Source organism: Elephas maximus, chromosome X (assembly GCF_024166365.1).
Source record: "Elephas maximus indicus isolate mEleMax1 chromosome X, mEleMax1 primary haplotype, whole genome shotgun sequence".
Classification (NCBI taxonomy): domain Eukaryota; kingdom Metazoa; phylum Chordata; class Mammalia; order Proboscidea; family Elephantidae; genus Elephas; species Elephas maximus.
Genome location: NC_064846.1, coordinates 129,482,604 through 129,554,692, shown reverse-complemented (window position 1 = coordinate 129,554,692; position 72,089 = coordinate 129,482,604). Strand labels below are relative to the sequence as shown.

General features: G+C 40.6%; 1 protein-coding gene across 1 annotated transcript; it reads right to left on the bottom strand.

Moving 5' to 3' along the window:
* Positions 1–33,385: 33,385 nt before the first annotated feature.
* On the bottom strand, positions 33,386–49,967 carry NDP (norrin cystine knot growth factor NDP). The gene is made up of 2 exons (XM_049871327.1): positions 49,743–49,967; positions 33,386–33,771 (listed from the first exon to the last, which is right to left on the bottom strand). Exons 1-2 carry the CDS (start codon positions 49,914–49,916, stop codon positions 33,544–33,546), a joined length of 402 nt encoding a protein of 133 aa, XP_049727284.1. The 5' UTR covers positions 49,917–49,967; the 3' UTR covers positions 33,386–33,543.
* Positions 49,968–72,089: the final 22,122 nt, after the last annotated feature.

Genomic DNA, 72,089 nt, shown 5'->3' with positions numbered 1-72,089 from the left:
GGGTTTCTATACATCAGCAATGAGAAATCTGAAAGAGAAAGTAAGGAAATGATTAAATTTACAAAAGCATCTATGAGACTAAAATACCTAGGAATAAATTTAACCAGGGATATGAAAGACTTATACAATGAAAATTATAAAACACAGCTGAAAGATAAAGAAGACTTAAATAAATGGAAAGACGTCCGGTGTTCATGGATTGGAAGACTTAATATTGTTAAGATGTCAATACGATTCAAAGTGATCTATAGGTTTAATGCAATCCTGATCAAAATTCCAACAGCCTTCTTTAGAGAAGTGTGAAAACCAGTCCTCAGCTTTATATGGAATGGAAAGAGGCCCTGAATAGCTAAAGCAATGTTGAAAGAGGAGAACAAAGTAGGAAGACTCGCACTTCCTGATTTTAAAACATATTATACAGCTGCAGTAATCAAACAGCCTAGTACTGTTTTCAGCTAGAATGTACCAGAATTGACAGTCCAGAAATATACTCACGCATCTATGGTTAATTGATTTTTTACAAGGGTCCCAAATCCTTTCAATGGGGAAAGAAGAGCATCCTCAATCAATGGTGCTGGGAAAATTGGATTTCTACATGCAGAAAAATGAAACAGGATACATGCCTCACACCATACACAAAATCAAATTCAAAATGGATTAAAGACCTAAATGTGAAAACTAAAACCATAAGGTTCTTAGAAGAAAATGCAGGGGAAAGGCTGTGGGGCCTAGCTTTCAACAGTGTATTATTTAATAACAAAACACAAACAGCAAAAGACAAAATAAATAAATGGAACCTCAGAAAATTAAACACTCTTGTTCATCAAAAGACTTTAGCAAAAAAGTGAAAAGACAAGACACCAACTAGGAGAGTATCTTTGGAGAACATATATACCATAAGAATCTAATAACCAAAATATATATAATACTTGACAACAAAGACAAATAATCATAAAATGGGCAAAAGAATTGAATAGACATTTCACCAAGAGAACATTCAAATGGCCATCAAACACATGAAAAGATGCTCAACATCATTAAACATCAGAGAGATGCAAATCAAAACCACAATAAGATACCACTTCATTCCCACTAGGAGCCCTGGTGGCACAGCAGTTAAGAGCTCGGCAGCTACCAAAAGGTCAGCAGTTCAAATCCACCAGCTGCTCCTTGAAAACCCTATGGGGCAATTCTACTCTGTCCTATAGGGTCGTTATGAGTTGCAATCAATTTGATGGCAATGGGTTTAGGATGGCTGAGATTTAAAAAAAAAGAACCCAGAAAATAACACGTTAGTGAAGATGTGGGGAAATTGCAATAGGTTGGAGAAAACCGTGTGGTCCAAACAACATTAGGACCTTTGCGAAGTTGCTGGTGGAAATGCAAAATGTTATAACCATTGTGGAAAACAGTGTGGCAGTTCCTCAAAAAACGAAAAATGGAACTGCCATACAACCCAGCAATTCCACTCCTAGGCATATACCCAAAAGATTTAAAAGCAGAGACTCAAACACACACTTGTGCACCAATGTACATTGAAGCACTATTCACAATGTCTAAAAGCTGGAAACAACCTAAATGCCCATCAACAGATGAATGGATAAGCAAAATGTGGTACATACATACAAGGGAATACTACTCAGCCAGTAAGAGAAATAAAGCCTTGATACATGCTACAATATGGATGGAGCTTGAAGACATTATGCTGAGTGAAATAAGTCAATCACAAAAGGACAAATATTGTGTGACCTCACTTATCTAAAAAGACAAGACAACACAAATGTTTAGAGACCAAAGTTTCTTGGTGCTTACCAGAGGTGGGAGGGAGGGGGAAAGGAGGGATTATTACTTATGGAGTAATGAGTTTCAGTTCCAGTTCATAGTGATGGAAAAATTGCATTGATTAAGGGTAGGACTACACAGTCAATTAATGTAATTGCTGTCAATAAGTTATACACCTTTAAAAAGTTGAATTAGCAAAAGTTGTGTGATAGATACATTTACAAGAATGACAAAAAAAGAGTAGCTTCTGAGGCTGCTTATGTACAAACACCTCATGGGATTTGATTCCTTGCTTTGAAGGTTTAGGGTCATGATTTCATGGGACATCCCAGTTAATTGGCCTAATATTGTGTTTAGTGCTTCAGTTCTACCTTCTAGTTCATTACGTAGTACCTGGGGTCTCAAAATCTTGCAAGTCACCATGCAGGGTACAACAATTGGTGTCTATTAGTCTCGAGGAACAGAGGAAGAAGGAGAGTCAGGAATAGGAGGAGGATACAGAATGTGTGGCTAATTGCCTCCATGAACAACTGCCTCCTTTGCCATGAGACCAGAAGAACAAAATGGTGCCCAGCTACCATTACTGAACATTTTGACCAAAGATTCTACAGAAGAAATATAATCAAAAGGGGCAAAATGCAGAACAGAATTTCAGGTTATCATAGACTCCTGACCTTCTGAGGCCATGGAGACTGGATGAACCCCTGAAACTATTGCCCTGATATCATCTTTAAACTTTAAACCAAAAATATACCCTGAAGTATTATTAAAACCAAACAAGTTTTGCATAACTAGTAAAGAGTATCTGCTTTGAGCATTGTGCTCTTTTAAAATCTATCTATGTGAGATCAATTATCTGGTTCAAAATGGCCAATACCAGTCCATTTCAGCTCACTAATGCCTTGGATATTGATGTTTATGCCTTCCATTTCATTTTTGATGATTTCCAATTTTCCTAGATTCATACTTCGTACATTCCAGATTCTGATTATTAATGGATGTTTGCAGCTGTTTCTTCTCATTTTGAGTCATGCCACATCAGCAAATGAAGGTCCCGAAAGCTTTACTCCATCCACGTCATTAAGGTTGACTCTACTTTGCGGAGGCAGCTCTTCCCCAGTCATCTTTTGAGTGCCTTCCAACCTGGGGGCTCATCTTCCAGCACTATATCAGACAATGTTGCACTGCTGTTCATAAGGTTTTCACTGGCCAATGCTTTTCAGAAGTACACTGCCGGGTCCTTCTTCCCAGTCTGTCTTAGTCTGGGAGCTCAGCTGAAACCTGTCCTCCATGGGTGACTCTGCTGCTATCTGAACACCGGTGGCACAGCTTCCAGCATCACAGCAACACGCAAGCCCTCACAATACGAAAAACTGACAGACACGTGTTGGGAATGACAACTTGAAGAGGAATGGTGCTGCATTCATCGTCAAAAAGAACATTTCAAGATCTATGCTGAAGTACAACGCAGTCAGTGATAGGATAATATCCATATGCCTACAAGGACCAGTTAATACGACTATTATTCAAATTTACGCACCAAACACTAAGGCCAAAGATGAAGAAAAAGATTTTTATCAGCTGCACCAGTCTGAAATTGATCAAACATGCAATCAAGATGCACTGATAATTACTGGTGATTGGAATGAGAAAGTTGGAAACAAAGAAGAAGGATGGTAGTTGGAAAATATGGCCTTGGTGATAGAAACAATGCCAGAGATCAAATAATAGAATTTTACAACACCAACGACTTCTTTGTTGCAAATACCTTCTTTCAACAACATAAACGGTGTTTTTTTTATTAAAAAAAAAATTTTTTTTTTTGTTTATACACATGGACCTCATCAGATGGAACGCATAGGAATCAAATTGACTACATCTGTGGAAAGAGACGATGGAAAAGCTCAATATCATCAGTCAGAACAAGGCCAGGGGCCGACTGTGGAACAGACCATCAATTGCTCATATGCAAGTTCAAGCTGAAACTGAAGAAAATCAGAGCAAGTCCACCAGAGCCAAAATATGACCTTGAGTATATCCCACCTGAATTTAGAGACCATCTCAAGAATAGATTTGGCGCATTGAACACTAGTGACCGCAGACCAGACGAGTTGTGGAATGACATCAAGGACATCAACCATGAAGAAAGCAAGAGGTCATTGAAAAGACAGGAAAGAAAGAAAAGACCAAGATGGATGTCAGATGAGACTCTGAAACTTGCTCATGAACATGAAGCAGCTAAAGCAAAAGGAAGAAATGATGACGTGAAAGAAAAGAACAGAAGATTTCAAAGGGCGGCTTGAGAAGACAAAGTAGAATATTATAATGACATGTGCAAGGAGCTAGAGATAGAAAACCAAAAGGGAAGAACTTGCTTGGCGTTTCTCAAGCTGAAAGAATTGAAGAAAAAATTCAAGTCTCAAGTTTCAATAGTGAAGGATTCTTTGGGGGAAAATATTAAATGATGCAGGAAGCATCAAAAGAAGGTGGAAGGAATATACAGAGTCATTATACCAAAAAGAATTAGTCAATGTTCAACCATTTCGAGAGGTAGCATATGATCAGGAACTGATGGTACTAAAGGAAGAAGTCTAAGCTGCTCTGAAGGCATTGGCAGAAAACAAGGCCCCAGGAATTGATGGAATATCAATTGAGATGTTTCAAGAAACAGATGCAGCGCTGGAGGTGCTTACTAGTCTATGCCAAGAAATATGGAGGACAGCTTCCTGGCCAACTGACTGGAAGAGATCCATATTTATGCCTATTCCCCAGAAAGGTGATCCAACTGAATGGAGAAATTATCAAACAGTATCATTAATATCACACCTAAGCAAAATTTTGCTGAAGATCATTCAAAAACGGCTGCAGCAGCATATCGACAGGGAACTGCCAGAAATTCAGGAGGGTTTCAGAAGAGGACGTGGAGCCTGGGATATCATTGCTGCTGGCAGATGGGTCCTGGCTGAAAGTAGAGAATATCAGAAGGATGTTTACCTGTGTTTTATTGACTATGCAAAGGCATTTGACTGTGTGGATTATTACAAATTTTGGGTAACATTGAGAAGAATGGGAATTCCAGAGCACTTAATTGTGCTCATGAGGAAACTTTACACAGATCAAGAGGCAGTTGTTCGGACAGAACAAAGGGATACTGTGTGGTTTAAAGTCAGGAAATGTTTGCATCAGGGCTGCATCCTTTCTCCATACCTATTCAATCTGTACGCTGAACAAATAATCCGAGAAGCTGGACTCTATGAAGAAGAACGGGGCATCAGGATTGGAGGAAGACTCTTTAACAACCTGTGTTATGCAGATGACACAACCTTGCTTGCCGAAAGTGAAAAAGACTTGAAGCACTTGCTAATGAAGATCATAAACCACAGACTTTAGTATGGATTGCACCTCAACATAAAGAAAACAAAAATCCTCACAACTGGACCAATGAGCAACATCATGATAAGCGGAGAAAAATTTGAAGTTGTCAAGGATTTCATTTCACTTGGATCCACAATCAACAGCCATGGAAGTAGCAGTCAAGAAATGAAAGGACACATTTCATTGGGTAAATCTGCTGCAGAGGATCTCTTTAAAGTGTCAAAAGGCAAAGATGTCACCTTGAAGACTAAGGTGCACCTGACCCAAGCCATGGTATTTTCCATCACATCATATGCATGTGAAAGCTGGACAATGAATAAGGAAGACTGAAGAAGAATTGATGCCTATGAATTGTGGTGTTGATGAAGAATATTGAATATACCACAGACTGCCAAAAGAACGAACAAATCTTGTCTTGGGAGAAATACAACCAGAATGCTCCTTAGAAGCAAGGATGGCGAGACTGCATCTTACATGCTTTGGACATGTTGTCAGGAGGGACCAGTCCCTGGAGAAGGACGTCATGCTATGCAAAGCACAGGGTCAGCGGAAAAGAGGAAGACCCTCAACGAGGTGGATTGACACGGTGGCTGCAACAATGAGCTCAAGCATAACAATAATTGTAAGGATGGCTCCAGACCGGGCAGTGTTTCGTTCTGTCGTACATAGGGTCTCTATGAGTCGGAAGACACTCAGTGGCACCTAACAACAACATATGAGATTGAATTGACAACAGCATCTTGAAAGGCTTAGAAACTTATGGGGTGGTTTATGTTAATGGTGGAGGAACAACTTGGAAAAGGAGGGTGAGAATGGTTGCACAACTGGATGTATGTTCTGCTGTGTATTTTCTCAACAACAACAAAAATAAAATGAATCATAAAAGTAGTTTGAAATATCTAAAAAAAAAAAGGGTAATATGATTGATTAAATGTGGAACTGGTTTCAAATATTTAGAAGAATTTGATGTATCTAATTTATGAATCAATTGAACATTAATCAAATAACCAGTATAATTAATTGTTCTATTTTTATGCAAAAATCACTGTATATATATAGCCTACAAGTTGAGTTTAACACCTTAAGAAAATATTGAATTTTTTACTTATTACTTTAAAAAATTAGATAGTAACACACATGTAATTTTAAGAATATTTTTCTGTGTACAAAAGCTGTTTGGACAGAAAAGTCACTGACAGTTCAAACCTTTCAAGGGCTTCACAATGCACCTAAAATGAAGTCTAAAATCCACGGCACAGCCCAAAGGCCCTGGGAAAGCAAATCACCCCTCTGACTGCCTTTCCATCTCACCTTAATATTTCTACGCCTCTGTGTGTCACTTCCCACACCTCACTCTCTATGGCTGCATATAGCTGGATGCCAGCCTTCCCACCCCCCACGGTGCTCAAACATTCTTAAACCTCCTCTCCACCTGGCTCTGTCCTACACATCCTTCAAGTCTCAGCTTGAATGTCTCTTTCTTGAGTACCTGACACTCCAACTAAATTAGGCCCCCCTGAAAGCTCATATAACATCCTGTACTTTTCAGGTTAAACCCTTGTTGGAATTCCTACCTATGAGATTATTCCCTTCGGGGTGCTGCTAGACTCTCAGGGGCTGCTCCTTGGCAGGAACAACCTCTTCTAAGCAGTAACTTACCAACTTACCGTTCAGCCAGACCATGGATGGGTGTTTTCTGGAGCAGCAAACAGGCCTCTTGTGGCCCTCTGAATTTCAGCAGGAAGACCGCAGGTCACACCTCAGCACTGATATTCCCTAAGTGTTGATATTCAAGACAAAGGAATGCAGTCCCTCTCCACCTCATATTACCACCCCTTCCAACATGATACCCTCTTTACTCAGCTTGAACAACTGGTGAAACTTGAGCGCATATTAGATAGTAATGTTTTATCAGTGTTAAATTTCCATATTTTGGTAATTTTATACACTGCTTATGTAAGACAGTGTCCTTATCCTTAGGAAACACACAATAAAATATTTAGGAATAAAGGGATATTATGATGCCATGTATTCTCAAATAAACCAAAAAAAACCCAAACCCACTGCCATCGAGTCGATTCCGACTCATAGCGACCCTATAGGACAGAGTAGAACTGCCCCCATTGAGTTTCCAAGGGGCACCTGGCAGATTCCAACTACCGACCTCTTGGTTAGCAGCCGTAGCATTTAACCACTATACCACCAGGGTTTCCTATTCTCAAATAGTTCAGAAAAAATAAAACACCTATATTTATAAAGAGAGAGTGATAAATCAAATGTGGCAAAATATTAATGAGTGAGGACTCTTGGTGAACAATATATGGGCATTCTTTGTACTTTCCTTGCAGTTCTTCTGCGTGTTTGAAATTATTTTAAAATAAAAAAAAATTTTTAACTATTTTAAGAAGTTATTACTGAAATTGAATCGAAATCTACCTCCCAAAGATTTTCACTCCTTTGAATCCAGTTCTACCCCTTACATGATCTTTTTGGACAAATTGATTTGTTTCCAGTATAATAGAATTTCAGACATTAGAATAATGATATCATGACTCTTCTGTACTTTTTTCTCATCAGATTATCTGGATGAGAACTTCACCTTCCTCCTGACCTTCATGCCTTCCCTGCTCCCCAGTTCTTCTCTTCTCATCAGAGTAAGTACACATACATGCATTCATATGCATGCTCTCACACATGCACCCACAGTCACACACACATACTCTCATACACTCACACACTCATACACTCACACACACACACAATTCTCACACACACAAGCATCACATATATATACTGTGCGTGACATCCTACTTAGGGAAACTATGTCAGAGCCCACATGGGCAGAGCCTTCCACATGAATGGACAAGGAATTATTTTTCTCCCTGCATAGAAAACCTCAACAATGTTCAGGGCTTCTCAGTGTGACTGTGACCCAGCCTGTCACCTGCTGCATTGACAAAGAAAAATTGTATAGTCAAGCATTGTGTCTTTTGGCAGGACTATGAGACAAATGGGCTTCAGGAGCTCACAATGTATGGAAAAGACAAGAAGTAAGACATAAAAGCCTGCTGTAGAAAGGTTTCTGTGGCGTGATGTGTTTTCCCCACCCATCTTTTCAAAGCAAGGAAAAAAATGAATGATGCCAGGCATTATCAGTTCTTTCTTAAGTGAATAACTGAGACTTTTCTGAAGAAAACTGTCTTACAAAATTAATGGCTCTATCACACAATCTAGTTACACAACCAGCCATCATGAACCAAGATTACCACAAAGACCCAAGAAGAATCTGAATTCTGAGGATGTGTATTCAGGTTTAAAGTATTGACAGATTGCGTGATTTCAGGTTACCTGCCAAGAATAATTGGATATGTTTATCATTACCAAAATATTGCTATGGCTACTAAAGTCCCGGAAATTAATTTTTATAAACATACCTCCAAGTGTGTGTGTGTGGGTGTGTTCCCAGGGCCTGGCAGTGGAGGTCTCTTCCGTGTTCTTGATTCTGAGAATAAAGAGTATTTGCAGAACATGAGCACCATCTAAAGGCTACGTACTAAATGTCTTGCCAGTGTGAATGCTGCTCAAAATATTGTTTGCTATAGTGATATAATTCGTTTGGGTACTGACACTGAAAAATTGTACCTGTCTATTTAGAATGAAGCAGTATACCATTATCACATGCTATGTTCTGGGATGGTTGTGTTCCCAGAGAAATGCATGTGGTCTGTGGTGATTGCCTGTTTTAAAGAGGTAAAACACTCCACCACGTTTCTCAAAAGTGGTGTTGGCCTGTTTACTTGTGTAAGTGCCCGCTAAATTTTTGAGCTCAAGAAATTCACACTGCCAGTGGAATATAGTTTGAAGTTGGCGATGAACATGGAGAAAGCACTTGGCAGGCATTGGACAGATAATAGGCGGGGACCTAGAGATTGGGGTTGCTGCTTCTTTTTTTTTTTTTTTTTTCTGCTTTAACTGAAAGTTTACAATTCAACTCAGTTTCTCATACAAAAACTTATACACACATTGTTATGCGACCCTAGCTGCTCTCCCTACAATGTGACAGCACACTCCTCATCTCCACCCTGTACTTCCCGTGTCCATTCAGCCAGCTCCTGTCCCACTCTGCCTTCTCATCTCACCTCCAGACAGGATCTGCCCACTTAGCCTCATGTGTCTACTTGAGCTAAGAAGCACACTCCTCACCAGTATCATCTTATGTCTTATAGTCCAGTCTAATCTTTGTCTGAAGAGTTGGCTCTGGGAATGGTTTCAGTTTTGGGCTAACAGAGAGTCTGGGAGCCTTGTCCTCCGGGGTCCCTCCAGTCTCAGTCAGACCATTAAGCCTGGTCTTTTTAATAAAATTTGAGTTCTGCACCCCACTTTTCTCTTGCCCCACCAGGGACTCTCCGTTGTGTTCCCTGTCAGGGCAGTCATTAGTAGTAGACAGGCACCATCTAGTTCTTCCAGTCTCAGGCTGATGGAGTCTCTGGTTAACACGGCCCTTTCTGTCTCTTGGGCTCATATTTTCCTTGTCTCTTTGGTGTTCTTCATTCTCCTTTTCTCCAGGTGGGTTGGTACCAACTGATGCATCTTAGATGGCTGCTTGCTAGTTTTTAAGACTCCAGAAGCCACTCACCAAAGTGGGATGCAGAACGTTTTCTTAATACACTTTGTTATGCCAATTGACCTAGAAGTCCCCTGAAGTCATGATCCCCAGACCCCCACCCCTGCTACTCTGTCCCTAAAAGTGCTTAGTTGTATTCAGGAAACTTCTTAACTTTTGGCTTAGTCCAGTTGTGCTAACTTCCCCCGTATAGTGTGATGTCCTTCCCTTCACGTTAAATAATTCTTGTCTACTATCTAATTAGTGAATACCCCTCTCCCTCCCTACCCACCCTCATAACCATCAAAGAATGTTTTCTTCTGTGTTTAAACATTTTCTTGAGTTCTCATAATAGTGGTCTCATACAATATTTGTTCTTTTGTGACTCACTAATTTCACTCACCATAATGCGTTCCAGATTCCTCCACGTTATGACATGTATCACGGATTCATCATTGTTCTTTGACATTGCGTAGTATTCCGTTGTGTGAATATATACCATAATTTGTTTATCCATTCATCCTTTAATGGACACCTAGGTGATTTCCATCTTTTGGCTATTGTAAACAGTGCTGCAATGAACACGGGTGTGCATATATCTGTTTGTGTAAAGGCTCTTACTTCTCTAGGATATATTCCAAGGAGTGGGATTGCTGGATAGTATGGTAGTTCTATTTGTAGTTTTTTAAGGAAGAGACAAATCGATTTCCAAAGTGTTTGTACCATTTTACATTCCCACCAGCAGTGTATAAGTGTTCCAGTCTCTCCACAACCTCTCCAATATTTATGATTTTGTATTTTTTGGATTAATGCCATCCTTGTTGGAGTGAGATGAAATCTCATAGTAGTTTTGATCTGCATTTCTCTAATGGCTAACGATCGTGAACATTTCCTCATGTATCTCTTAGCTACCTGAATGTCTTCTTTAGTGAAGTGTCTATTCATATCTTTTGCCCATTTTTTAATTGGGGCTGTTGTTGTTGTTAGGTGCCCTTGAGTCGGTTCCAACTCATAGCTACCCTATGTACGACAGAACGAAACACTGCCCGGTCCTGCACCATCCTTACAATCATTGTTGTGCTTGAGCTCATTGTTGCAGCCACTGTGTCAATCCATCTCATTGAGGGTCTTCCTCTTTCCCGCTGACCCTGTACTCTGCCAAGCATGATGTTCTTCTCCAGGGACTGATCCCTCCTGACAACATGTCCAAAGTACATAAGACCCAGTCTCACCATCCTTGCCTCTAAGGAGCATTCTGGCTGCACATCTTCCAAGACAGATTTGTTCATTCTTTTGGCAGTCCGTGGTATATTCAATATTCTTCGCCAACACCACAATTCAAAGGCATCAATTCTTCTTCGGTCTTCCTTATTCATTGTCCAGCTTTCACATGCATATGATGTGATTGAAAATACCATGGCTTGGGTCAGGAGCACCTTAGTCTTCAAGGTGACACCTTTGCTCTTCAACACTTTGAAGAGGTCCTTTGCAGCAGATTTAACCAATGCAATGTGTCCTTTCATTTCTTGACTGCTGCTTCCATGGCTGTTGATTGTGCAGCCAAGTAAAATGAAATCCTTGACAACTTCAGTCTTTTCTCCATTTATCATGGTGTTGCTCATTGGTCCAGTCGTGAGGACTTTTGTTTTCTTTACGTTGAGGTGTAATCCATACTGAAGGCTGTGGTCTTTGATCTTCATTAGTAAGTGCTTCAAGTCTTCTTCACTTTTAGCAAGCAAGGTTGTGTCATCTGCATAATGCAGGTTGTTAATGAGTCTTCCTCCGATCCTGATGCCCCGTTCTTCTTCATAGAGTCCAGCTTCTTGGATTATTTGTTCAGCATACAGATTAAATAGGTATGGTGAAAGAATACAACCCTGACACACACCTTTCCTGACTTTAAACCAATCAGTACCCCCTTGTTCTGTCCGAACAACTGCCTCTTGATCTATGTAAAGGTTCCTCATGAGCCCAATAAAGTGTTCTAGAATTCCCATTCTTTGCAATGTTATCCATAATTTGTTATGATCCACACAGTCGAATGCCTTTGCATAGTCAATAAAACACAGGTAAACATCCTTCTGGTATTCTCCGCTTTCAGCCAGGATCCATCTGACATCAGCAATGACATCCCTGGTTCCACGTCCTCTTCTGAAGCTGGCCTGAATTTCTGGCAGTTCCCTGTCGATATGCTGCTGCAGCCGTTTTTGAATGATCTTCTGCAAAATTTTGCTTGCATGTGATATTAATGATATTGTTCTATAATTTCCACATTCAGTTGGATCACCTTTCTTGGGAATAGTCATAAATATGGATCTCTTCCAGTCAGTTGGCCAGGAAGTTGTCCTCCATATTTCTTGGCATAGATGAGTGAGCACCTCCAGCGCTGTATCTGTTTGTTGAAACATCTCAATTGATGTTCCATCAATTCTTGGGGCCTTGTTTTTTGCCAATGCCTTCAGAGCAGCTTAGACTTCTTCCTTTAGTACCATCAGTTCCTGATCATACGCTACCTCTCGAAATGGTTGAACATTGACTAATTCTTTTTGGTATAATGACTCTGTGTATTCCTTCCATCTTCTTTTGATGCTTCCTGCATCATTTAATATTTTCCTCATGGAATCCTTCACTATTGTAACTCTAGGCTTGAATTTTTTCTTCAGTTCTTTCAGCTTGAGAAACACCGAGCGTGTTCTTCCCTTTTGGTTTTCTATGTCCAGCTCTTTGCACATGTCATTATAATACTTTACTTGGTCTTCTCGAGAAGGCCTTTGAAAGCTGCTCTTCATTTCTTTTACTTCAACAATTCTTCCTTTTGCTTTAGCTGCTTGATGCTCAAGAGCAAGTTTCAGAGTCTCATCTGACATCCATCTTGGTCTTTTCTTTCTTTCCTGTCTTTTCAATGACCTCTTGCTTTCTTCATGGTTGATGTCCTTGATGTCATTCCACAACTCGTCTGGTCTGTGGTCACTAGTGTTCAATGCGCCAAATCTATTCTTGAGATGGTCTCTAAATTCAGGTGGGATATACTCAAGGTCATATTTTGGCTCTGGTGGACTTGCTCTGATTTTCTTCAGTTTCAGCTTGAACTTGCATATGAGCAATTGATGGTCTGTTCCACAGTCGGCCCCTGGCCTTGTTCTGACTGATGATATTGAGCTTTTCCATCATCTCCTTCCATAGATGTAGTCAATTTGATCTCTGTGTGTTCCATCTGGCAAGGTCCATGTGTATAGTCACTGTTTATTTTGGTGAAAGAAGGTATTTGCAATGAAGAAGTCTTTGGTCTTGCAAAATTCTATCATTCGATCTCTGGCATTGTTTCTATCACCGAGGCCATATTTTCCAACTACTGATCCTTCTTCTTTGTTTCCAACTTTCGCATTCCAATCGCCAGTAATTATCAATGCAACCTGATTGCATGTTTGATCAATTTCAGACTGCAGCAGCAGATAAAAATCTTCTATTTCTTCATCTTTGGCCCTAGTGGTTGGTGCATAAATTTGAATAATAGTCATATTAACTGGCCTTCCTTGTAGGTGTATGGATATTATCCTATCACTGACAGCATTGTACTTCAGGATAGATCTTGAAACATTCTTTTTGATGATGAATGCAACACCATTCCTCTTGGAGTTGTCGTTCCCAGCATAATAGACTTTATGATTGTCTGATTCAAGAAGGCCAACACCAGTCCATTTCAGCTCACTAATGCCTAAGACATCGATGTTTATGTGTTCCATTTCATTTTTGACGATTTCCAATTTTCCTAGATTCATACTTCGTACATTCCAGGTTCCAATTATTAATGGATGTTTGCAGCTGTTTCTTCTCATTTTGAGTCATGCCACATCAGCAAATGAAGGTCCCGAAAGCTTTACTCCACCCACGTCATTAAGGTCGACTCTACTTTGAGGAGGCAACTCTTCCCCTGTCATCTTTTGAGTGCCTTCCAACCTGGGGAGCTCATCTTCCAGCGCTATATCAGACAGTGTTCCACTGCTAATCATAAGGTTTTCACTGGCTAATGCTTTTCAGAAGTAGACTGACAGGTTCTTCCTCCTAGTTGTCTTAGTCTGGAAGCTCAGCTGAAATCTGTCCTCTGTGGGTGACCCTGCTGGTATCTGAATACCAGTGGCATAACTTCCAGCATCACAGCAACACACAAGCCCCCACAATCCGACAAAATGACAGACACGTGGCGGTTAATTGGGGTATTGGTCTTTTTGTAGTTGAGTTTTTGCAGTATTATGTAGATTTTAGAGATTAGGTGCTGATTGGCAATGTCATAGCTAAAAACTTTTTCCCAGTATGTAGGTAATCTTTTTACTCTTTTAGTGAAGTCTTTGGATGAGCATAGGTGTTTGATTTTTAGGAGCTCCCAGTTATCTAGTTTTTCTTCTGCATTGTTAGTAATATTTTGTGTGCTGTTTATGCCATGTATTAGGGCTCCTAACTTTGTCCCTATTTTTTCTTCCATGATCTTTACCGTTTTAGATTTTATATTTAGGTCTTTGATCCATTTTGAGTTCATTTTTGTGCATGGTGTGAGGTATGGGCCTTGTTTCATATTTTTTCAGATGGATATCCAGTTATGCTAGCACCATTTGTTAAAGAGACTGTCTTTTCCCCATTTAATGGACTTTGGGCCTTCGTCAAATATCAGCTGCTCATAAGTAGATGAATTTTTGTCTGGATTCTCAATTCTGTTCCACTGGTCTACGTATCTGTTGTTGTACCAGTACCCGGCTGTTTTGACTACCGTGGTGGTAAAAATAGGTTCTAAAATCAGGTAGTGTGAGGCCTTCACTTTGTTCTTCTTTTTCAGTAAGGTTTACCTATCTGGGGCCTTTTCCCTTTCCAGATGAAGTTGATGATTTGTTTCTCCATCTCATTAAAAAACAGTCATTGGAATTTGGATTGGGATTGCATTATATCTATAGATCGCTTTGGATAGAATAGACATTTTCACAATGTTGAGTCTGTCTATGAGCAAGGTATGTTTTTCCTCTTACGTAGGTCTCTTTTGGTTTCTTGCAGTGATGTCTCGCAGTTTTCTTTGAATAGGTTTTTTACGTCTCTGGTTAGATTTGTTCCTGAGTATTTTATCTTCTTAGGGGCTATTGTAAATGGTATTGATTTGGTGATTTCCTCTTCGACGTTCTCTTTGTTGGTATAGAGGAATCCAACTGATTTTTGAATGTTAAATCTTGTATCCTGATACTTTGCCGAAATCATCTATTAGTTCCAGTAGTTTTCTTGTGGATTCTTTAAGATCATGTCCTCTGCCAATTTACTTCTTCCTTACCAATTTGGATGCCCTTTATTTCCTCGTCTAGCCTAATTGCTCTGGCCAGAACTCCCATCGCAATATAAAGGGCATCCTTGTCTGGTTCCTGTTCTCAAGGGAAGTGCTTTCAGACTCTCGCCATTTAGGATGATGTTGGCTTTGTATAAATGACCTTTATTATGCTGAGGAATTTCCCTTCTCTTCCTATTTTGCTGAAGGGTTTTAGCATGAATGGATGTTGGTCTTTGTCAAATGCCTCTTCTGAATCAACTGATAAGATCATGTGGTTTTTGTCTTTTATTTATGTGATGAATTATACTGATTGTTTTTCTAATGTGGAACCATCGTCTTGGTCATGGTGAATAATTTTTTCTGATATGTTGTTCAATTCTATTGCCAAGAATTTTGTTGAGAATTTTTGCAGCTAAGTTCATGAGGGATATTGGTCTGTAGTTTTCTTTTTTTGTGGTGTCTTTACCTGGTTTTGGTATCAGAGTTATCCTGGCTTCACAGAATGAGTTTGGGAGTATTCCATCCTTTTCTGTGCTCTGAAATACCTTTAGTAGTAGTACCTTTAGTTGACTCTTCTCTGAAACTTTGGTAGAATTCTCCAGTGAAGCCATGAGGGATTTTTTTGTTGTTGGTAGTTTTTAAATTATCTTTTTGATCTCTCTTTTGTTATAGGTTTATTTAGTTGTTGAATTGTTCAATGTTCAACCATTTCATGAGGTAGCACACGATCAGGAACCAGTGATACCGAAGGAAGAAGTCCAAGCTACACTGAAGGCATTGGCAAAAAACAAGGTTCCAGGAATTGAGGGAGTATCAACTGAGATGTTTCAACAAATGGATGCAGCGCTGGAAATACTTGTCTATGCCAAGAAATTTGGAAGACAGCTATCTGGCCAACTGACTACAGGAGATCCGTTTTATGCCTATTCCCAAGAAAGGTGATCCAACTGAATGTGGAAGTTATAGAACAATATCATTAAAATCACATGCAAGTAAAATTTTGCTGAACATCATTCAAAAATGGTTGCAGTAGTACATCAACAGGGAACTGTCAGAAATTAAGGCCAGATTTAGAAGAATACATGGAACCAGGGATATCATTGCTGATGTCAGATGGATCTTGGCTGAAAGCAGAGAATACCAGAAAGATATTTACCTATGTTTTATTGACTACACGAAGGCATTCGACTGTGTGGATCATAACAAATTATGGGTAATATTGCAAAAAATGGGAGCACTTAATTGTGCTCATGAGGTACCTGTACATAGATCAAGAGGCAGTTGTTTGGACAGAACAAGAGGATACAGCCTGGTTTAAAAACAGCAAAGGTGTGTGTCAGGGTTGTAACCTTTCACCATACCTATTCAATCTGTATGCTGAGCAAATAATGCGAGAAGCTGGACTATATGAAGAAGAATGAGGCATCAGGATTGGAGGAAGGCTCATTAACAACCTGCATTATGCAGATGACACAACCTTGCTTGCTGAAAGTGAAGAAGACTTGAAGCACTTACTAATGAAGATCAAAGACCACAGCCTTCAGTATGGATTACACCTCAACGTAAAGAAAACAAAAGTCCTCACGACTGGACCAATGAGCAACATCATGATAAATGGAGAAAAGACTGAAGTTGTCAAGGATTTCATTTTACTTGGCTGCACAATCAACAGCCATGGAAGCAGCAGTCAAGAAATCAAAAGACACATGGCATTGGGCAAATCTGCTGTGAAAGACCTGTTTATAGTGTTGAAAAGCAACAGTTGAAGACTAAGTCACCTTGAAGACTAAGGTGTGCCTGACCCAAGCCAAGCCACTTTCAGTTGCATCGTAAAGCTGGATAATAAATAAGAAAGAATAGAAAAAGAATTGACACCTTTGAATTGTGGTATTGGCGGAGATTATTGAATATACCACAGACTGCCAAAAAAATGAACAAATCTGTTTTGAAAGAAGTACAACCAGGATGCTCCTTAGAAGCAAGGATTGCAAGACTATGTCTTACACATTTTGAACATGTTGTCAGGAGAGATCAGTCCCTGCAGAAGGGCATCATGCTTGTTAAAGTACAGAGTCAATGAAAAAGGGGAAGACCTTCAACAATATAGATTGACACAATGGCTGCAACAATGGGCTCAAGCATAACAACGATTGTGGGTGTGACGCAGGACCAGGCAGTGTTTTGTTCTGTTGTACATAGGGTCACTATGAGTCAGAATTGACTCAACAGCACCTAACAAAAAGCAAAACCTCTGTTTGTATTAGTTTAGGTAGGTAGTGTGTGTCTAGAAATTTGTCCATTTCTTCTAGGTTTTTAAATATTTTGGAGTACAGGTTTTCATAGTATTCTGTTATGATTCTTTTAGGTTCCATTGGGTCTATTGTGATATTGCCCATCTCATTTCTTATTTGGGTTATTTGTTTCCTCTCCTGTTTTTCTTTTGTCAGTTTGGCCAATGGTTTATCGATTTTGTTGATCTTTTCAAAGAACTAGCTTTTGCTCTTAACTCTTTCAATCGTTTTTCTGTTCTCTATTTCATTTAATTCTGCTCTAATTTTTATTATTTGCTTTCTTCTGGTGCCCAAGGGCTCCTTTTGCTGCTCTCTTTCTATTTGTTCAAGTTGCAGGGTTAATGTTTTGATTTTGGTCCTTTCTTCTTTTTGAATGTGTATATTTATTGGTATAAATTGAACTCTGAGCATTGTTTTTGCTGTGTCCCAAAGGTTCCAGTAGGATGTATCTTCATTCTCATTTGATTCTGTGAATTTCTTTATTAGGTTCTTAATTTCTTCTATAATCCAGTAGTTTTTGAGCAAGGTGTTGTTTGGTTTTTAAGTGTTTGATTTTTTTTCCTTGTTTTTTCTGTTATTGATTTCTACATTTATGGCTTTATGGTCAGAAAAGATGCTTTGTAATACTTCAATGCATTGGATTCTGTTAAGACTTGTGTCATGACCTAATATGTGGTCTAGTCTGGAGAATGTTCCATGTGTGTTGGAAAAGAAATTATACTTGTCTGCTGTTGGGTGGAGTGTTCTGTATCCGTCTCTGAGATCAGATTGGTTGATTGTGCAGTTTAGATCTTCAGTGTCTTTATTGAGCTTCTTTCTTGATGTTCTGTCCTTCAGTGAAAGTGGTGTGTTGAAATCTCCTACTATTATTGTGGAGCTATTGCTCTTTTCAGTGCTGTTAGAGTTTGCTTTATGTATTTTGGAGCCCTGTCGTTGGGTGCATAAATATTTATTATGATTATGTCCTCCTGGTGTATTGACCCTTTAATCATTATGTAGTGTCCTTCTTTATCCTTTGTGATGGATATTGCTTTAAAGCCTATTTTATCAGAGATTAGTATTGCCACTCCTGCTCTTTTTTGATTTGTTTGCTTGATATATATTTTTTTCCATCCTTTGAGTTTTAGTTTGTGTCTTTAAGTCTAAGGTGGTTCTTTTGTAGGCAATGTATAGATGGATCGTGTTTTTTTTTTTTTAATTCATTCTTTCACTCTCTGTTTATTGGTGCATTTAGTCCTTTTACATTTGGTGTAATTATTTTTTTTTATGAGTTTAGTACTGCCATTTTGATGTCTTTTTGTGTGTGTGTGTGTTGTTGACAGTTTCTTTGTTCCACTTAATTTTCTGGGCTGAGTCATTTCTCTTTATGTATTTTCTTTTCATCATTGTTTATTTTGTATTTGCTGAGTCTTTATGTTTTTCTTCTTTTTTATTTTGATCAGTAGGATTGTTAGTTTCCTTTGTAGTTACCTTAAAAATTTACCTCTATTTTTCCTCAGTTTAAACCAACCTTTTATTTCTTTATATTACGTTGATTTCCTCTCCATGTGAAAGATCTATGACTACGTTATTTAGTCCCTCTTTTTTGTTTTAAATATTGTCATCTTTTACATAATAACTTGTCTTTTTCCCTGTTTTGAATGTTTTAGCTTTGATTTATTTTTGTGACTGCCCTATCTGGGTTGATGTCTGGTTGCTCTGTCCTGTGTTCTAGTCTTGAGTTGTTACCTGATGTTATTGATTTTCTAACTGGAGGACTCCCTTTAGTATTTCTTGTAATTTTTGTTAGGTTTTTACAAATTCCCTCAACTTCTGTTTATCTGGAAATGCCCTAATTTCGCCAGCATATTTGAGAGACAGTTTTGCTGGATATAGAATTCCTGGCTGGCAATTTTTTTTCTTTGAGGCTTTATATATGTCATTCCATTGCCTCCTTGCCTGCATGTTTTCTGCTGAGTAGTCCGAACTTAGTCGTGTTGACTCTCCCTTGTAGGTGACTTTTCATTTAACCCTAGCCACTCTTAAAATTCTCTCTTTATCTTTGGTTTTGGCAAGTTTTATTATGTCTTGGTGGCTTTATTTTGGGATCTACCTTTTGTGGGGTTCAATGAGCATGTTGGATAGATATCTTCTCATCTTTCTGATACCAGGGAAGTTTCTGCCAACAAATGTTCAACAATTCTCTCCACATTTTCTGTCTCCCCCCCCCCGACCCCCGTTCTGGTACTCCAATCACTCATAGGTTATTCCTCTTGATAGAGTCCCACATAATTCTTAGGGTTTCTTCATTTTTTTAAATTCTTTTATCTAATTTTTCCTCGAATATGTTGCTGCCAAGTGCTTTATCTTCAATCTCACTAATTCTGCCTTCCATTGCCTCAATTCTCCTATGACTTTCTATTGAGTTAATTCTGAAGTTTTATCATTAATCTTCTGAATATCTGTTTGCTGTCTCTCTGTGGGTTCTTGTAGCCTATTAAATTTGTCATTATGCTCTTCTCTAATCTTCTGAAGTTCCTCTCTTTCTTTGTCTGTATGTTCCTTGGTTTGGTCTGCATTTTGCCTGATCTCCTTCCTGAACTCTTTAAGAGTTCTGTATATTAATCCTTTGTATTCCACCTCCAGTAATTCCAGGAAATTCTGTTCGTCGAGATTTCTTGATTCTTTGTTTTGGGAGCTTGCTGAAGCCATCATGGACTGCTTCTTTATGTGATTTGATATTGACTGTTGTCTCCATGCCATCAAGTAAGTTATTATATTTATTTTATGTCTGTTTACTGTGTCTTAGCTTCTTGTTTTGTTTTGTTTTGATATGCCCAAATAGGCTGCTTGAGTGAGCTAGTTTGATTTTTGATGCCTTTGAAGCTCTGATGTCCTGTCACTAGGTGTTAGAGCTGTTACTAGGTATACTAGCCCAGGAATCTGTTTACTTTTCTTGTATGGATTCAGCTCAGGTGTCCAGTAGCCAGTCACCAAGTATGTGGTGCGAGTTCTTACTTACAGTCCTAAACAAGCAGGGGTGACTGGTGTAGGCACAGGTAACTTGCTGCAGTAGGGGGTCATATGCTGAGCAAGGCAGGGGGCTGATAACCACCCCTGAGTGTCTGTGAGGAAAAAGTGTCCTTGTTCCCTAGAACACGTAGGTGGGTAGGTTTTACAGCTGGACTATGGGCACCCAACACTGTTGTCTGTAAGGACTGGGAGGCACCACTTATTCTTAGACTCCTGTCGAGGGTGGCTAGGTGGCATGGGTGAAGCTACCAATCCTCAGGTCCCTGATGTGGGTAGGTGAGGACCGTGCTTAATAGGTAGAGCAGTGTCAAATGTCATGAACCCACCTCTCCACCATATAGCTGAAACAGTTGAAGTTAGACTTCAGGTATATACCCTGTCACACGGTGCTAATGAGGCCTACGCTGTTGAAATGTGCCCACACAGGTCTATGCAGGGGCGAAAGGCATTCAAAGTCTGTGGACCCCTTATGCCTGTGCCTAGGCAAAAGCTGTTTCTGCCCTAAGTTCCCAGCTTAGGTAAGCCGGCAGATTACTTTTTCCCTGTTTGTTAATTTGTTGCCTCTCCAAGACTGGGAGAATGGCTCAGGGAGGGTGACAGGTCCTACTTCTGGCCCAGGGGATGCAGCACTCTCTGAAGCCAGCTCAGTCCCAGTGCAGAGAGGCCAGGGGGCAGCTAAGTGGGAGAGAGGTTTTTCCCAAAGTGGTATTTTTTGATCTGCACAGTATTTTAGATGCATGTACTTATCTTTGGTTGATTGAGCACTGCTTTTCACTGATTCCAGAGGCATGAGTAGATTTTCTGCAACTCGGTCTCTCTCAATGTGGAAAACGTGTCCTGATTGCCACTGCTTGCCTTACCGCTGGTGCCAGTTGATTCCAGCCAGCAAGGTACTGGTTACCACCAGGTCAGGTCTGGCAACTCTTTGCTGCTTCTGAACTGTCTTTTCCTCCCCCCACCTCTCAGTCCGATTCTTCAACTGTGTCTTTGATGTTCCTGGCTCCTGTATTGTCATATATAATCTATTCACTCGTTTTTTTTTTTTTTTGGGGGGGGGTCTTTGTTGTAAGGGAGAACACAGTAAGCATCTGACTACTCTGCAATCTTGTACCCATCTCCTAGAGATTGGGATTTCAGTCCTGCTTTGCTGTTTGCTCATCATTAAAACCAAGATGTTCAACTAGATTATCTCTAAGAGTCTTTCCTGTCCTAACATCTGATTCTTCATTATAGCCCTGGGTTGTGGGAAGGCGAGGTGGGTGGCCTGGTCCCTTACCTCTATGTGATATTATTGTAGGCAGCTGAATAAAATGATCCAAGGAAGCCTCCATTATGGAGTTCTTAGGCCCAGCGAAGTTTTACCCAAATCTGCCTAATTTGAGACCAAGGAAACTTTCCTCTAGAAGTTTCCAGGGGCCCCAGTGGTTAGCTGGCATTCCCAGGTTCCTAGAAGTTGGAGTGATCCCAAAGACCTTTTAGAAATAGGTGCTGATCTTAAAAAGACTTGAGTGTTAGATTTCAAAACAAATCAACCTTTGATCCTGATCCAAGCCCTCTGATGCAATCACCCAGTGGCAATGTGCCTTGTGTGGGGACGAAGAGGAAGGGTGAATGGAGCCAAAATAAAAAGGAATCTGGAGCTTAAGAGGCAGAGAGGTCTGTGTTCAAATTTTGCCTCTGCCCCTTACTGGCTGTTTGACTCTGGGCAGATCATTCAAGTCCTCTAAGCTTTAGTTGGGGGCAATGGTGGTTCAGTGGTGGGATTCTCACCTTCCTTGTGGAAGATTCTTGGCCAAAGCACTTCGTGTACAGCCACCACCTGTCTGTCAGTGGAGTTTGCATGTTGCTAGGATGCTGAACAAGTTTCATTGGCGCCTACAGACTAAGACTAGGAAGAAAGGCCTGGCAATCTACTTCTGAAAATCAAATGATGAAAACCCTATGGATCACAATGGTCCATTCCATAACCTGTCAAGGGGATAGGACTGGACTGGGCAGCATTTCATTCTGTTGTGCATGGACTCATCATGAGTCAGGAGCTGACTCGACTGCAGCTAAAAATGCCAACAGCAAGGTTTGGTTTCCATATCTGTCAAATTGGACTACCAATGAAAACCTTTAAAGCTGTTGAGAGGATTCAATTAAATATTGTATTTTCCTTCTTAGCACAGTGCTTGATGCAGAGTATAGTCCATGAGTGACCTATTGGCTTATTACCTGAAAATCGGACTCTCCTGTTTGAGGCAACATCGTGTATCAGCACAGGCCCCAGCAATAGATTTGAATTTCCAACACAACAAATGCTTGCCATTTCCCTCTGACACACAGTTCAAGGCCTTTTCTTTTGTCTTTTAAAATGTCCTCTCTGCTCAGGGCTTCATGAGTATCTGCTATCGGCCCTGCCTTCTCCCTGCATGATCCTGCTTCTGCTTTTAGCACAGGTGGCTTTTGTCATCAGGGTATTTGATTTTTCCTTTGGTGGCCTGGCAACTAAGCAACTTAATTATGGATGAACATACTGTCTAAAAGCTTTTCTCTCTTTTTTCCTCAAATACTTTTGGCATATATCCAGGGCCTCAATGCACAAAAGCAAATAGATGGCTGACCCACCACCAGAAAATGAGCTTTGGTCCGTTCCTATCCATCTGCTGTTTGCAGCTTTTGTTAGAAGTGAAGAGAGAGGAAGAGTCAGATAGGAGGAAAAGAAGAGAAGAAATGTAACAGATGTTTTCATGGAATACATGACATGTAGATTTTAGTTGTTAATTCTCAAAATGAGTGATGCATTATCAACAGTTCTGCCCTGATGCAATATAATAAAGCTAATTATGTTCTGAAATTGGTCAAAGAAATATTTTAATGGGATTACTCCCATTTTTCATCACTTGTGCATAACATCACCCACTCACAACTCTTGAAAAGAAGAAAAATGAAAAAGCCCAATACATAAATGTATAAGGTCTCTTGGTGGTGGAAATACAACAAAAAGGTATTTTTTAATGTCCTTTACCTTGAGAACAGGTGTTAGAGTGTGTGTGCGTGTGTGCGCATGTGCGTGTGTGTGTGTGAAGAGTATTCATGGTATGAGAAGAGACCTTCACAATCTAGTTTAAGAAACCGAGAAGTAGAAAGCATCAGTGATTTGCTCTGGATGACATAGGCAGTTAGTGAGAAAGCCAGGGGCGCATTCAGGTTTCCTGACTTCTAGAGAATTGCTGTGCAAAGCCATGTAGGAAATAGTCTCTGAAATGCCCACTTAACTATTGTTTGACAGATTCATCCATAATTTTCAGGCCCATTCGCTTTGTCCTTGTTCTTAGATGTGTCCACCACATTTGCCCTTTTTTCCCAGGGATTTCAGCACATCTGTGAAATCTCAAAAATCATACATAGTTTGAATTGCTCTTTGCTGTGAGTGTAAAATACAACCAGATTTTAAAGACTTAGTATAAAAATAAAGTATCTCATTCATAACTTTTTATATTGATTATGTTAAAATGATAATATTTGGTGTCTTAATTATCTAGTGTTGCTGTAACAGAAATACCTCAAATGGGTGAATTTAACGAAGGGAAATTTATTTTTTCATAGCTTAGGAAGCTAGAAGTCTGAATTCAGGGTGTCGGCTCTGGAGGAAGGCCCTTGTCTCTTTTGAGCTTCTCCTTCTGAGCAATCTTCATGTGGCTTAGCATCTATCTTCCCCCATCTCTGCTTGGTCATATGCTTGTTTAATTCCTTTCATGTCTCAAAAAAGATTGACTTAAGACATACCCTATGCTAATACTGTCTTGTTAACATAACAAAGAAAACCCATTCCAAAGTGGGATTATAAACACAGGTATAAACCGTTAGGATTTACAATCCGTTTGGGGTAGACACAATTCAATCCATGCATTTGGAATATATTGGAGTAACTCAAATACATTGTTAAAATTAACTTTAACTTTTTCTTTTTACTGTGGCTACAGTAAATTTAGGATATTGGTGGTTCAGTGGTAAAATTCTCACCTTCCATGCAGGAGATGTGGGTTCTATTCCCTGCCAATGCACCTCATGTACAGTCACCACCCATCTGTCAGTGGAGGCTTGCATGTTGCTATTATGCTGAACAGGTTTCAAGGGAGCTTCCAGACTAAGACATACTAAAAATAAAGACCTGGTGATCAACTTCAAAAAATGAGCCAGTGAAAACCCTATGGATCACAACTATCCAATCTGCAACTGATAATGGCAGTGGCTCAAGACTGGACAATGTTTCATTTTATTGTACATGGGGTCACCATGTGTTGGAGATCATCTCCACAGCAGTTAACAACAACAGCAACAACACAGTAAATTTCTGAAATTTAAAATGACCTACGTGGCTTTCATTATATTTCTGTTAAATAGCATTAAGTTAAATAATAAGGAATTTTAATTTTCCAATTTTTATTTCATATTCTGTGCTTTGTTCAAATTAAAGACTTTTTCCAGGGAGCTCTGGCTCTGGGAGTATGGCTGCTGTTTTGGAAAATGAGAATTAAGGTGAGAGATCAATGAGTTAGATATATTAAACTGCACTAATCTATAGTTATGCTATTGGGGGGAAATGTGTAAATTGTGCTAATAAATAGCTGTATTATTTTGGAAAAATTGAAATTAAGGTAACAAATTAATGATTTAGATGTATTAACTTGAACTATTTACTTTCTTCTTTGGGATTTCTTTTTTTTTGGGGGGGGGGCATAGAGCATGTAGTTCCTGAGTCTCTGGTGTTCTTGATTATAAAATTAATGATAATACTTACTTTCATGAGGTTCTTCTGGTAGGCCACTCCTTACAGCATACTTCAGAACAGGCTTATTAACTCATACCTGTGAGAGGAGTTGTCGAAAGGTGGGAAAGGGGTGAATAGTATTTCTGAGAAAACTTGGATTATGGGAGGAAGAGAAGACTGCAAATTTACTGAAGAGCAAATTAAGTTTCCCCACCCCCGCAAAAAAATATTGGGAAACTTGCATATTTCATTACTCTAGTTGTCTTAATCTAAGCTTGATTCAGGTATGTAGGTGGGCAGATAAAACAATCTATTAGGTGTTTTCTACTACAAGTATGGATATGCTTTTAAGGCAAAATACACAAGCTAAAAATGAAGCTACAGAACAACCAACTCTGATGTATTTCTTTCAATTTAGTATTGTAACTTTAAAGAAAAAATGAAAAAAAAATTATTGAAGAGTAACATAAAAAGAAATCCCAAGAATGTAGAATTTTTCTTCTTTTATTATGGTAAAATATATATCACAAAGCATTTCCCCTTTCAGCTACTCTTAAATGTAAAATTCAGTGACTTTAATCACATTTGCCATCCTGTGCAACCATCACCACTATCCTTTGCTAAAAGTTTTTCATCCCTCCAAACAGAAACCCAGTGCCCCTTAAATAACAACTCCCCATTCCTCCCTTCCTGCATCCCTAGATAACCGCTGATAAACTTTTGTCTCTAAGAATGCACAATTTTTCTGGAAAAAAATGTGGGTATGTAAAATGTTCAGCTTAACCAAAACTATATTTGAAAAGTTACAACTTATTCAAACTGTAAGTGTGTGATGGGAATAATAACTAATACTTAAGAGTGCTAACTAGGTGTCAGGCACTGTTGTAGGTCTTTATTTTCTATCAACACATTTAATCCTCAGAATAGTACTGTGAAGTATTATCATGTTGTTATCATCCTCATCCTACAGGTGTGAAATATGAGGCCCAGAGAGGCCAAATAGCTTGCCCAAAGTCACACAAGTAATAAACAGCAGAGCAGGGGTGTGAACCCAGGCAGCCTGGTTTCAGAGTTTATTGAAACCGTGCACATATGATGATATGTGTGTTGAGCACAATGAGTTGGTAGGTAAAAGTGGGAAATTGGAGGAATGTTGGTTTCAACAACAGTAAAGAACTCAAGCAAGAAGAACCAAGAAGGGCTGCCATAACAAAGTACCACAAACTGAGTGCTTCTGTTTCAAGAACAGAAATTTATTGTTTCACAGTTCTGGAGGCTAGAAGTCCAAATCAATATGTGGGTTGGACCATACTCCCTCCAAAGTCTCTAGGAAAAGTCTTTTCTTGTCTCTCCCAGCTTCTGGTAGCCCCAGGAGTTTCTTAATACATAGATGCATCTTCACATGGCCATCTTCCTCTGTCTCTCTGTGTGGCTGTCTTCCTCTGTCTCTCTGTATCTCTTCTTTTTTATGAAGACCCCACTCAGATGGGATTAGAACCCACTCTACTCTGGTATGACCTCATGTTAATTTAACTGATAACATTTTCAAAGATCCTATTTCCAAACAAGGTCACTTTCACAGGTACCAGCATTAGGCCTTCAGCATCTTTTGGATGAAATGATTCAACCCATAGAAAAAACATTGATCAATGAGGTGAGCAACAGGTCAAGAGGTGGAGTATCAGACACCTCACGAAAATAAGAGAGTTGGATTATATTTCCTCCAAGTTCCGTTTCAGACTAGAGGTTCTCTTATTACTATGGTTTCTTGTGGCTTATTCCACAACAGCTACCTAAAAAGTCATGAGTTGAAAACAGAGTTATGGAACCTAATAAGAGAAAGAGACTATCCCAATGCAAAAGGAGAAATAGTTGGATATGTTAGGGATATGAAAAAAAAACCCAAAAAACGTGCTGCTGGAACAGATCAAAGATTGAAGAAAACTCATTGTTAGGAATTTAGTTATTTAAACCCACAGCACAGTTTAGAATGTCAGCTGTTGAGGGGAGGGATCTTACCTCTTTAAATTTATTTCCATAGCACATATGCATGTGCAGATACTTTACATGTGCTTTGTGATGATGATGACAATATTTGTTTTGGTAATGATTATGATGACAATGAAGAATAATTCAAAAAAAAAGCAAAAAAAAAAAAACAACCTGAGTGATTAGGAACCAAAAGTATATATTCATATCTATAAAGTGTTGCTGGGTGGATTGAATGAGAGAAAGCACAGGAGGTGCTAAGCACATCTGCCTTATAAGCTGTCAATCAAGGTTGACAATGATGATGAAGTTGATGATGACCGTGGGCCACAAAAATCAAACTGCTCCTAGAAGGCCACGTCCAACTCTCAACAATTTTCAAGTAAAACATTCAAGTTAACATGTAGGTATGTAATACTAGGACATTGAAACTATTCAAAAGATTACAGCTAAAGCATGATAGGATTTTAAACTCATTAAGCTAGGGTTTGGTTTCATACATAATTTGAAATGTATTATTTTCTGCAGAAGTTCATATTAGAATAATATGTTTTGTGTCCACAAGTTCCTCACATTCTGTGATTGTCATTTGCTAATGAGAACTGACAGCAGCACAAAAATGGTTTTGTGGTCCTTTATTTTTATACACATCCTTTAGAAAAAAGAAAAGGTGGGGGGTGCTTTTGAATAGCTAAAAAAGCACAGGCTTTGAGGTCGCTATGAGTCGGAATCGACTCGACGGCACCGGGTTTGAGGTCAGAATATGACTTTTGGTTTCTCACCTATGAAACTTTTTCATAATAATTAACTTACCTCACAAGTATATTTTGAAAGCCAAATGAGATTGTATCTGTGAAAGTGCTGTACAAATGCTAAGGTTATGAAAAGTCATATCCCCTTACTTTAAAACAGCAGCTTTAAAACTGAACACACAAGATTATCTGCTTTGTGGATTATCTTTCTATGTCATCATTGTACTTATTATAGTCACCTCACCCTCTCTAACCTGTGCACGTATTAAAGGCAAGGCATGGACAGCAACGGAATGACTTTTTCATCTCAATATCTCCAGCATTCAACATACTGTTTGACATATAGTACATGTTTTCACATACTTATTAAACTACACATTTAAAAGAAGCAGAAAAATTGATTCAAACCCTTAAATATTATGGGCTGCAATATGAGACTAAACTAGTTAGACCCAAAAATAATGCACTGTTTTCCCTTCACAGGCCAAAAAAAAAAAAAAAACAACTAAAAGTCACTGTTGTAGGCTTGGTTCAGACATGAAGTTTGTGGGACATGATATTTGCTAAGGATCAGAGCTTCTGGAAGGAAGGGGGAGCATGACTGGGCAGAAAGAGAAGCAGAGCTATGGTTCAGGACTGACAAACCTCAGCCTACCAATGGAGAGCTCTGAGTAAGTGTTGCCCATCAGAGTTGTCCTCCTTCAAGCCAAATAACCAGGCCTTTATATTCCTGCCTCCATCAGCCATTGACATGAACCTCCCTGGGAAGAGTACGGTCTTGGGAAAGGCAGCTCTCTGCAGCTGAAGCAGTCCCTGAAGGGGCTGACAGTGCATCTGGTCAGTGCATCTCCACTTTCACCATACAGTTGTCACCGAATCAACTCAAAATTATTGCGACCCCATGTGTGTCAGAGGAGAATTGTGCTCCATAGGGTTTTCAATGGTTGGTTTTTCAGAAGAAGATCTTCAGGCCTTTCTTTCAAGTCCCCTTTGGGTGGACTCAAATTGCCAACCTTTTGGCTGGTAGCCAAGCTCATTAACCGTTTCCATCTCCCAGGGACTCCATAGTCACCAAGTTTAAAACGTTCTGTCACATGTGAAGATACATTAGTATTTGAGGTCATAGAATGGCTTGACTTTAATCTATGATAATTTAAAATTACATCCAGAATCAAGTAAAACACCTATGCTCTTGCAAATGTGTGGTAGAATACATCAGAACATTTAATTAGTGAAGACTTAAAGAAAGCAAAGAGCATCAATTTGTTGGCGTGTAACTTTCTAGTAATGTAATGTAACATTCTAGCAAAATGCTGTTCTTCAGCAAGTAGTTTCTGGGTGGCTGCTTGTGTGCTGATAAGTTCCAAGCATTATAAAACAAAGCACTCCTGCTTGTGTGTAATGATAGAGCCTTGGGCAGACCCTCCCTTCCCACATCCAAGCCTCTCCACTATTCCAGCTCCTGAAAGGAGAGGGTTTGTCTGTCCACCAGGATGTGCCTGTGCACTGGAGTCATAAAGAACTCAACATCAGCAGGATGTGACTTCTCTTTCTGATCTAAGCCTTTCCAGTCCCCTGGCCCCCAGGCATTTGATGTTACATTTTGGGCAACTCTCCTGCTCAAGTGTGGATGTTTCAATGGGGCCAGAAGAAGTGGTCAAAAGCTAATCTGTATCACAATTCCTCCAAGGTCTCCATAAAGAGATCAACAATTCAAACAGTTTCCCAGTCATAACGTCTATGCAGGCTGCTCTACGAAACACAAAATAATGTGTTGGGCAAACTAACAAACACTTGAGTTTAAAAGAAAATGAACCACTACTTCCTCAGGACGAAGAAGGGTTGATTTGCCCTTCATTCTAAATTTCTGAGCAAAGTTCAGGAGTTTACAGGAATAAGACTTAAGAGATTGTTCTGGGAAAATGAGATCTCAAGAAAATTGTTAAGTCCATTGCTATATTAACCCGTTATTACTAAATCCTTCTACCACCTGTTAGTTTGTTGTACTATGGTGGTTTGTATGTTGCTATGATGTTGCAACCTATACCACCAGCATTTCAAATACTAGTAGGGTCACGCATTGTAGACAGCTTTCATTGGAGCTTCCAGGCTAAGACAGACTAGAGAGAATGGCCTGGTGATCTACTTTGGAAAATTAGTCAATAAAAACCCTATGGGTTACAACAGAATATTATTCTATACAGTGCTGGAAGATGAGCCCCCTAGGTTGAAAGGCAACAATGGACTCAGTGATTATGAAGATGGTACAGGGCAGGGCAAGGTTTCATTCTGTTGTACATGGGGTTGCCATGAGTTGGAGCAGACTTGATAGTAACTAACAACAATTAAATGATTATTAATGATGAGAGTAATATCAGTTAATGATAGGCTTGCCCACAATCACTATGGCGTATCATCCAGATTCCTAACATGTATGCTAGCATATAGGGAAGACAAGTGAACATTTCTTAGGAATTTCAGGAGTAGTGTTTTTAACTGATCGGTGTTTTCATTTGGTTCTTTCTCAGTCCTTAGGGATTGTTGTTTGTTGTTGGTAGAGCCATTGAGTTGGTTCTGACTCATAGCAACCCTATGTACAATAGAACAAAACACTGCCCAGTCCCTAGCCATCCCCACAATCATTTCTATGTTTGAGCCCATTGCTGCAGGCATAGTGTCAATCCATCACCTTAAGGGTCTTCCTCTTTTTCACTGACACTCTACTTTACTAAGCATGATGTCCTTCTCCAGGGACTGATCCCTCCTGATAATATGTCCGAAGTATGTGAGATGAAGTCTCTCCCTCCTTGCTTCTAAGGAGCACTCTGACTGTACTCCTTCCAAGATAGATTTGGTCCTTCTTTTGGCAGTCCATGGTATATTCAATATTCTTTGCCAACAATTCAAAGGCATTAATTCTTCTTCTTTCTTCCTTATTCATTGTCCAGCTTTCGCATGCATATGAGGTGATTGAAAATACCATGGCTTGGGGTCAGGTGCACCTTATTCCTCAAAGTAATGTCTTTGCTTTTTAAAGACCTTTTGTAGGCATTAAAATAGGCTTTAAATATGCTTAATTTTTAAAAGATATAATAAAAATTCCATAGTAGCTTAATATCTGATAATTGCTGAATTCTTTCAGTTCCCAGGACTATTTTTAGGTCTTTAGGGAAAACATAACTCCTTTTTCCTCTTTTTCAGCCCTGGTATGCCCCATTAAACTTTAACCTGTCTCACCACACTATTCCAGCTCATTCTTCATTTTCAGCATCTGAGGTTCTGAAAGGAGGGAAGCTTCTTTCACTGTCAGGGGGAAGGGAAGGGAAGTACTCAAGGGCTTGGCAACAGGAAGCCTGGGCTCTAGTTCCAAATCTGAGACTAATTGTGTGACTTTAGGCAAGTTCCTGTATTTCTGCTCATCTATTTAGGGAGAGAAGAGGAGGGATGATTTCTAATGTCCCTCTCAATGCCACTGTTCTATGATTCTCTAATGTTCCAAGCCATACTCTGTTCATTTCTGTGGAGGAAGCTTTGACAATAGACCATGTAATGAGATTTGAAGGGAATATTTTCTATGGCTTCCAGAGTTTGGAAGACATGAATAGTCTAATTTCCCTCTCCAGTCGCAAATCGGTAGTAAAGAAATAAAGATTGGAGTTTGAGGCATATGTTATAGACTCAATGCAAACTGAGTTTCCAAAGCCAGGAGAAGATACATTAAGGGTAGAATATTATTTTCACAACCATAAATGTGGCCAGCAGTTAATACTTTTATTATCAGTTAAGAACTATAACTATTTAACTCTCAGTATTAAATTTAATTCTCTTTAAGACAGAATTTCTCTTCATGTAATGATCCAAATTACTATTTCACATTTGAAACTGGGAAGAATCTCCAATTTATTGAGCTACCTGGCTCTGTCACCAAGAAGGTTATGGTCAAGGTCAAAATTTAATAACATTAGTTTCATTTTGTTCCAAAGCTGGAAGTACAAACTTAACCCTGCTGGCTTTCTCAAAAAATGTGTCAAAGAATGTGCAAAGCCATTATCTCTACAGGAAAAGTAATTCACGGCTTGGCTGTACTAACAGTGGGGAGCGTCAGCATCTCTGGTAAAGCAGGACAGCATGGTGTCCAGGTTGCCCTGGAAACTGAGTTACCAAGTTTGGCTTAGTGTTGAGATGCCTAAAATGAACATGGCACTATGCTAGCACCATGAGTATATTTCCTCCTTATAATTCTCAGTAGAATCATTGAATCTAACCACTGAACAGTCAGTGGCACAGAAACCAATGTTTGTGGACTATTTGTCCTCTTACTGGTTCTTTAGACTTCACTTATGGACACTTATTCTCTTTTGAGAAAAGCGAAGAGATTAAAAAGGAGGTGATTTTTCTATTTCATTCCATAACTTCTAAGGAAACCAGAATGCATGAGAATTTGTGTTCATTCAATAGGGTAGATCCTGACACTAAAATCAAACTTCATAATCTCCATGAACCCTTAGAATATTGATTTCCAAAAATGCCCCCATCATGCATTCTAGAATCCTATCTCCCTCTTTGTTTGAACCCTCCTACACAATAGGGCTACTCAAGCACTAACTAGCTACATATATTTTGTAGTCCACATCATGGTATGAGATTGACAAGGAAAAAAAATACACAGTCAAAAATTTGAAGATACTCTTTTTTTTATTTCAAAACATGGGAATAACTCAAAATTTGAGCCTCAAAGATGAAAATACACTTGAGCCAAATGTTCAGAAGATGAGCCAGCCTGCCATTTTGGCACCAAGCTTCATATGGACAAGTGGATGTTAGAGAATGATGCCCACGAAATGGCTAAAGCTATAGCACGCCCACAAATAGATTCATACTTGGTTGTCTAATTTGCATGCATCAGTATAGTGTATTCTCCATGCCACTAGAACATATATGCCTTTTTCAAAGTCAGTGCAGGATCCACATTTGTACAGGTCTTTAAAAAGTCTGCTCCCTTACAAAAATTTTACCACAATTTATCTGAGAGATCCCTCTGGTGACAAACTCTTTTTGCCACTTTTGCTTCCCAAAAGTCAATTCCAAATAATAATTATAGCTGTCCAGAGTTCCAGCATCACATAAGAGAATCCGTTTGTTAGTTATTTTTAATATCAGTTAGCTAGTTGTGAGTAAACCTGGCTAAACACATCCATGTGCTTGGTGTCTGGAATTTGGAATTGGTAACCTTTTAGCAGCAATGGCAACCTTAGCCCAAAATGACAAGATAAAAGAAGCAGCAGAAGATGGTCCATAAAGATTTGGGCTTTCTTGCTTTCCAAAGTGAATTCTTCCCTAATAAGCACCAAACAGTGACAGCCAGACCTACTCTTGCATGAGTACCCATTTTTTTTTTATTAATGTTGAGTTGCTGAAAACCCAAACAGTGTTCAGAGCCAAAATCTAAAAAGGAACCAAAAGAAATTGTACCAGGGAAAGGAGATGGGAACTGAAAACAAGTTCCCAGAGTATCTCTGTGTCAACAAGCACGTAGTCTTTATTACTAGAATATGCAGAATCCTGTGGGATTTGCTGCATCTTTCATGCCTTCACTCTTTTCTTGCCAGTCCCTCCCTGGCTAGTTGAATTGCCTTGGCCACGGGATGCTGTCACATCCAGAAGCCACTCAGCAGCAGGCCTCAGGAGCTGCACTCCTCGCAGTGACAGGAGAGAATGTACCGGTAGGTGGCAGTGAGTCGCATGCCCCCTGAGCAGCGCAGCAGCAATGCCTTCAGCTTGGAGGTCTGGGGCCGGCAGCAGTGACAGGAGGAGCGGAAGGGTTGCTTGAGGACAGTGCTGAAGGACACCAAAGGCTCGGAGCGTGACGCCTGGCTGCAGTGCCCCTCACACCTGGCCAGAAGCACCATCTGGGGAGAGAAGAAAAGGTGATTACCCTGCAGGGATGCCAAAACCTCAGCCAGGTACCACAGTGTCCTTTGAAAGGCCCTGTTGTTAGCTGCCACCGAATGGGCCTCCAACTCATGGAGACCCCATGCACAACGAAAAAAAAAAAGCCACCTGGTCCTGCACCATCCCCATGATTGGTTGCAGATCAGACCTTAGTGATCCATGAGGTTTTCATTGGCTGTTTTTTGGGAGTAGATTGCCAGGCATTTCTTTCTAGTTCATCTTAGTCTGGAAACTCCACTGAAACCTGTTCAGCATCATAACAACACGCAATCCTCCACTGACAGACAGGCGGCGGGCTACACTTGAGGTGTATTGGCCTGGGATTGAACCTTGGTTTCCTGCACAGAAGATGACAATTCTACCACTGAACCAATACCTCATTGAAAGGCCCTAATACACCAAAAACCTGCCTTGCCAATTCCTGCTGGATTAGACCAGTGAGTCTCAACCTTGGCTACACACTAGAGTTACCTAGGAAACTTTAAAAGAGATATCAAGGTGGACATATGACATGCATTTATCAAAACCCATAGGGCTGTACAACACAAAGATTGAACCCTAATGTAAACTGTGGACTTCAGCTAGTAATAAGGTATCAATATTGGTTCATCAATTGCAACAAATGAACCACACTAATGCAAGATGTTAATAATAGGAGAAACAGTATACAAGACAGAGAGAAAGCATATGAGAACTCTGCACTTTCTACATAGTTTTTCTGTAAACCTAAAACTGCTCTCAGAATAAACTGTATTTAAATATATATCTCAACACAGCAACACCAGACCAATTGAATCAAATCTCAGACCAAATGAATCAAAATCCTTGGGGGTAAAACCCAAGAGCCTATATTTTTCCAAGCTTCTTAGGTGATTGCAAAGCGCACCGAGGGTTTAGAACCACTGCTAAGACCCACCACCATGATGTACAAATAAACATAAAAGAACAAAGAAGTTTCCACTGACAAATGGTAGACTACTCGCTGTCCATTGTCAATTCTAGCAGGATCAAAATGCAGAAAGCCTTTCTAATTGGAATCAAGAGTAAATAAAGAATGACTACATAAAAAAGGGAATTTTGTTGTGCACAGAGAATATTGTTGTCAGGTGCCATGGAGTCAATTTTGACTCAGCTATTGTATGTACAACAGAATGAAACACAGCGTGGTCCTGCATCATCCTCTCAATCACTGCTATTGCAGCAATTGTGTCAATCCATCTCCTTGAGGGTCTTCCTCTTTTTCGCTGACCCTGTGCTTTACCAAGCATGATGTCCTTCTCCAGGGACTGGTTCCTCCTGATAACATGTCCTAAGTACGTGAGATGAAGTCTTGCCATCCACGCTTCTAAGGAGCATTCTGGCTGTATTTCTTCCAAGACAGATTGGATCGTTCTTCTGGCAGCCCATGGTGTATTCAATATTCTTCACTTACACCATAATTCAAAGGCATTGATTCTTTTTCAGTCTTCCTTACTCATTGTGCAGCTTTCAAATGCATATGAGGTCACTGAAACTACCATGGCTTAGGTCAGGCACACCTTAGTCCTCAAAGTGACATCTTTGCTTTTCAAAGCTCCAAAGAGGTCTTTTGCAGCAGATTTGCCCAATGCAATATGTCTTTTGATTGCTTGACTGCTGCTTCCATGGGCATTGATTGTGGATCCAAGTAAAATGAAATCCTTGACAAATTCAATATTTTCTCTGTTTATCATGATGCTGCTTATTGGTCCAGTTGTGAGGATTTTGTTTTCTTTACGTTGAGGTGTAATCCATACTGAAGGCTGTAGTCTTTGATCTTTATTAATAAGTGCTTCAAATCCTCTTCACTTTCAGCAAGAAATGTTGTGTAAGGTGCATATCACATGTTGTTAATGAGTCTTCCTCCAATCTTAATGCCACATTCTTCTTCATGTAGTCCAGCTTCTTGGATTATTCGCTCAACATACAGATTGAATAAGTATGGCAAAAAGATACAGCCCTGACTCATGACTTTACTGATTTTAAATCATGCAGTATGCCCTTGTTCTGTTCAAACAGCTGCCTCTTGGTCTTTGTACAGATTCTGAATGAGCACAATTAAGAGCTCTGGAATTCCCATTCTTTGCAGTGTTATCCATAATTTGGTATGACCTACACAGTTGAATGCCATTGCATAGTCGATAAAACATAGGCAAACATCTTTCTGATAGTCTCTGCTTTTAGCCAAGATCCATCTGACATCAGGAATTATATCCCTTGTTCCACGTCCTCTTCTGAATCCAGCTTGAATTTCTGATAGTCTCCTGTCGATAAAATGTTGCAACCATTTTTGAATTATCTTCAGCAAAATTCTGTGTGTGTGATATTAATGATATTTTTCAGTAATTTTCACATTCTGCTGCATCACCTTTCCTTGGAATGGGCACAGATATGGATCCCTTCCAGTCAATTGGTAAAAAGGTAGTTGTATTCCAAATTTCTTGGCTTCCAGGGTTGCATCCATTTGTTGAAATATCTCAACTGATATTCTGTCAGTTCCTGAAGCCTTGTTTTTTGCCAGTGTCTTCAGTGCAGCTTGGACTTCTTCCTCCAATATCATTGGTTCTTGCTCATATGCTGCCTCCTGAAATGGTTGAACATCGACCAATTCTTTTTGGTATAGTGGGTCTGTGTATTCCTTCCAAATCCTTTTGATGCTTCCTGCATCGTTCAATATTTTGCCCATAGAATCCTTCATAATTTTCAATCGTTCTCAAATTTTTTTCTTCTTTCTTTCAGCTTGAGAAATGCCAAGCATATTCTTCCCTTTTGGTTTTCTAACTTCAGGTCTTTGCACACTTCATTATAATACTTTACTTTGTCTTCCGAAGTGGCCCTTTGAAATCTTCTATTTAAGCTCTTTTACTTCATCGTTTCTTCCTTTCACTTTAGCTACTCTATGTTCAAGACCAAGTTTTAGTCTCTTCTGACATCCGCTTTGGTCTTTTCTTTCTTTCCTGCCTTTTTAATGACCTTTTGTTTTCTTCATGTGTGAGGTCTTTGATGTCATCCCACAACTTATCTGGTCTTTGGTCATTAGTGTTCAATGTGTCAAATCTATTCTTGAAATGGTTTCTAAATTCAGGTGGGATATGCTAAATGTTGCACTTAGGCCCTTCTGGACTTGTTTTAGTTTTTTCATCTTGAACTTGCATATGAGCAGTTGATGGTCTGTTCTGCAGTCAGTCCCTGGCCTTGTTCCAACTGATGGTATTGAGCTTCTCCATTGTGTCTTTCCACAGATGTAGTCAATTTGATTAATTTGTATTCCATTTGGCAAAGTCCATGTGTATAGTTGTCATTCATGTTTTTGAAAAAATGCATTTCCAATGAATATGTTGTTGGTTTTGCAAAATTCTATCATGCAATCTCCGGCATCCTTTCTATCACCAAGGCTATATTTTCCAGCTACCACTCCTTCTTCTTTTTCTCTAACTTTCGCATTTCAATCACCAATAATTATCAATGCATCCTGATTGCATGCTGGATCGATTTCAGACCGTAGAAGTTGGTAAAAATCTTCAGTTTCTTCATCTTTGGCATTAGTGGTTGGCGCGTAAATTCAAATAATAGTCGTATTAACTGGTCTTCCTTGTAGGCTTATGGATGTTATCTTATCACTGACAGCATTGTACTTGAGGATAGATCTTGAAATGTTCATTTTGACAATCAATGAGATGCCATTCCTCTTCAAGTTGTCATTCCCGGAATAGTAGACCATATGATTGTCTGATTCAAAATGGCCAATACCAGTCCATTTCAGCTCAATAATGCCTAGGATACTGATCTTCTAGTGTTCCATTTCATTTTTGACAACTTCCAGTTTTCCTAGATTCATACTTTGTACATTCCACATTCCGATTACTAATGGATATTTACAGCTGTTTCTTCTCATTTTGAGTTGTGCCACATCTGCAAATGAAAGTCCCACTAGCTTTACTGAATCTACATCATTATGGTCATCTCTACTTTGAGGAGGCAGCTCTTCCCCAGTCATCTTTGGAGTGTCTTCCAACCTGTGGGGCTCATCTTCTGGCATATATCAGACAATGTCCCACTGCTATTCATAAGGTTTTCACTGGTCAATTTTTTCAAAAGTATCTTGCCAGGCCCTTCTTCCTAGTCTTTTTAGTATGGAAGCTCCACTGAAACCTGTCCACCATGGGTGATCCTGCTGGTATTTGAAAACTGGTGGCATAGCTTCCAGCATTACTGCAACATGCACGCCACCACAGTATGACGAACTGACAGACAAGTGGTGGGCGTAAAGAATGGTTGAGGAAAAGGAACATGCTTTCTGAAGAAGAAAAAGAAGGCAACCTGAGTGATGCTTAGGAAGAAAAATTTGGGGCACTACAACTTGGGACAAGAGAATGAAATAGAGACAGAGCACATTTTGGGCCTTGGAATCACACTTCTGGGTTTGTACACTGAAGAAGTCTGATATTTTTGCAACCACATCTTCAAAGTTCTTTAGGATAAATGTTAGGATGTACCCATTCTGACCATTTCCATCCCAAAAAGTAGGTTAGGATGATAATAAAGCCTGGGGCTGGTGTAATAGAGGCTGTGTGTTCTTCATAGTGACTCTTAACCTGACTTTGTTAAGTAGACTCCTTTAAGAATCTGACGAAAACTACCAAAGTTTTCCCCAGACAAATGTACATAAGCATACACTCAATATTCTGCATACAGTTTAAGGAGGCAAACCAGAAACTTATTTATGTATACCACAACATTTGTTCTAGCAGGGGTTGGTATCCAGGGATTAGAAGTCATAGGGTGGGACAGCTTGAGTCATTAAGCTATCCTGTATATATCCCGTATACTGGGGTGGGATTGGAGAGCACTGAGATTATTAGTTCATGTTCATGTGGGAGGGTCTTCCTTGCTGCATTTCATATTAGGTGATGGAGAAAAAGTTGCCCTATAATTCTAGAACTGACAATAAGAACATAAAAAGTGAAACAATGCAAATAAAAGATGTATGAAACCTTTTTACATTTACTTATGATATTTTAAGAACTAGCGGTCGTTATTAGAGACTCTCCAGCTATTATCTCTGACATCATCCTATAGGACAGCATTAAACATCCAAGGATTAAAAAAAGGAAACTGTCTGCCTATCTTTCCAAAAGGTGGAAAAGGTAATGCCTTTTCTGGGTTCTCTAGAAGAGTAAAACCAGTGAAGTATATATATAAATATACATAGAGAGAGATTTATTTCAAGGAAATGGCTCATGCAGCTGTGGAGGCTGGCAAGTCCCAAATCTGTGGGTCAGGTGTCAGGTTGGAGGCTTCTCTTGACTCATGGTTGTAGGGGCTCATGAACCCAAAATCAGCAGGTCAAGCATAAAGTTGCTGGCTCACAGAGTTGCAGGATCTGGCAAATCCCCAAATCTGCAGCTCAGGTGCCAGCCTGATGGTTCACATCCCAAGGACTGGAGGTCAGAGACTGATGAGTCGAATGCAGGAATGAGAGCTTAGTGAGCTTTTCCAGAACATCCATATACATCGGATGCAGGTCACACCCCCAAGGAAACTCCACTTTCAACTGATAGGCAGCTCTCATCAGATCACAAGATGGAGGATGACTACATAATATCTGCCAAACCACTGAGAATCATGGCCCACCCAAGCTGACACATAACCTTAATCATTACAGATGACTTCTGGTAATTATAGATTATTAACATCATTATTTGAGAAGATGCTGGGATAAATCCAACAATCACTTAGCAACCACCAAGGGAATATGATACACTAGGGAACAACCAGCATGGTTTGTGAATACATTGAACCAGATCAACTGACTTATTTTCCCTGAAAGATCACAGAGGCAGAGAGAAAGTGGCAGGTGTAAGCTGTTTTGATATTATTAAAGCTTTTGATTCTATCCTGCCTGCTCTTCACATTAAGAGGCAAAACAAACATGATCTGAAACAGGTTTTGAAAGATTATGTCATAGGCCAATCCCATCTCTCTAATGAGAGAGAACATTCAAGGTCTTCCCAATCCCTACTCCCCACACCTGCCAGTACATGGGAAGGGCTACTTGATGCCTTACCTTTGAGTATTGTTAACTTTGCTGATCTCTGATCTGGGTGATCTATTAGGTGTATTAAGCAATTACTCAGAGTCACCTCCCAAAATGGAATGTTAGAGATCCAATTTCAGTCTGGGTGGATATGGTAGGCCTGTACCAACAGACTTAATTCATAAGAGCCAGAGACGAGGTGACACATCATATCTAAATAGTACACATATAGGTCAACCAAACTTAGACATTAAATGACCAGGTGAGCAGAACTGTCTGTAAAATGATCAAATCAGCAGTGTAGGACAATTTGTAGAAGAGATAACTTGACAGTGATTTCATTAAAAGTTTTCAGAACCTCAAGCTCTGCCTCCAGCCCACTCTGAAGGGCAAGAACTCCAGCACTGAAGAATCTGGCACCACCTTCATTGGACCCGGCCTCTCTTCCTCAGGAGCTGGACTTCCCAGGTAAGGAAATGTGTAGTATGAACACCTTCAATGGCTGTCCCTTGCCTTCAGAATAAAATCCAAAACCCTGAACACAAATTAAGGTAATCCATGACCTGGGTCTCGCATATCTTTCCAGTCTTAGAACTGTTCCCTTACCCACTCTTTACTCCAATCTAACCAAACTACTTAGGAGTCCATGGAACTGTCCTGAATTTTCCTGCCTCTTGCCATTGCTCATGTCTTTCTATGTCAAATATCCAAGGCATTATAGTTGTTGAAGGGGTACTGAATATTTTATTTGGGAAGATGAAAAACTTTGGGAAAAGGATAGTGAGGATGGCAAAACAACATGGTGAATGTAATTAATGTCATTGAATTATATACTTAAAAATGGTTAAAATGGTAAACTTTTTGTTATAGATATATTTTGCCACAATAATTTTTTTTTTCCAAATAAGTAAATCTTCAAATAAAAGTCTTCAAATAAAAGACTATGGAATAGTTATTGGACCCTTGATGTTCTGAACACACACACACACACACACACACAAAGTCCCTCTTTGGGAGAGTCTCAGTACATAGATCATGTCTCAAAGCTGGAAACAATATTAAAATCTATCTCTGTCTTATCTCCATGTGTTGAAGGGGTAAAGCAGGAGGGGTTTGGAAGACAAGATCAGTAAATAGGTGTGTGATAAGGAATGGAAGAGATAAACATCTGCTTTCTGGGTTCCCTCTTGATATTTCACATTTTAGCTTCAGTCACGCCTCACCTGTGTTTCAGCATTTAAAAAACCTTTCTAGACCAGAGCTTCTCAAACTGTAAGGTGCATGTGAATTAGCTAGGTATCTTGTTAAAAGCAGATTCTGATTGAATAGGTCTAGGGTAGGTCCCAAGATTCTGCACTTCTTACAAAATCCTAGTTGGTATCGATACTGCTGGCCTGAGTACCACACTTTTCTCTTCTTCTTTTTTTTAATCTTTTAAAAAATTTTTTTAATTTATTTTTTGTTGTTGAGTATATACATGGCAAAACATACACCAATTCAATAGTTTCAGTGACATTGATTACATTCTTTGAGTTATCACACTTTGAGTAGCGAGGTTTTAGATCCATTAAAGTTTGAGAGGCACTCCACTAGATGGATCACCAGATAGTGATCATTTAACTAATAATATTAATGGCAAAAAAAATTTTTTTAATTTTTTAAAAATTATTCAGTGCTTTTGACTTTTTTTTTTTTTTTTTTTTACTTATCTTCAATTTATAGATTAGGTAACTGAGGCTTTAGAGAGTTTAAGTAACTTGCCCAAACTTATAAATCTGGGAAAAGGCAGAGCTGGAATCAAACCCAGGTCTGTCTGAAATCAAATCCCTGATCTAAACTACTATAGTACCCTGCCTCCTAATATTAAGATGTTTTCCTGAGGCGTGAGCCAGCTCATACCCTTCTCGAGTCACCATTGACCTGCCTCTGGGAGCCCTAACCATATCATAAGCCAGAGACACACACATTTGACCTTTTTTCTATGAGCTTCTTAGGACAGATCATCACCACCTCAAGCTTATGCAGAGCTGAATCTTCCAAAGGCATGAAAGTCCTAGATAATATCTCCTCCACTGTCAAGACCACCCCTCCAGTGGTTTGTAGACTCCCAGGATTCCCAGCAATTTATTGCATGGTACCACACACTCTCCAACTCCTTGACAAATTCATCCTCAGTTCAATAAGCCTTTGACACCTTCAAACATCAGTTCACCTTCCCAAATACATTGGCCCTCAGCTTGTGGTTGATGCTCATTTCTCAAATGTGAGTGCTGTGGCTGTGTTTTACTAACATGGGATGACTCCTCTGCACTTTGCACTGCACTTAACTGCTTTTAATAAAGAGCTGCAAAACTACTTCATTATCAAATCAGGAAAAATTAACTTCTGATGATAAAGACCACAATACCCCATGGGGCTACACCTTTAGAAGAGTGAGTCCAACTGCTGGTTTTTGTTTGTATGACCGCTGACCTTCTGTTGATTTCTCACAGCTCAGGTGGGTGACAGATATAGTTGGCCCTCTGTATGCAAAGGTTCCACATCCATGGATTGAAAATATTTGGGGGAAAAAGTTCCAAAAAGCAAAACTTGAATTTGTTGCATGCCAAGCACTATACTGAATCCACGCGAATGACATGATGTGTAGGCATACCCTACTGTAGCCTCCCGCCATCTTACAGGTCCTCAGTCTCTCTCCAGCACTCATTTAAGCATTATTTGTCTTTCATCTTGTCATTATTCCCTAAACAATACAGTACTGCATAACAACTATTTACATAGCATTTACACTGTACTAAGTATTATAGTAATCTAGAGATGATTTAAAGTATACAGGAGGATGTGCACAGGTTATAGGGAAATACTCCACCATTTTATATAAGGGACTTGAGCATCCGTGGATTTTGGTATCTGTGGGGGTCCTGGAACCAATCCCCTGTGGATACCAAGGGATGACTGTACATGTTGTCTGTTTTCAGCCGTGTTTAGTTTTTGTTATCTCGTGTTCCTAAAATGAATGGCCTGATGATTGGAAGCTGGGCATCGCCTCCGCAACTCCTTTATAATTCCTCCCAACCTTGGAGTCACTTGGCTCCAGCTGAATGTGAAATCCAGTGCCTTCTAACATGAACAGAGCTGCTGACTTCAGAGCGTTTGCTCAAGGACAGGCTCCTTCATATTCCAATCTGATTTCCATATACTGAGGCTAAGAGTAATGAAAGGCCCTTTGTTAACAACAATAAATAATAGTAATGTAATGACATATACTTGTATTGAACATTTACTAGATGTCAGGCCTGTGCCGAGTCAACTTGATTCTTAGTAATTTCAAAAGGTGAACACTCCCCATTTTACAAATGAAGAAATTAAAAGGCAGAGAGTAAGTTATAAGCCCAAGGTCACAAGGTACAAGGTCATGCCAGAATTCTGAATTGAGACAGCCTGATTCCTAAACTGTCTCTCCTAACCACGGTGCTAACCTGTTAGGCTAGGATAGTTAGCCTACCAAGTCTTCAGGTTTCAAAAGATGCACAAGTTGGTCATGGGTAAGTTCAGGTCATATCGTGAGGGCTGTAGTCAGCTGTGATTCCTGGGTCCAAACCAAGGATTACAACTAGAGACCTCAGGCCCCTGCCCTCTTTGGTAAGCTACCATAGTTCTTAGAGAATTATGTGCAATACACAGCTACGTTCTGAGTGAGAGAAAACCCAAATACAGACGCTTTCTGTCACCCCTTGTTGAAAGACTCCTGCCATCACCAAAGACACTTTCTTCTCCTGTCATGCGGAGCCCTCATGAATTCTTGGTTTAGGCCAGGACTGACTAGGTGTCTCTGTTAGCATTCGAATAGACTCATCTTTCCTATCCTAGAACAGGGTTTTGTCTATTTTATCCCATGCAGTGGGTCAAATGGTGGCTCTCCCAAAAGATATGTCCATCTGGAACTTGAGAACGTGATCTTATTTAGGGAAAAGGATCTTTGCAGATGTAATTAAGTTGAGGAGCTCAAGATGGAATCATCCTGGATTATCTAGGTGGGCCATAAATCCAATGACAAGTGTCCTTATAAAAAGAGGAGAAGACACAGACAGAGAAGAGAAATGCAGAGGAAAAGGTGATGTGAAGATGGAGCCAGAGATCGGAGTGATGCGTCTACACGCGAAGCAACACCAAAGATTGCTGGCATCCACCAGAAGCTAGGAGAGAGGCATGAAACAGATTATTCCTCACAGTCTTCAAAATGAACCAACCCTGTGACACCTTAATTTTGGATTTCCGGCCTTCAGAACTGTGCGAGAATAAATTTCTGCCGTTTTAAGTCACCCAGTTTGTTGTAATTTGTTATGGTAGCTCTAAGAAACAAAAACCAGTTGCTGTTCAGTCAACTCAGACTCATGGCAACCCCAAGTTTGTCAGAGTAGAACTGTGCTCCATAGGGTTTTCCATGGCTGATTTTTTTAGGAGTAGATTGCCAGGCCTTTCTTCTGAGGTGCCTCTTGGTAGACTAGAACCTCCAAACTTTTAGTGAGCAGTTGAGCATGTTAACCATCTGCACCACCCAGGGACTCTGCCTAGGAAACTAATATACCCCAACTGAGCAGAAAACGTGTTTTGCTTTTTTCTCAGCAGTGAACATTGTGAACACAGAACTTTATTCTATGGCACTCTTTGAAGCACTGTCTTTATATTGAGGATCGTCATTCACCCATGTTGCTTCTCCCATCACCTCTCACACCAGCACTCTCAAAATATGACTGCTCAGCTCATCTCCAGGGGCCCAAATCAATCTCCAAAGAGTCTGTGCCAGGCTGAGGTCATACACAAAATCTCAACCAAGGAACAGAGAGAGGGATGTTAGGGGCACTGGGACCTTTGAAAGGATGGGTGGGAACTCAGCTCATTCCAACTGGAATCTGGTCTCTTAACTCTAGTCACAAATGTTAGTCTGATGAGGCCATTGCACACAGAACACTTCCCTTTCCTCCCTCCCTTTCTCTTCGACCTGTAAGTTCTACGAGGGCAGTAACTTAATGCTTTCTTTTCCCCAACTTTGTATCTCCTGTAACTACCACAGTGCTTGCACATAATAAGAATTCAATATAAATTTATTGTTTTTAAAAATATCGAGTCATATCTCTCAAGTAGTCAGTTGGGTTTTAAACTTCATATTCCTGATACTCTTTATTTTTATTAACGTACTGTGAGTTTTGTGGGCAGCAGTAGTAAATGGCCTGGGGATTCTAACAGCTCCCTCAACCCTTGGCATTCAATGCCCCTTTTCCTCTGGGAATTTTCCCAGGCTTTGTCCCTTCAACCCACCTCCTCCTTCTCTTCTTCTTCCTCTCCTTCTATTGCTGACCCCCTTCAGGCTCCCCACCTGCTCCAGTGGCCCTTAGGAATTCAAATAATCATGCCCTGGTTCCATGCCCCTGGCCTGGAACCATCTGCCACTCCTGACCCAACTCAGACTTCATTTTTTGCTTGTGGGTCACAGGGCTGCCCTGAAAGCTTTCTTTCCCATCCTCAGTTCCTGAAAGCCCCTTCCTGGCCCAAGTCCATAACTCACCCCTCCTAGTCCCCTCTTCCTCCACTCACCTAGGAAGGGAGGTCAGACAGTGGGATATGTTTCTCTTTTATTTTAATTCCCCCTCTTAGCACCCACCACAATGACTTACATTACTTTGCTCTTCTGCCCTTTTGGTTCCAGTGTTTAACAAGAACTACAATGAGGTTCATTTTCCTAATCCTTTAAGGCTATTGGAGATCCCAACAGTTATTGAGATCTCAGTAGTGACTGAAATAGAAAAGTGAGTCTAAGCACCTGTCTATTTTATAATTTTATCATCAAGATCATAATATCTGTTATTAAATGTCTATTTTATGCCAGACACTGTGATGAATGTTTTACAAATACTATCACCAGGGCCCATAACAACACCCTTAGGTAGACAGCACGGGTTCCACTTTACATGGGAAGAATTGAAGCTTAAAACAACGAATTAACTTCCCCCAAAGTCACACATTTGGCAAATTGTGGAGCTGGAATTTGAAACCAGGTCTTTCTCACTTTAAAGCATGGGGCACCTCAGTTCCATTAAAGGTTTCCTAGTCAGTCTGTTTCCACTAACCTCTGACCTTTTGCTTATTTGCTCTACAGATTTTGTTGTTGTTGCTGTTAGCTACCATTGATTTAGTCCCCGGCTCATGGTGGCACCACACACAACAGAATAAAACACTGCCTGGTCCTGCACCATCCCCATGATTGGTTGTAGATCAGACCATTGTGATCCATAGGGTTTTCATTGACTGATTGTCAGAAGTAGATCTTCCTAGTTCGTCCTACTCTGGGAGTTTCACTGAAATATGTTGCTACAGCCTTTACTCACTCAGAATTTCAGGGAAATGTGATCTCCCATGAAGGTTTTAAATGAACCTTCCACTCCCAGGATCTTTTGTACCCAACCCTGGTAGACAACATCACTGAAAGCCACAAGGCATGTCCTAATCTGTGGCCACACTGTCCACCCTGGAGGATCACTAGAGTCAGTCTCTCTTGTCTGGCTGCATCTTGGCCCTTGTCTGGATCACTAAGAGATGGGCAACAGTACCCTGTGACTGGCCAGCTGCAAGTTCAGGGATAGAGTGAACAGACAGTCTTGTTGAAGGCTCCCAGAAAAGCTTTTCCTACTGTCTTCTTTATTACTAGGGGAAGTCAGCACAACTTGACCAAAGCAAAGTCATAGAAGCTTCCTAGACACTTTCAAACGCCTTGAGGGACTGAGTTGCTGGGGCTGAGGGCTCGGGACCATGGTTTCGGGGGACATCTAGGTCAACTGGCATAACATAGTTCATATAGAAAATGTTCTACATTCTACTTTGGTGAGTACCAATCTGGGGTCCTAAAAGCTTGAGAGTGGCCATCTAAGATACATCTATTGGACCCAGAATGTTTGGAGCAAAGGAGAATGAAGAAAATCAAAGACACCAGGAAAAAATTAGTCCAGAGGACTAATGGACCACATGAACCACAGCCTCCGCCAGCCTGAGCCCAGAAAAACTAGATGGTGCCTGGCTACCACCACCGACTGCTCTGACAGAGATCGCAAGACAGGGTCCTGGGCAGAGTATGAGAAGAATATAGAATAAAATTCAATTCACAAAAAAAAAAAACAAAACAGACTTACTGGTCTGACGATGACTAGAGGAACCCTCGAGACTGTGGCTCCCAGACACTCTGCTAGCCCAGAAATGAAGCCACTCCTAAAGCCTACCTTTCAGCCAAAGATTAGACATGCTTATAAAATAAACAACGCATATGAAGAACATGCTTCTTAGTTCAATCAAGTATACAAGACCAAATGGGCAACATCTGCCCAAAAGCAAAGAAGAGAAGGCTGGAAGGGACAGAAAAACTGGATGAATGGACACTGAGAACCCAGGGTGGAAAGGCAAAGGGGGAGAGCTCTGACACATTGTGGGACTTGCAACTATGGTCACAAAACGATTTATGTATAGAATTTTTTAATGAAAAACTAATTTGCGCTGTAAACTTTCACCTAAAACACAGTAAAATTAAAAACACACACACATAAGAAAAAAAAAGAGTCAGACTCATTAGAGAGAAGGCCTGGCTGAGTCTGTGAGAGCTAAGAATTACAGAATATTTCAAAATGAAAAACAGTTTTTATTCCTGGATACGTAAAGAAAATCTAATCCAGAAAAGGTCTCGGTAGTTAAGATTCTGCCAGGCTCATTTTATGGCCAAGGAAGAAAGTTTTACAATTGTGAGCACCATTTACATAAAAACTATTGCTATATTTGGTATAGTTTGGGATGTTTCAAAACAGATTGTTCCCATGAAATTACAAACATTTCTCCTACTATCACAATTTTGTGCTGTTATTTACCATGACATTCTGGAAGAAACAGAAGTGAACAAAGGTAGACTAAAGTCTGTTTCTAGGACTCGCACTCAAGTACTAGGGTTTTGCTGAGTTAGAGTTAATGCGTTGTCTTCTTTGGTCTTTCCTACACTAATGTGATAGTGCTAAGGCACTCCTCCATTTCTTCAAATCTTTCCAGACTGTTTTCCAGTTTTTATGGATGATCCTATCTCTCTGTTTCATCCCATCATCACATTGACCATTTCTTCGAAATAATTATAATTCCTTTAAAAAATAATTTTGATTATGGAAGACCACTCAACAGTGGGAAAAATCATCCATGGAAAAAGATATGCTAAATACTAATATTGTCTACTTCTACAGGGGGTGGGGAGGAGAAGCCAAATAATGGTTCCAGTCAACCTCACTCAGGCCTACAATTCTTGAGCCACTATAGTTGTAAAAATACTTCCCATTGTTTTTGTCAATTTTAGTTTTCTTTTCCCAAGAAGGGATGCAGCATTGCAAAAATTTCAGTTAATCTGTTTACTCCCTTTTTCTTTTAGTTCAACAAGGACAAATAAGAGCCAGATAGTTTTTCTCAAGTGCGAAAATCTCAATTTTTTCCCACAGTCATAGATCTTCTTAATATAATGGTTAAAATAACTTAACTCAAATCCCCCCCCCAACTGAAGCAAGTCATCATCATTGAGCTATAATCAGAAAAGTTATGGAAATTTTGAAGGCACACAGACATTGTAATGTTTTTTAAATGAAGGGAGGAGAGATTAACTTATATGGTCTTAATTCTAGTGGTTGATATTACCAAAAAAGTCTTAATTATACTGGTAATTTAAAAAATGCTTGCCATATGAGAATGTTCAAGTGGTTCCTCAAGACTAAAGTGAAAAGCCCTGGGGCTGAGCTAAGCAAATTCTTTTTTGTCAAAAAAGCATGGGCCAATTTCATTCATGTGACTATTTGGGGGCAGTGACAGTAGTGAAATGTCTGATTCTATGTCCACCTCCTACTATATACCTCCTTTCTGGGTGGTCCACATGGCTGGCCACTCTTGGTGGCCTTTTAAACACAGTATGCCTTCTTACAACTTTTCTCAAAACTGGGGCATCATTTACATGAGGTAGGCCTGTGCAAAACCCATGCAGCCTAATCCAGACAAGAATGAGTTGGATAATCAATGTAAAAATGATAAATGATCAAATTGCTATCCTACTTTGGGGAGGGCCACAATCACATAAACTACAAGTGATTCAACATAAACATGGAGACCAGCTGCCAGCTATTTCATCAAAAGGAGCTTCTCTGAAGAGACTCTCAAGAGTTTTATTTCACTGCTCAGTCATATTCCTTGCATTCCCTCCGTCTTTATTCCTAATGGAGGTAGAAGGAGTCATGATAACTTGTAGACTCCATTTTTCTTTCTTGAAAAAGGACACTGCCCTGCATAAATTTAATAGCCAGGGATGAACATGCCTCCCTGCTTGTGTTTAGCAACAGTTTGATTGTGAGAACCTTCTAGCCCTTACCACTGACTTTTAGTAGCCTAAAAAGAGAGAAGTTGGATGCATGTGGACATGGTCAATTAGGCAGTGTTACTGGCACAGTAGTTAAAGGGATTGACTGCTAACCAAAAGGTTGGTGGTTTGAAACCACCAGCAGCTCCGTAGGAGAAAGACGTGGCAGTCTGCTTCCCTTGAGATTTACAGCCTTGAAAACCTTATGGGGTCACTATGAGTCAGAATCAACTTGATGGCAGTGGGTTTGGTTTTTGTTTTTGGTTACTGACAAAAGTGCAAATTGTGATGAAAAACCCTAAAGGCATGATTCTCCCCCAAACCCTGTGGAGCAGCCATGTAGCTCAGGGTTCAGGGTTGGGATATGATCGTAGTTCCCCGTCCTCTGACAAAGAAATATGGCTTCTCTCACATTTCCAGAGGTACTGCCACCCTCACAGAGACTTTGGTCTTACCTTTGAGCTACACTTGTACAATGGGTGACTGATAGAATCAACGTAGTGGTGCCTCATGCAGCGTCGGGGATCCGAGTCCATCATGAATGAGCTGTCCATTTTGCTGTCTGTATCTCCCATTATTGCCAGCAGGGAGAGCATAGAAAAGGATGCAGCTAGTACATGATTTCTCATTGTTGTGAGGAAAAACTTCTCAAGAATAACAGCAGAGGGAGGCAGAGGACTACAAGTTTCCAAATGTCTTCAACTCCTAGGATCCAGTTCCTTTCAAGGAAAGGGCAGGATCTGGTTGAAGCTTCCTGGTTGTCATTGTCCTTTGTAGGCTGGAATGGTGTCTTACTTTTTGCAATTGCAATCCATCACAGTATCTGCCACACAGCTGAAATGAAAACAGAAATTATTTTCCCCAAAAATATTTACCCAGAAATACGGAAGCTAGGAGGTATTGAGTAGAAATTTTCCATGTCATTTTGAGTGGAGAATATTCTGGAGTATTAGCATCAACTTTCATCCACTCCACCCCCTCCCCCCACTATCCATACCTTATACTACATATTTATAACCATTTGGGGGTGGACACAATGGTTTAATGGAAGCACATGTTAACTTAAATTGCTGAAGTCCTTGTTCCTAGGGGCACGAACAGTTTGAACCTATGGTAAAGATTAAGATTAAACATGTGGTTCTGGCCACAGCATAACTGAGTTGGGTGGTCTCATCCTTCTCCCTGGTTGGTGGGGGCAGGAGGGCCTATTCAGTTTCTTGGTAAGCTTTGGTGTCAACATCAGCTCACAGGGCTAGAGAGGAGGCAGGTCAGCACTAATGAGCACAGGCCACATCCCATGGGGAAGCACATTTTCCATTTCCAAGTCCATACCCACCCACCCATCTAGTTTTCCATTTCTACACTCTGGGCTCATCCTGTTTTTGCTGTGAGCTCTGTGCCACCCAACATCAATGACGAACTACATCTGAAATACACATTATACTGACTGGCCTCCAGTGTGGCTAAGGCAGCAGCACATGTGTATTTGCCAGTGGAGTCACACATTTTCTTCAGGCCCTTTGTTGGCCTGAGTACATAGTATAATTTGAAAAAGTAAGTGGTCGTTGGAATGGAGACTTACCCTTAAAATGGGATCATACTATCCTGGCTTTCCTGAAATTTGCTTTGTTCATTTAACCATACCTCTTGGACAAAGGTCTGGAGTTTGGAGATCTCCCCAAATACCTCACTAACCCCCAAGGCATGGCCAACACTGATGCTCTTTATCATACCAGAAGACAGGGAGTATCAAAAACATTTCCAAACATTTAGGAAAACTGGGGGGACCTGACACTACATCCAAAACAAAAGTAACATTATAATTAAAGTTTCAGAAAATCTTTCAAAGGTATTTCTATAAAAGTTGAGTTATTTTGTTCATAGTACATTTTTTTAAACTTCCTAGTCATGGACATTCTGAATAAACAGGGCAAAGTGTTGGTAAGATCAAGATTAGAAGTTTAAGTCCTTAGAAGCCAACTTGCTTTGCCCTAGTAGAGTGGCTCCAGATCCACTTAGCCAACTGTTAAGCCATCTTGTAAGTGTGGGGTTGGGGTGGGGGGGTTCCAAAAGGAAAAGAGTGTGTGAGATAGACCTGTCATGGCAATGGCAAACCCTCAGCACATGAGTTTCAGGGAGGTCTGGTAAATTTCAGGAAGTGCAGGAACCAGCAATGAGGGGACCTACCTGGACTCTAGTGCCAGCACTGTCATTAATGAGCTGGGAGATCTTGTACAAGTCACTTAAACTGTTCCAGTTTCAGTTTCATCATCTGTAGAGTAGGGGAGTTGGAAGAGATGGCATCTGCAGTCCCATCTTGCTCTAAAATGCTGCCACTTGATAGCTATGGACTCAGTTACCACTATTTCCACGTGCAGAAGCTAATCTTAAAGTTGAGGAGACCACATTTTCATACAGCTTTGCACCACTTTCCTATATATGCCTGCTAGTGGCAACATCTCATTAAAATTGATCAAACCTGAACTCAAAGTTACAAATCGGCAAGGGGTACAGAAGAGCCTTTGTTTGTTTCTCTTTTCAGTTGCATATTCTAGGTTTTCCTATATACATTACACTGAAACTCACCAAGGTCTCAGCATAAAGAACCAGAGCTTTCTTAGGTTTCGTGTTCAGAGGATGCAATATTCCTGACCTTTTCACGAGTTTCAAGGTGACTAAATTCTTCCAAGTGACTATCTGTCTCTTGGAAGCCTTAGTTAACTCAGGAAGAGAATTTATTTGCTTTCTCCTTTCACCACTCCAGTCTACATATATTTGCCCCCCAAGTATCAATGGCAAAGGGATGAAAGGAAAAACGGATATTTCAGTCCTGGCCTTCCCTATTGCCAGTAACTTCTCTTCAGGGCTACCAAAAATGTATGCATGACCAGAAGGTACAGTTAAATGAGCAAAGCAAATTGAAAATAAACATGTATAGAATGATGGTAAAAACAAGCAAAGACATCTATAGCAAAATCCTACATATGTGCATATGTGTACGTATGGTTTTATTTGTTGATGTTTTCATTTTCTCCACAGAAAAAGAAATATAAATGGCTCTTAAGCATAGACGACGTGCAGCTTCACTCATTTAAGAGAAATAAAATATAAAGTACTTTGAGATACCTTTTTCAACCAACCAGATTAACAAAGATTCCAAAATCTGGTAATGCACTCTGCTGGCAAGGCTGTGGGAAAACAGACATATTTTAGAAATAGTGCAGTATGAATTGGTACAATCTCTATAGAGGTCAATTTACCAATATCTATTAAAATTGCAAATGTATATAATTTGGACCTAGCAATTCCACTTCTGAGAATTATCCTCCCTGTGAAATTATATGAGCTTAAGTTGTAATAGTATAAAATTGGAAGCAAAGCAAATATCCATCAGTAGGGAACTGGTTAAAAAAATGTTATAAAACATTCATATGATAAATTACTATGCAATTTTATTAAAAAGGATGCAGAAACTCTATGTAATGATTTCTGCTAAATGGGGAACAGTGGAAGGATAGCCAAGAAACAAATAAATTAATTACTTCATTGAATGGAAGAAAAACCTTTCTTCCAATTTTTTTGTATTTTTAGATTTTTGAAATTGTGAATGTATTACCTATTCAAAAATTTCATTTAAAAAATCTTTTTTAAAAGCTGACTTAAAATGCAACTAAATGAATGAATTTTTAATGTTTGTGCCAGTATGATTATTTTAATAATCTTATTTTTTATTTATTATAGAGATGGAAAGGCATGCTAGCCTCTTTTCTTCATCAAGTATCGTCCAGGGGGACCATTTCGTTCTTGTGCACTACTGCCACCTAGTAACAGCATCCTGAATTGCAAGCACAGTTTTTTTGTTTTTCTTGAAAGGTAAAACACTTTTGCAAAAAAGCTTATGAAGTTTATACTAATAACGAGATAGTTAATATAACACACAATGTAACTTTATTATCTGGTTTTCTCTTTAGAGATGCTAACCTGGACCCAGAAGTAGTAATAAAGCTAAAGTATAAAAGAAAGAAGAAAGTTGCTTTGCCTCTAAGAAGAAATAGATTTTCTATTTCAACACACTCACAAATCATTATATTTTTGGTCAGTTTTTATACTAAACTCTGAAATAACAATGTGAAAATAGGTCATAAAAGTAACAGAACCCACAAAACAAAAAGGTAAGATTTCTTATGCCACATGATATTGGGATTTTTTACCTGAAGTGCTCGAATTGGATGAACCAACACTGTCTTGTTGAAGAAAAAATAATAATAAAGCTCTAGAAAAGAGCAATGCTAAGTTGAGACCTGGTTGATTGGGGTGTAAGTGAAAATGTTCAGAGTGCTGGGGAAACAAAGAGGAATATCAGGAATTAAGGAAACTTTTACATCACTTGTGATCCCTCCTTTATGGCAGCCTAGAGCTATCTCTGCCTGGTAGGAACTTTTGGTCAAATTCTCAAAACTGTATTTATTTTCATTTGCTTTAATTTTTTTTTTTAAAAAAGCCATGTGTCATAAAACCAAATGTCAAGACTTAGAACCTCAGCCCTGCCAATGATGGGTGGAATAAGAAGATGGCTGTCATGCTGAACTCAGTAGCCCTGTGGCTGCCCTGTGCTCTGGGTACAGTCTCTGAGACATGGACTTGGCGAGTGTACAGAGCCCACATTCTAATAGCTCCAATGTGGAGCCTCTGCCGGCAGGAGAGGCACGTAGGCTGGCGTGCCCGACTTTTGAGCTACCCTCCAAACGATACCAGTGGAAAAGAACAACTGGTGCCCAGATTTCCCCACCTGTCATCCTCAGCGAAATAATATAGCAGAGCTTACAGAGGACCTAGTCTCCTGGGTGAGAGATGGTGTTGTGCCCACGGATCAGCTCACTCTTGGGCTGACCTTCTGCCTGGCAGAGGGTAAAGTGCTGGTTTTCACACATGTTGTTCCAGCAACGGGCTAAGACAAGTGGCATGTGCCAAGAATGGTCCTATTCGTGCCTTACTTGCCTGGCAGGGGAGGGCAGTGCTTAGGTATCTATATCCTCCCCACTGAACTGTTTTCAGTACTAATATATGCAGGTATTCCCTCCCATGGCTTTCTGCAACAAATATTTATTTAAAACATACTCACTGAGCACTAACTATGTGCCTCCTTTTGCTCTAGCACATCCAAGTTAAGGATCAGGTTCTATCCTAAATCTCTCATTTAGCTCACGGCATCCACAAGCAAAGAGACTTGGCCTGATACTTTCCTGGGCAATTTTTTGGACACATTGATAAACTCCTTTAACATCTAATTCATATTCAACATGCATTGCATCATTTCTAAGAAGATCAAGTTAAGCAGATAAAATATAACAACTTTGGAATGGAGTTAGTGTAAAAACAGAATTATTTTATATTTACTGTAATTAAAAAAAAATCATGATATGAGGAAGGGAGAAAGTAAAGGCGGCAGAATATAGAGCCTCTCTCAAAGGAATTGCCAAAAAGAAAAGAAAATTCCAAGATTCAAGTCTAAAAGAAGGCCTGCCACTAAATAACACTTCATATTAGAATACGAAAAGCAACAAACTCTAGGTCTAATCAGAGAGTGAGAAGTGCTAAGTAGCCCCTGTCCAGGAACTCAAAGAATTCCAATTGTATCTAGTCAACTAGATGCCTTGGAGAATAAGTCAGATGCCTCTTCCCAAGGCACTTAATTTATAAACTGTAAACAGCATGTTGGATTTTATAAAGCATCCCGTGCGCTCAGTGAATGGTTTTGAATATTGTTCCTATCTGGCAGGACATTAGTAGCAGCCAAGAAGCCAGGCCTGTGCTGACCCAGAGGCAGAGGTACCAATTGCAAACCTTGTCAGGCCTCTGGCCCGCTGGCCCCAGGCATCTCTAAGGATGGGCTACCACAAGGTCAGTGGAGAGGGAGTGACTCCTGCCCTTTTCACCTCACAGCGTCTATTCTACCATTAAGTGGGGAGATTGAGGCAACGACTGCCCCCATAGTGTCACCTTAGGAGAGAGAAGATGACATCCCTGTGATAAAACAACAGTCCTCAGTCTATAATAGGACTGAGATCAGCAGCAGAGGTGATGGAGGAAGAAAAGAGGTGGGAGTAGCAAAAAGGAAGGAGGAATATAGACTGGGAAAGGAGCAATCACTCACAATCTTGAGCTACATATTATTGTTGTTGTTAGCTGCTGTCGTTGGCCTAAAACAAGAACTGGGAGTAGAAGTAATTTCTGGAGATCAAACAACTGTCAAGTGGCCCCACCTGGGTGTGTGTCTTTGGCTTGAATAGTTTTACTGTCTGGCGAGGGACAGTATGGGAAGACTCAACCTTGAGACTGACTGAAACTTAACATCCTGAATTTAAAACATTGTCAGGAAAACCAGAGGAACTTCTGGTTGTTATCCAAACTCCTCCTTACCTACAGATTTCATCTTTTCCTCCCCAGGCCCATTGCTAGCCTATATTGGTTGTTAGTGTACCATGTCCTGGTATTTTGTACTAATTTTTTTTATTCGATAGCTACTCCACTGCATTCAGAAACCTATAGAGCATTCTACCATTGCCTGACCTGGTGGAAGGAATGGTGATCTGAGGATCCTCAAGCCCTGAGTCCTACCCTCCCATCATTGGCTGTATTATCTTGAGCAAGTCACTTCCATTACCTGGGACTCAGTCTCCTAATCTACAAAATGAATAGATTGTTCTAGATACTCTCTAAGGCTCTATCCTTTTCTAACATTCTCCCATTCTACCCAACCTTCTCAGAGTATAACACCTACTTTTGGGCTACATATTCCCAAAACCACCCTAAAGAAAGAGTCCCTTCCGTGTTCAAGGAGTTAATTCTTGCAGAAAAGTCCGAACAAATTCTAATGTGGAGCCTGAGCCAAGACTGAAAGGCAAGGCCATATGGGTGGCCTAAAATAAAAATAGCACTTAATAACCAATTGACTCAGTGGTTGCAATGTACTAAATATGATTTATAAATTAATAATATGTAGTAATAAAAGGAATTGGTTAGTGAGGATATTTAACCAGTTTCTATTTCTCAACTAAAGCCGTCTTAAAATTTGTAATGTTCCTGCCCAGTCTTCACAAAGCATAAATGGACAGAGGAGAAAGGCTTGATAGTTATCAACTGTGCTAGGATTAGACTTCTTTCATTTGATGATATGGGTCATGTTCAACCCTCTTGCACCTGACTTATGAATGGCACTTATTCCTAATCCAAGTTTGAGCCACAGATCCTCATGCCCTAGTGAGACTATCTCTGATATTCTGGATCAGTATAAGAGAAGAAGATTGGTTAGAAGAGTTGCCTTCTTCTCCACAGATGTAGAATGTCTTAGTGGTCAAGAGCAAGGCACCTTGCTTGATAACGTATCGACAGAACTTCAGGGCTAGGCAAAGTACATTCCTGAAGATGTGAGCTGAGACTTGGGTCTAAAAGAGCTGCCCATTGGGTGGCTCTTGGGTCCTGTGGTGGACTTCTAAGGGTGAACCCACACAGCTCATGTAGTTTCTCTGGAAAGACTTAGTCTGAATTCTTAATGGTTGACATAACTAACAGACTTCTAGGATACAAACCTTGCATAAATTGGAAAAGACCAGGTCCGATTACCAGCGTGTCAAGAAGCATGATTCTGTAGAAATCTCTTCCTTCTGGGGTTTGGATTATTTATGTAAATCTGGCCAACCCTCTAAAAGCTGTGACTGATATGCTGATGAGCTGTCAGAAAATGCTTAGGGGTGATCTTTCTACAGTGCCACAAACCAATAATAGCCTTAAATGTGGAGTTACCTTCCATCCTTTCAAATAGCACAATTTCAGAAAGGGAAGCTTTCCTTAATATCAGTCACCTCCTCCCAGGAAAGGGATTTTCATGTGAGGAATGGGACACACTATACCCCCTCAACTCGTGTAAGACCTTTTGGAAATGAAGCAAGAGAGCTCTGAGATACCCAACTCAAGTGACTCAAGCTCTGCCAAAATACATAAATGTACGCTCTCCTTGTGGAAAAGAGAAGGTAGCCAGGTGTTCTGGGGACCCTTGGCTAGAGTCATTCAACACTTGATCTGCCCCTGGACCGCTGGCTGTGGTATAGCCTTAGGAGAAGAGAGGTATCCAATGTTAGCTCAGGGTACAGGCTCCCTTTTACCCTGGAGCCAAATGAGTATGTTGGCTTTTCTTCAAAGTGTCCAGCAAAGTGTTTCCAAAGCTACATTTGAATCTCCTCAGCAGCAGCAACGTTTTGGAATGGTGGGTAGTGATCTCACCTAACAGCTGTAGAGCTCTTAGTTAGAAATGGGGCAGAAACAATAGGAGCAATTCAGTCTTTCCATTCCCCATTCAATTTGCCTTTTCTGCCCGATGGTGGGATTTGAACACTGAATTCAATCTTGTTGCAATCTGGAACACTCCTGGACTCAGACCCGTGTCAAAGAGCAAGGTTAAAATCAAGTCACACGAAAATATGTTACCCTATATAGTTAAGAACCCTGAATTTATTGAGCTGTTGGCTTTCTGTTTGTATTTTACTTTTCTTAAACCATGCACACTACAGCTACATTTTTTGATTGCTGGTTCTCCTGTAATAATCCTACTCTGTTGTCTTTGGATTCCAAAACTCAAAAGAAGAATTTGAATTCTTAAAAGGAGTAATTTTCCATAATTTGCAGGAAAATCACAGAAATGTACCAAGTCCTAAAATATCTCCTCACTTTTTAAAGAAAAAAAAAGCTTTTATTAAGAATTGGATTTCTTTGATTCTTCGCATCCATATTAGGAATGCATGTACCTGCATTTTATACAGAGTTGAGAAAGGGGGATTTTTTTTTTTTCCACTTGAGGAGTTGACCTCCTTTTCTAATGTCAGAAAAAGAAGGAAACTTCAAAGTTCAAACTCCCTTTCCTGGGAGGGGGTGGCTGAAATTAAGGAAAGCTTCCCTTTCTGAAATTGTGCTATTTGAAAGGATAGAAAGGTCAGTGGCAGATTTTGAACATCAAAAATAATCCATCCTCCTTCTCTTTTGTTATTTCTCCTATGGCTTGCTCTCTCCCTATTTTTATTCTCTATGGATGAAAGGATGGAAGGGGACTCCACATTTAGGGCCATTGTTGGTTTGTGGCACTTTAGAAAGATCACCCCTAAGCATTTTCTGGCAGCTCATCAACTTTCTTGAATGTATTAACCTGTTGCCCTTTCATTTTTAAAGGATATTGCAATTGGTTGGATTACAGCTTAAAAGAAAAAGTTGGGATTGAGCCAGGTCTTGAAAAAGAGAAAATTGTCTGAAAAATTCTTAGCTTTTGTGGAAAAAAAATGAAAAAAAAAAAATCTACTGCAAATCTTACAAGGTTTAAAGCTACTAGTTAATGTTCATGTCCAGATTTTGACATGAAGTTGAAATAGAAGCCAATTGGATAAATTCCTGATTATCAGTACTGGGGATATATTGCCAACTGAAGTTACCCATTCTTTGAAATTTCTGAATCAGCACTCTCCCTAACAAGAAAATAGTTGTTCCGGCCTGCGAGCCCCATCTAGAATGTTAAGTTTTGACTATCCAAAAAGGTCTGGGGGAGTGACTCTCAAGGTTATATGCTCAACCATCAGGTTCTGGGACCCTCTGATGAATGGGACAGTAAGCATGAATGGCGCCAATCAAACTACTGCCAGAGATACAAGAAAAAAAAAGCTTTGCAGATGTGAGGAAAGTTGGCATCAGAAATAATGCCATCGCACAATCTTTCTCAAAAACTTGAGTGTGTGGGTGTGTGAATTTGCAGCACGCAACCTGCATAGCCAAGCAGGCACTCATTTCAGTACCGGCCTCCCCCACAACACTGCACATACTTGGGGGCTTCAGAAGGATCCCCCACCCTTTGTTTTCTCCTGCAATCACACATAGAAGTTCATGGTTGCTGATCCAATGGGTGAGGAGTGGGTACTACCAGTTGGAATGTAGCCACTGGCAGGGGCAGACAGGAAAATAGGAATGCTCTTAATGTCCTCCCAAAGAAAACCTTTGATGGACAAAAGAGTGGTTGTATTTTTACCCTTTCCCTTCATGCTGCCAGGCGTCTTTAAATAGATCCTCTAGCCTAGGGACTTGTACGGAATAATTCATATTAAAACCCAAGAAGTGGCAGAGGAGGGAAGTTGGTTCTTTCTTCTCTTTCGTTTTTCTTTCTTTCTTTTCCTTGTCAAGCTAACAGGAAAAGACTCATTTTAATTCAGCTGTGTTAAATTTTTCCTTTTGGGTCTTTTAATGAACTTGAGCTAATTCGAGAAAGACTACCAAAGCCCCCAGGAAAAGAAAAGGAACAGGAAGTCGCATTGTAGATTGCACTGTAATACTTTTTGGTCCCAAGGATATTCGCAGCATCTTTTAAGGATGCTGCACAGGGGGTTACATGAAGCTCTTAAATGGGAACTTCTGATTAAGAGGTCCAGTTGCTTCCATTTGCAAGTCATAAACCAAACTGCTGTTAAAAGAAAGAAAAACCCCTCCACATCTCCAAAGCCTAATGCATTTTCAGCTCAGCTCAACCCAGAATCTATTTCTTCCCTCCTTTCACCAAATGGGTTTTACATTCAGCTCTGTGCTAGCCGAATTAAAAGTCCTTTCTCTCTTTCTCTCTCTTTGGGCAGTGAAGGACGTGGGAAGGATGAGGAAAGGGGGCAGGGCAGGGCCCCGGGAACCAGGGAGCTTTGTTTCCAGTCACTTGTCTCTCTCCCTGAAACAGAAAATCACTACATTTCTCTTAATGTAGGCCGAAGTGCATCCAGGCGTTCCCATAGCGCTCCCGCCCCCAACCCTTTGCCGGAGATGTGCGGATCACTGTGATGGTATGCTTGTCCCTGCCAACCCTGGTCACTTCAGTCCTGCTCTCGGGCAGCCTAAAGGGCAGCTGAGCCATGTGGCTGTGAGTGGGCTCAGGCTCGGGTGTACAAAAAGCCCCCCAGTGCTATCAGGCCAGCAGAGCTGGTGCCAAGAATGACATCTTGGGAAGACTATGGAGATGGGGAGACCTACTGGGCTGTTGTCCCCGGACAGAACAGGACCCAGGCTGTCTGGAAAACAGACAGAGCGGAAGAGAGCACTCACAATGGAAGGATCTCAGGCGAAGGAAAAGGGGGTGGGGTGGGAGTGGTGGTGAGCACAAGAAAGAAAAGCCACATGCCACCCAGGAAGATTCCAGGCAGGGCCGGCTGGAGGAGGCGGTGGAGGAAGGGCTCACAGGAAATAAGTGCCCAGACATGGCACTGCCAGTCTCGCTGGATTCTTTTCTGAATTAGATTATGCGAAAGAAAGAGGGGAAATATATAGCCTGCCAGCTGTTCAAAGGCTTACAACCTTGCTTTTATTGTCCGGGTAAGTTGGTGAGGTGGGGCATCAGAGGAATTCCAAACATACCATCTCAGAGAAATTTTAATATGTTCCACAGTGTCATACACAAAGAGGAAATGACAGCTGATCACAGCCAGGGCAGGCCACAGCAATCCGGGCCCTGGAGCTCACCAACCCTCACATGGCCCCGCTTCCCTCCTCTGCTTTAGCACATCTCAGTCCTTCCACCTGCCTTCCCATCCCCTCCACTCCCACTGGCCCAAGTGAGAGGGCCTGAAGAAAGCAGCATTAATTGGGGAAGAGGTGAGGATGGGCTACTAGGCCTCTGGACAAGAAGCTGAAGGTTGGCTAGGGTAAGTCTGGCACCCCACGGAGTCAAAGGCATTTTAAATCCACCACAGGGGACCATCTGCTGATAAGGACCAAGTCAAAGACCTGGTGATACTGTCTTCAGTGGTGATGCTTCAGGGATTTTTTTCCAAGTATCCTAACTGCATCATAAAACACAAGACTGGATTATTTGAAAACAACACTCTGTGTGGTTCTGAGAGAGACCTGAGTTTTGGTAACAACTTCCGGCAACTTATTCCCAAGAGTCTTTTGAATTTTGGCCAGACCCAGAGATCACTGGTTTTGATCCTGGCGGTGGGACAAGTACGTGGTGGGAGACAGTGACTGAATCTTCCTCCACGCATGTTTCTGACTCAATGATTCATCAAGTGGCTCTGATGTCAGCTGCAGAGGAGGTGACTCACACCCATCCCTCACAGAGACAGCACATGGCCCTATCTTAAGGCTATTCAAGGGAGCAGAGATAGGATAAAGGACTCTTTTTCAGGCTTCTTCTACCCCTGGGTGGTACAAAGAGTTAACACACTTGGCTGCTAAACAAAAAGGTGGAGGTTTGAGTCCACCCAGAGGCACCTTGGAAGAAAGGCTTGGCAATCTACTTCTGAAAAATCAGCCATTGAAAACCCTATGGAGCACAGTTTTATTCTGACATACATGGGGTCGCCATGAGTTGGGATCAACTCAATGGCAATTGGACTAGTCTCCTACCCAGGCTGTACAAGTAACATGTGCCCAAAGATCTGGTGATAAAGACCTAAAGGGAGCCCTTAATCATAAATGAAAAGAAAATCCCATTGATGAATAGTCATCATTTTAAGTAAATATGGATACCTGTGGATATTTTAAATGGTTCTTTATAACAGGGAAGGTATTTATTATCCAGTTTACCCACTGGCAAAGATTATTTTGGTTTTAAAATCTAAGTGGAGATACTGTGCAGACTGAGAATTAGGGTGTAAGACAATGTCCTACTCATCTTTGCATCATCAGAACTAGTACAGTGCTGAGCATATGGAAAATGCCTAACAAATATTTATTAAAAGAATGGTGGAATCAATAATTAATAAAAGAACGGCACTTGAATCACAAGTTCATAAAATAGCTTTAAAATTTGCCAGCCACCATTGGTGGCTATAATTCTGAAAAATTCACCACATTTTTCAAGGGGCCAGGAAAATAAATGAGTTGGAAATTGCTAAATGTATTGAAAAATGATTTATTTTTCCCTTGGCAGTGTCTTTGGGACTCGTATCAAGACTGAAAACTCTACAGGCACATTTCCATCTTCAGGTGTCAGCTGCTTGGTACACAGTCATCCAGAAGGCCCTGGTCAGTTCTCCCTTTACCTGAACCAAATGCATTTTAACATAAATGATGCAAAACCTTGCCCTTTGGGGATAAACACTCTCTTGTAATGATCCGAATGACAGTTTAAGAAAATTATTTTGATTTGGTTAAATGCTATGTTAACCACAGTAGTTTAAAAAAAATCAGTGTAAACATTTGTAGCAGTAGAGTCCATAGTATCTTTTACAGGCTTTCTTCAACAGCGTGAATTCCGAAGTTATAAATTAACGCATTCAAAAGCCAGATTTTCATTTCAGTAATGCTTGTGAAGCTAGATATCAGAGAAAATCAGAAAAGTTCCTCATAAACCATGTCCTCTCTCCAAAATGAAAAATGGACCCTCAAGTTTACTGACAGTGCAACATTTTTCAAATAGGAAAAAAATGTCAAAAGCCAGACTGGGGAGAAGAAAACGAGAGCAAATATTGGCATTTGGTCCCAACCCTTGATTGAGAGGCATTCAGCAGTTCCCGCTGTATTTGGCTGACACCTACAGACAACACTGCATTTTAGGCATCTCTGTTTTCAAACCTTGGAAACTCTGTGGGGCAGTTCTACTCTGTCCTATAGGGTCGCTCGGAGTCAGAATCGACTTGACGGCAACGAGTTTGGTTTTTCTGGTTTATGTTTTCATATGCACCTGGTAGTTAATGTTATGTGTTGAAGCAATTTGCCACTGTCAACTCCTTAAAATTAAAATACACTAATATTTTTTTTAATATTAGAAATGGAGAGAAGCAAGCTTTGCAGCAGCCATATCTGTTATTAATGTTAGTTGCACAGAGTAGAGCATGGAACTCCTATCTTGTCAAATAGCTGTTTCTTCTGAACCTGAATCTCTGTTCATTTGGGAGCCTGCCTCTTTCCTGAAGGTTTATCTGGGCTGGTCCATTACAATGAGCCCCAGTTACGGGACATTCTGATCCATTAACATTCTGTTCCTAGTCAAACTTCCCTGTTCCCCAAGAAAGAGTTATGCTCAGGCCTCCCCCAGCGCAATTCTTGCTTTAAAGAGAGAACTTGTGTTCAGGAGTTTGAGAAAACCCTCTGAATATTCCTCAGGTGTTTTTAGGAGTCATTCCTACAGGTCCTGGTCCCTGGGCTGGTGGGAGCATCCTTTTCCCCTCACTCCTCGGACAGCCACATTGTGGTGTTGGTCGCGCTGCAGGGACAAGCTGACTGCTAAATATAACCCTTTGCAGTAAGGCCAAGCATTGCCTTGGACTTCTTGCCCAATCAAAATCATATAGCAAACCCATCCTCATCTCTCCCCAGTGCTCCTGAATGTATCCATGGAAGTGAAGTCCTGCACTTTGTAAGAAGGGTGCAAAGGAAAAGGATTCTTGCAAAGCATGACACAGAAAGCTAGAAATAAACGTTGCCTATTGTTCAAAGTCATTCTAAGCACTCCGGCAGAGCCCTGGCAGGAGATCAGCAGCATACATAAGCAGTAATAAAAGTAAACAGTGCGTTTTTAAACTCTCAGGCTTGCCTGCGTGTAGTGGCGGTGGGGAAGATAGCTGGGGCTCCATGAACCCGGGTCGGAGCTGCTTCTCAGTGCCCTCTCACATGGTCAAATAGAAAAACCATTACGAAGTTACATAGAACTACACAGAGAGTTTCCAAATAAAATTCCTTTAAATCCACCCAAAAGATATTTTCAAGCCTCTCTGTTGAGGCTCCCCTGCTCTGTCGCAGACTTCAAAGACACGTTCATTTAAAAAACACAATGCTAGCATGCTACAGATCAATGCAAATTCAATTAATGCAAATTTAAGTGGTATTTAAAGGTTGTCTCTTTGTCTGAGAGGAGGATGAAATGTTCGGTTTGGAAAGAAGTAATTTCCTAGGCAAGCCGTCAGCGCTTGTTTTCCTGCTTACCTTGGGGAAAACGCAGGGCTCCTTTCTTCTCAGACTTTTCTGAGAGCTAGAAAGAGGTCCTGTTACTTCCAAATGCTTTTGTTCTTCTGTCCCTCTGTCACATGGCTTGCCTTTTATATTTGCAACACACAAAAGTTAGGACTGTTGTTTAAGCGACACAGGGGGAGAGAGAGAGAGAGAGAGAGAGGGAGAGGGAGAGAGAGAGAGAGAGAGAATGTCAAATGGAAAAGTGCCATTGCAGTCATATATCAATCAGGCGAGCGGCCACAGCAGCGCGCTAGCAAATGGGAATACCACGGAAATGCGAGGCGCTCGTTATCGGGACGCACAGCCGCTGCCCACTGCTCGGCTCCCTTCCACGGAGCATCTTACGATGGTAACAACCTAGAAGAACAAGGACAAGGGAATTTCCTTCTTCTTCTTCTTCTTTTTTTTTTTTGGTATTGTGGAAGTAATAAGGGGCTAAATGAATATTCTGAATTTCATTCTTTGCAAGCATGTGGCTGCCATCAAGACGTACAGTCCGCAATAAAGACACATAGTTTTGGAAATACAAAGACAGCCGAGTGGCATGCCGTTTAACCATTCAGCAGCTGACTGTGATGAAGTTGAAGTTCTAAGACAGGAGAAAGATGTTGAAGCCAGCGCAAAACACTGCCCTCTTTTAGCAAGATGTGTGTGGGTGGTGAGATTTCTTTTTTTCTGAGTTGTTCATCCATTAAGTTATTTTTTAGCAGTATATACTTGATTAAATCCATAATGGCACTCTATGAAGCACCTTCATCTGCATATTTAGAATAAAAATTTAGATGTTACCTAGAAACAATGAGAAAGTGTGGTCCTTGACTCCTGGAGATACACGAGTATGGAACTAAAAGTTAGGGCCACACCACAACTAGTAGGAAAGTGGCAAAGGTAACCAGAACCTTGTGGGCTAAATATCTGCTAGCTGCGACCTATGGGAATAAAGATGGAGAGATTTCATAGTTCTTGTCCTTAAAAAGCTTAAAATTAAGACAGAAAACCATCAGCAGTTGTTATGCAAAGAACCATTAATCTGTTTATAATATATATTTTGTATTTTTAGTGGACCCAGAGCCCAAATAATTTTTTATTAACATTGACAAAGAATTAAACGGAGAATATAAAAATGATATTTCATAGAAGAGTAAATATGTCATACAACTTAAGAAATTTCTCTTGAGAGCTTCAAATAATTGTTAATGCTGAAACTGCCATGTTCCATTGAATCAAATCATTTATATAGACTAATAAGATGATAATTGCATTATTACTTTTCCATAGAACCTTTATTCTAAGCAGCCATTGATGTCTATAAAAGAAGTCCTAAGATTTTCGGTTTTACCTCCACCCTTTAAAGAGAAGTCTGTTTTCTTTTGCTCTACCAGGAAACCCCTGTCTACCTTGGACCAGCCAGTCACAAACAGAATCCAATGACAAGGATAAAGACCTAGGTTCAAAGACTTGAAAGAAAACTTGGCACTTGGCCGATGATGATATTGGCTAAAAGTCTTAAAAGCAGAAGATCAAAAAGCAGATGGAAATTGGACCTTAAAAATGGAAATAATCTGAAAGGGGAAATGACTTGTAGCTGAGTAAGAGCCATGGAAACAGTCATGAACACATTTTCTGGCTCAATTCTGTGGGTCAGATTTGAAGGAAGGATAAACACTTTGACCACCAACATTTTCAGATATCAGAGCTTAATGTCCATCCACCTTTTCATTTCACTTAACGAATAATTTGTGGCTTTCTTAACATATGTTCCTCACTTGCCCCTGCCATGTTTCTCCTTTTGGTTCTCAGAGTCACCCTATCTTCTCTGAAGTACCATGAAAAGGTGTGGCTCTTCCTGGTTGGAATTTTCCAGCCTTCTGCAATCTGCCTTTCTGAAAGAGCACACAGAAAATGTGTAGATTGCAAACACATTGACTTCCTGGCTGGAGAAGACAGGTTCTCTCCCATATGGAACCCCCACGGCTTCTTCCAGCCGTAATTCCGTCAGGGATGGTGAAGAATACCATCTGCTGCCCCTTTCAAGAGAGAAGCTTTCCCTGTGCCCACTGGGCTCCTGAAGACCCATTGCTAAGTCTGTCAATAGGTATCTGGCAACGGCAACACTTTTCATCACAGTCATCATGCTTTTTAGAAAGCCACATGTGATTACTTTACTGGCATTATTAATGCCGTTGAGAAAGAAAAAAAAAAAAAACAGTTGCTGTTCAGTCAATTCTAACTAAAGAAAAAAAAAAGGGCTCCCTTTAATTTTCCATCTACACAAAGAGGGATAAAAATTCTGTTGTTAGTTGCCACTGACTCAGCTGATTTATGGTGAACCCATGTACAACAAAATGAAATGTTGTCCCATCCTGCAACATCCTTATGATCTGGTATGCTTGAGTCCGCTGCTGTGGACTCTGTATATAATGAGTGCCTTCTAACCAAGGGGGATAATCTTCCAGCACTATGTCAGACAACGTTCTGTTGTGATCTATAGGGTTTTCAATGGATAATTTTCAGAAGTAGATCACCAGGTCTTTCTTCCTAGTCTGTCTTAGTCTGGAAGCTCCTCTGAAACTTGATCCTGCTGGTACTTGAAATACAAGTGGCATAGCTTCCAGCATCATAGCAACAACCAAGCCACTGATGGATGGTGGGGATGAAAATACCCTGCGATTCTTTCATCCACATTCTAGGATGGGAAGAGTTTGGAGAATGAGGCATCTAACAATTGGATGGGCAATCCTTTAAGGAACCACTTCAGAGTCTTTTATTTCTGGTTCAATTTCTAGGTTGTATCTTTCTTTCCTGGTATCACTAGTGGACATTTACAGAAATCACCCAACATCCAAACACCCCTAGGGGTATGGGAAATCCCAAAGCAGGTAGGAGGCAGGACCTCCTCCACTGAAGAACCTGAAGGAAGCAAAAGCTTCCTCTCCCCTCTTCAGGGCAACTAGACAGCCAGGTGTGATCAAGACTGGCTCACCAGGTGTGCCAGCTGGAAGGAGTAGACAAGGCATGAAGACATTCAGAGGTTATTCCCTACTGGAAAGGAGAGCCCAGGGGCTGCAGCAGCCAGTGTCCAGGGGCAACAGAGTCCAGCAATGTGACCGTGGGTGTCCTGGGAACACAGGGCCCATGATAGCACCCCTAGCAGTCTGGTCTCCTGGCTACATTTAAGTTTGCCACCATTTTATGAGCCCAGATCGCCAGCTTTCCTGGTGGTTCTATGAACCACCCCCACCCCTAAAAATCCTACCAATAAATTCCTTTCCGTTGTAATTAGCTAGAGACAATTTCTGAGGTTGGCAACCAGGAGTCCTGACCTGAACAAGACTTTTTCCAAATATAGCAAACTAACATCATTAGTATTAATGGAAATGTAGCCTCCACCCACTCCTAGTTACTTTCCCTGAACAAACAAATGGTTTCAGACTCATTGTTAGGCTGCTATAGCCTTTGCTATAACATTTCAAAAAAAGCAGAAAATTCCTCTGTGGGTATAAAACAAGATCCATGGTTCTTATGGAATCCCTGGGTGGTGCAAAGAGTTGTAGATTCTACCCCTCAAACTTTCAGTTAGCAGAGAGCATGTTAACAGCTTGTACCACTCAGTACTCCGTTAATAATAATAGTGGCTATTTAATGGGTGTTTGAGCCCTGGTGGCACACTGGTTAAGAACTCAGGCTGCTAACCAAAAGGTTGGCAGTTCAAATCCACTAGCCACTACTTGAAAACCCTATGGGGCAGTTCTACTTGGTCCTATAGGATCCTTATGAGTTGGAATTGACTCAATGGCAACAGGTTTGGTTTGGGTTTTTTTGGTTTAGTCTCTCTTGGGCTCTGTGCCAACTATTCTATATGCATTATCTCATTCAGAGAGATACACGACATCCTATAAGGTGGATACTATTATTTTGCTTATCTGACAATGAAGAAACAGGCTCTGAGAGGTTAGGTGACTTGTCTGTGGTTGACACAGCAAGCAAATGGCATATACGAACTCTGGCTTTCTTTTCTCGAAGAACCATTGCTTAACCAAGATGCCATGCTGTCCCCATTCAACAGAAATTCACTAAGCAGCATCTTTATGTAATGTTCTGTGACTTGTGGAGGATACAAATAAAAGGAGGACATGGATCCAGTTCTTAAGGTGTAGTTCGAAAGGTGATATTAGAAGGCAGAGAGAAATATTCTCTCAAAACGATTCAAGGTAGAATGTGATCAGAGCCACAAGAAAATAGGCACAATAGAATAAAAGGTGGAGTGTCCAGGAGAGCTCCACTGGGTCTGAGCTTTGAAGGTACAGAGTAGAGAAACCAGAGAGCGAAGGTGAGCTGTGGGATGACCCCCAGTCAGACATTTTGACTAGACCAAAACGTATGCTATGGCCAGCCAGGTGTATGTGGTGAGCAGAGGTGAAGCCAGGCTAGGGAGCTAGAGCCAGATGGGGTTAAAAAGGAGAAAAGCGAGTGAAAAGACAGTCTGAGACAGAGAAGAAGTTACATAAATGGAAGAAGAAGAGTAAGGTAGAAGAGCAAAGCTGAGTCCAAAGATAGGAATGTAAATAGGTACTGTAATTCATGCATGCATGCATTCATTTAGCAAATATTCTTTGAGTGCCTCCTACATGCCAGACACTGTTTTCATTCCTGGGACACCAGGATTGGATAACACAAAGTTTCTGTGGCAATGGTGAGGGGATATGTCAGTAACGATATGTTCAGTGTAATTAATAAAAAACTTGAGTGTCAATGGCTTATAACAAGAGCATTTATGGTTCTTAACAAAAAGTCAGGAAGCGGGTTGGTATGGTGGCTCCATAGTATCATGGAAGACCCAAGCTCCTCCTACTTCAGTCATACTCAGCATGGTGGTTCCTGCCCTCCTCAGGCATATCAACTTGTAGATATTAGATGACTAGTAGAAACCACATCGAAATTCAGGAGTAAGGAGAAAAGAGCTTGATCTTGGCCTTTTTCTTCAATCAGGAAGGAAAATCTTTCCAGAAACCCCAAAGACTTCTCCTTATATCCTGTTGACAAGAAACTGGTCACATGCCCATCTCAACAGCAATCTCTGTAAAAGGTAACACATTTGTCCTGATGAGTTTGGCCCAGTCACAATCCATGCTTTGGGGCTGGGTGCATGGAAGACTAAATATAGAGTCTATTAGCAATGAAAAGATCAAAGACAGTTGGGTAGATAACCAGTAGTATCGGCCACAGTGAGAGACAATATGTACACAAGGTGACTTCACAGTTGAAAAACGCTAAGAGGAGAATGAAGAAGTAATGAGCTAGAAAGTTAACTGAGGTAATGCAAGAAGAGGGGTGAGTTAATAGGGTGATTAGGGTTGGTCTCTCTGTAGGAGGCATTTGAATTTAAATCATGCGAGCAGCCTTGGTGAGCCAAAATATCAGGGTGGCTAGAACAGAGTGAGAGGGACAAGTGGCAGGTGATGTCGTCAGAGATGGAGGCAGGGGCCATATTTATCAAATAAAGCCTTATAGGCCAGTGCAGGGAGATTGAGTTTTGTTTGCAACCGGATGGGAATCCATTGGTGGGTTTAAAGCCATGATTTACATTTTTAGCTCACTCTGGCTCATGTGCAAGGATGGATCATGGGCAGATGAGGAGGCGGGAAAGGATAAAGAGGGGAAGGAGAGGGGATACTGAAGTCTTCTAGGCCTGAGAAAGTGGCAGCTTGCACCAAGTTTGAAGTAGTGGAGATGGAGAAAAGCAGACAGATTTAGGACATGTTATGGGGGTGGAATACTTGCATCTGGATTGGATATGGGGTGGGGGGAGGAAAAATGAAAAGTCAAGGGAGATTCTTGCCCCATGGTGGACGGAGGGAAGCAAATGATGGGTGGGTGTGGAACTGGAATCATTAATTCGGTTTGGAACAGTTTCAGTTTTACATTCCTATTAGACAAAGGAAGTTCAAATGTAGAGATACAAAAGTCTGGATTTCAGGGAATATTTCAGACCTGAAGCTATAAGTTTGTAGGTCGTCAATTAAAGAGGTTGTTTAAAGCTATGTAGCTGATTGAGGGGGCCAGTATGGTTTAGTGGTAGAATTCTCGCTTTCCATGAAGGAGACCCAGGTTCAATTCTCAGCCATGCACCCATCTGTCAGTGGAGGCTTTCGTGTTGCTGTGATGCTGATCAAGTTTCAGCAGAGCTTTCACACTAAGAGGGACTAGGGAGAAAGGTCTGATGATCTACTTCTGAAAATCAGCCAATGAAGTCCTTATGGATCACAACAGTCGGCCCACGACAGATCATGGAGATGGCACAGGCAGCATTTTGTTCCACTGTGCATGGGGTCGCCGTGAGTCAGGGTCTGAGTTGACAGTAGCTAACAACCAATCACAGGCTCATCGAAATCGCCTAAGGAGAGAAAATAGCTAAAGAAGGTATGAGGCATCAAGATGGAGCCCCAGAGCTCACCTACATGGAATGAGATTGAAAAGAAACGGTCAGAAAGGTAAGAAGAAAACCAGAAGAGTGGGTTGTCACAACAAAAACATGTAATAGTTTAGGTTTTATTTTTAATCATAGAAAGATGTTGCCTAAAACTAGAGAAACTGTGGTTTTAGACGTCTTATTCTCAACTTCACTGGAAAGCTTTAAAAAAGTTCTGATGCCCAAAGGTCGTGGTAGCTCCATAGACACATCCAAACTTCCTGAGGGATCGAATTGCTGGGCTGAGGGCTGTGGGGACCATGGTCTTGGGAAATGTCTAGCTCAATTGGCATAAAGAAGATGTTCTACATTCTACTTAGGTAAGTAGTATTTGGGGTCTTAAAAGTCTGTGAGCGGCCATCTAGGATACTCCACTGGTCTCACCCCTTCGGGAGCAAGGAATAATGAAGAAAACTGAAGACACAAGGGAAAAATTAGTCCAAAGGACTAATGGACCACACCTACCACAACCTCGACCAGACTGAGTCCAGTAAAATTAGATGGTGCCTGGCTACCACCGCTGACTGCTCTGACAAGGATCACAATAGAGGATCCTGGACAGAGCTGGAGAAAAATGTAGAACAAAATTCTAACACAAAAAGAAAAACCAGACTTGCTGGCCTGACAGAGATTGGAGAAACCCTGAGAGTATGGCCCCTGGACACCTTTTCAGCTCAGTAATGAGGTCACTCCTGAGGTCCACCCTTCAGCCAAAGATTGAACAGGGCCATGGAACAAAACAAGACTAAAGGGGCGCACCAGCCCTGGGGCAGGGACTGGAAGGCAGGAGGAAACAGGAAAGCTGGTAATAGGGAACCCAGGGTAGAGAAGGGAGAGTGTTGACATGTCGTGGGGTTGTTAACCAATGTCATAGAGCAATGTGTGTACTAACTGATGAGAAACTAGTTTGTTTTGTAAACCTTCAACTAAAATACAATTTAAAAAAAGTCCTGAAGCCCAGACCTCCCCCAGGCTAATTAAAACAGAACCTCTAGGGGTGGGGACTGGACTTTTGGTATTTTTGAAAGTTCCCCAGACAATTCTAAAGTGTGATTAGGGTTAAGGATCAGTCTTTAACCATTGTAAGAGTATCTGCCAATCAATCAAATAAACAATTCCATAATGTAAACTCAAGATAAATAACCAACGAGGTATGTGCTTGGAGCCCTGGTGGCACAGTGATTAAGAGCTCTGCTGCTGACCAAAAGGTTGGCAGTTCGAATCCACCAGCTGCTCCTTAGAAACTTTATGATACAGTTCTACTCTGTCCTATAGGGTCATTATGAGTCAGAATCTGCTCAACAGCAATGAGTGGTAGTATTAGTGTAGGTATGTGCTGATTTTAATGAATAATCTTTTTGGCATCTTT

Excerpts from the sequence above, each read along its gene's own strand:
- NDP (XM_049871327.1), bottom strand. The coding sequence starts at position 49,916 with ATGAGAAATCATGTACTAGCTGCATCCTTTTCTATGCTCTCCCTGCTG. Across the intron at positions 33,772-49,742 it reads TGTACAAGTGTAGCTCAAAG|ATGGTGCTTCTGGCCAGGTG; the intron begins GTAAGACCAAAG and ends TTCTCTCCCCAG.